Source organism: Lathyrus oleraceus, chromosome 7, assembly GCF_024323335.1.
Source record: "Lathyrus oleraceus cultivar Zhongwan6 chromosome 7, CAAS_Psat_ZW6_1.0, whole genome shotgun sequence".
Classification (NCBI taxonomy): Eukaryota; Viridiplantae; Streptophyta; class Magnoliopsida; order Fabales; family Fabaceae; genus Lathyrus; species Lathyrus oleraceus.
In genome coordinates, this window is record NC_066585.1 from 66,063,075 (window position 1) to 66,135,163 (window position 72,089).

At 38.7% G+C, this 72,089-nt stretch overlaps 3 protein-coding genes across 3 annotated transcripts; all 3 read left to right on the forward strand.

Moving 5' to 3' along the window:
- Positions 1–25,628: 25,628 nt before the first annotated feature.
- LOC127105864 (uncharacterized protein At3g50808) lies at positions 25,629–28,854 on the forward strand. The gene is made up of 5 exons (XM_051043077.1): positions 25,629–25,765; positions 25,891–25,937; positions 26,547–26,816; positions 28,210–28,356; positions 28,447–28,854. Exons 2-5 carry the CDS (start codon positions 25,935–25,937, stop codon positions 28,639–28,641), a joined length of 615 nt encoding a protein of 204 aa, XP_050899034.1. The 5' UTR covers positions 25,629–25,765; positions 25,891–25,934; the 3' UTR covers positions 28,642–28,854.
- A 695-nt stretch (positions 28,855–29,549) lies between these two features.
- LOC127103019 (LIM domain-containing protein WLIM2b) lies at positions 29,550–31,078 on the forward strand. The gene is made up of 5 exons (XM_051040319.1): positions 29,550–29,790; positions 29,902–29,995; positions 30,119–30,135; positions 30,225–30,314; positions 30,520–31,078. Exons 1-5 carry the CDS (start codon positions 29,656–29,658, stop codon positions 30,820–30,822), a joined length of 639 nt encoding a protein of 212 aa, XP_050896276.1. The 5' UTR covers positions 29,550–29,655; the 3' UTR covers positions 30,823–31,078.
- Positions 31,079–51,253: 20,175 nt separating this feature from the next.
- Positions 51,254–57,863, forward strand: LOC127100932 (uncharacterized). The gene is made up of 14 exons (XM_051038242.1): positions 51,254–51,639; positions 51,733–53,049; positions 53,131–53,267; positions 53,351–53,471; positions 53,574–53,672; positions 53,777–54,076; positions 54,194–54,301; positions 54,406–54,477; positions 54,680–54,766; positions 55,742–55,813; positions 55,927–56,016; positions 56,679–56,786; positions 57,072–57,140; positions 57,465–57,863. Exons 1-14 carry the CDS (start codon positions 51,388–51,390, stop codon positions 57,537–57,539), a joined length of 2,907 nt encoding a protein of 968 aa, XP_050894199.1. The 5' UTR covers positions 51,254–51,387; the 3' UTR covers positions 57,540–57,863.
- The last annotated feature ends 14,226 nt before the right edge of the window (positions 57,864–72,089 follow it).

The following is a 72,089-nucleotide window of genomic DNA, read 5'->3' on the forward strand; positions in this document are numbered from 1 at the left end:
AAACCCTAGAAAGTCAAAGTTGGTCAACTGTGGTTGATTCTTTGGATTTGATGGATGGAATTGGTTTGAGGGAGCTTATTCATGTCCTAATAGGCCTCATGTGTCATGGCAATCAACATCATGGAAGAATTTGAAGCAAATCAGAAGATTTCCCAAAATAGAAACTGGACCTGTAATTTTAACTGCCAAAAATAGAAACTTCTTGATCCTCAACTTGCATCATGATACAAGCTTCAAATGAGTTTTTGCCCAACATGAAAGTTGAAGGTCTTGTTCCCCCATTTTCAAAAAGTCCAAGAACTCTCAAATCCCATGTATGGTTGTCAAGATATGATCAAATCATTTTCACAAAATCTTGAACTTCAAAGGGGCATATCTCTCAAACCATAGGGCCAAATTTGGTGGGTTTTTTCCTACAAACCACATTTTTCACCCTCTTTCCAAAAATATAAATTTCATGACCTAAAACCTTGCCAATCAAAATGGCATTTTTTGATCTTTTTCATTAAAAATCAAAGTTTGACCCAAGGTTGACTTTTGATTTATGGACTTTTTGCACAATTGGCCAATTGGGATTCACTCTATACCATATTTGTGACATGTTCCAATTCCAAAACCATGTTCATTTCATCATTACATCATCATTATGGACCAAATTGCAAGATGGACAAATGGTGCAAATAGCTTCACAAATGCAAGGCAAGCTAGCAGGTCATGTGCAAATCATAAAACAGCAAATTGGGCAGTCATTCTGCAGCTGGCCAAGGCCCAAATCGTGCAAGGCATACCCTCCTTTTCACTTGTGCACACAATTGGCAAATATGCAATTGATGCATTTTAAACCAAACAAGTTAACCACTCATAAGGAGGTTACAAAACAGTAACTGGAATGGTCTTTGGCAGCCTGTTGGCAAGCCCATTCGACCAGCATTACACCTCCCATACTCACTTATGCATAATTAGCAAAATGGCAAATGGTGCATTTTAAGCTAAACCAGTTTGCAGCATGGATTAACAACATTAAACAGGTCATATAAAGACACATTTTCTGTCAATTACACAACCCTAGAGCTGCAGCCACACGACAAAATCCTCTTTTTCTCTCAAATTGCATTTTTGCGCCAGAGCATTTTCTGCACAAAAACTTCAAAGGACCTCGAGTTTTCTTCATAGCTCCACCATCTGGACATCATCTTGAGTTCCTTTCAAGCTTCGAACCCCAGCTGTGACCACTATTCCACGACTGCTTCTTCAAGATGCACTGTTAATGGCAGATCTCGAGCTGGACCAAGATATGCATTCTTGAGCTAAATTTCTACAAGCATTCAACCTTTGGAAGCTGTGTGACTATCTGTTTCGAGCTATATCCATCAATCCATCGCTATTTCCAGCTTTTCTGCAAAAATAAGTTAAGCACCATTGCCATTGAGATCATACAAATGTGATTGGTTTTGATTACATATCATGTACACTTTAGTTGCTTTAGTTGCTTGCTTTGCTTTTTAGCAATTTCTTTGAGGTATAAACATTTCTTCTTCATGTAGTCTGGAGACCCGGTCTGTTATTTGACCGGGCAAACTGTCTGAAGTCCTCCTTAAGAGGCAATGCCTGTGTTTGTTTAAAATTGTCCCAAGCAGGAAAAGTCCTTCAAGTAAGGCAATTGGTGGAAGGTAGGGATAAGCAATTTATCCCCCACTATTCAGTGAGTCATCTCATTGCTCCCATTACATGGTTGAAGCACTGAGATAAAAGCCCAAGATCAATCGAGTCAATAATGGGGAAAGAGTTCCATCTTTCTGAACTCCCCCACTTTCTATTATTTGATGCTCTCCCTGATTAGGGATAGAAGCAATGAGGCACACCCCTCATCTCCTATTCATCTGCTTCACCTTAGCCTCTCAATGGCAAGGTTAAGAGCACACTTACCCTATTCCAGTTGGCCCTAGCGCCTAACCTTTGATGTTTGAGCCCCCTTGTTGGTGTGTTTATTTTATGCTGTATGTGTTTGTGATTGCTTTGTTTGCCTCTTTAGGCTTTAGTTTAGGTTTGCCCTTGTGCAATAGGTTTGTGCTTGACTTGCTTCCTGTGCCAGTCAAGTCTGTGTGGCTTAACCCTTGTGTGAGCCACACTTAGAGTTGTTTTGGCCGAACTACGGCAACTCTGATTCTCATGTTCAGATGAGATACGTAGGCACGAGACGCGATGTCTTGCCGAGTTTTGACTAACCACTAACACTAATTCTCTTCTCTCACCCCTGTTGTGATTGAGATATCCCTTTTCTCTTGCCCTAGTTGCAATCGAGACTTTGCTTTTTCCTGTGTCTGTTCAGGATAGGTTGGCCCTTGTGCCATTTAGCTAGAAACCTTAACTTAGGGTTGACTTTGCATGACAACATCTAGGCTCGAGTCGTAGTCTCCCTAGTGTTGTGTCTCCCTCTGTTATCTGGTTAGGCTAGATCCTTGTCCCTGCGTAGGGGAACTACATCGCCCTGATCTTCATACCAGATGAAGTATGTAGGCAGGAGATTGAGCTGATCTCTCCGGGCGCCCTTTCTTTCTTTTTGTGTGTGTTGTCTGACCTTTGCTAGGCTCGAGTCCCTGACTCCTTAGCATTTGCTGTCTGTCTGTTTGCTTGTGTTTGACAGTTGTAGGCTGAGTCCCAGACTCCCTATCTATCTGTTGTGTTGTTTAGGTTCGGATGTCAATGTAAGTCCAGTGATTGGCATTTGGGCTCCACGTTTGCCTCTTTGCGTGTGTTTAGGTTCGGATGCTGACATAAGTCCAGTGATTGGCGGTCGGGCTCCACGTTTGCCTGTGCTTTGTTTGTTTGTGTGCGTGTCAGCCGAGCTACGAATGCTCTGATTCTTCTCTCGTCCGAGAAGATACGTATGCATAGGATGCGATATCCTAGCGAGCATGTGTCGTTTCCCCAGTCCGAACTACTTCGACTCTGATGTCTATGCCTGATAGACTAAGTAGGCCCAGGATGCGACATCCTGCCGAGTCAGTCTCAGTCAGTTTCATTTGTCTCTTTCAGCCAGTGTGTGTGAGTATTTGAGCAGTGTTTTAGCAACCATTATTCCTTCCTTTTGTGCGTGGATCCCGTAGAGTACTACGGATGCGTAGGGTGCCTAACACCTTCCCTTCGCATAACCGACTCCCGAACCCATTCTCTTTGGTCGCGAGACCATGTTCTTTCCTAGGTTTACTTCGAGCGTTTCCTTTCCCTCTTTTGGGATAAATAACGCACGGTGGCGGCTCTGTTGTTTCTTTCTTTTCCCGCCGGTTTTTCGCGCGATGCGACAGCTGGCGACTCTGCTGGGGAATTAGAAAAGTTGACCTATGCTGGTCCATCTTCCCTGAGCGAGTCTCTCCTAGCGCTCTCTAGGATTAGGGTTTTGGTTGCTTTCTGCTTGTTGTATTTTATTGCATTCATTATATATATGTACATTTATTTGTTTGCATTGATTGTGTGCATTGATGTTTGCATTCATATTCATTATTCATTACTGGCTGGCTGTCTGTTTTTCTCTGTGTGGGGGGGGAGTCAGTTGAGGTAAAAGGTCCAATACCCAGACCATGAGTGAAAATCTAGGATGATTAGGAATAGAGTGATTCATGGGAAGCGGGTGGTATGGCGCCACTTAGCGGAACATTGATATCACGAGCAGTTCAGACCCTGGTGGGATACTGTCGTTACATACTTCCGGTGTGTATATGATAGTATTTCTGCGAAAGGTTATTTATGCTGCGTTTCTCTCAGCTTTACCCTGGCCTAGACTACACCCGTGAGTGGGGAAGGGTTGTTCATTACAGGTACCGTTGGTGACTTTGGTTCTGATGGTGACTTTATGTTCAGACAGTGTGATCAGTTTGACCTTAAGTTGGATTTAAGTTCCGAGTTTTGACTGAAGCTTCGACCTAATCAGAGATTGCACAACCAGCCAGTCCAGTCTGCATCATGTGCATCATAGCATATTTATTTTTCAAAAGAAACGCAATGAAAAAATCCGAAAAAAATAAAACAAAAAAAAAAAAAAGAAAAAAAAGAAAAAAACTAATCTCTGCATGCATATCATTTCTCAGGTACATTCCAGAGTCTGTCTACTGATAGAGATGACAACGGTCCCCGAGCCGAAGCGGAAGACCTGTTCCTACAGTTTCCACCGTGAGCCGTTGACTCCGCTAGTTGAGTTGGGTAGCCTCGTGACAGACAATCGACTGAAGAGTTTTGTTGGGCGGTATGGTGATATATTGACAGTGCTGAAGACGGTAGTGGATCCAGTGCCTCTGCAGACACTGCTACAGTTTTATGATCCAGAACTCAGATGCTTCACTTTCCAGGATTATCAGCTAGCACCTACCCTCGAGGAGTACTCTATCTTGTTAAGTATCCCTATTCAGCATCAGACTCCCTTCTTGGACGTCCCAAAGGAGGTCGACTTTAGGTTGATTTCCAGAGCTCTCCGGTTGAGTGTTGAGGAGGTTGGTAAGAATTGGAAGCCCTGTGGGGAGGTTGTAGGTCTGCCATTGAAGTTTCTGTTGAGAGTAGCCAGAGCTGAAGCAGATAAGGGTAATTGGGAAGTGTTTCACACGCAGCTAGCTGCCATGATCTATGGGATCATCCTATTTCCCAGTATGCCGAACTTCATTGACCATACTGCCATCAGTATCTTCATCAGAGGGAATCCAATCCCTACTCTTCTAGCAGATACTTACTATGCCATCCACAGTAGGCATGGTAAGGGTGGCGCCATCAGGTGTTGCCTACCTCTTCTGTTCAAATGGTTCATGTCTCTTCTGCCAGCCAGTGGACCATTTGTAGATACCCAGAGCACTCTGAAGTGGACTCAGAGGGTCATGTCGCTCACTTCCTATGACATCAGGTGGCAGTCATACCGGATGGATGTGAAGGATGTCATCATAAGTTGTGGTGAATTCCGGAGCGTGCCACTCATTGGGACCAAAGGTTGCATCAACTACAACCCAGTTCTTTCTCTTCGCCAGCTAGGGTTTGTTATGAGTGAAAGACCACTCGAAGCAGAGATAGCTGAGAGTTTTTGTTTTGAGAAGAAGGATGACCCTGCTAAGTTGGAGCAGATAGGGAAAGCCTGGAGAGATGTGGGAGTGAAGGATGGATCCGTCTTAGGGAAGAAGTTTGCCATTGCAATGCTCGATTACACCGATTGGGTAAAGAAGAGAGTGGAAACTTTGTTGCTACCCTATGATAGGATGGAGCCGTTGCAGGAGCAACCACCCTTGGTTCTTGCTGATAGTGTGCATGCTGAGCACTATAAGCAAGCATTGATGGAGAGTCGTCGCTTGAGAGAGAAGGAGCAAGACGCTCAGATGGAGCTGTACAAAGCTAAGGCTGATAAGCTGCAATTGGCCCATCAACTCAGGGAAGTGCAAGGAGAAGATGCTGGCAGAGCAAGAAGTAAAAAGAGATCATATGAGGAGATGGAATCCCTAATGGATGCAGAGCATAGGGAATGTCTGAGACTGCAGAGAGCAGAAGTCAACTACCAAAAGAAGATCAGAGACTTGGAGAAGCAACTCAAAGACAAGGACGTTCAGTTGAAGAAAGAGATGGAGTTGAGACAGAAGTCAGAGGAGTATCTGGGAGGAGAAGTCTTGGAGCTGAGAAGACAGTTGAAGGAAAAGATCACTCCTCTACCAGATTGTTCAGAATGCACACTGTTGATAGACCAGTGCCATTACCTGAAGACCCTCATTCCGGAGGACCGTCTGACTTAGTCTGTACCTATGTCTGTTTTGTTGAGAATCACCTCCAGGCCTGTTCGATGGGATTCATTTGTTTGTACTCCGTCTTTGGATCCTTTTGGTTGAGAATCACCTCCAGGCTTGTTGGATGGGATTCATTTTTGTATACTCTGTTTATGCGAATATTTTGTTGACTTGGTTGTGCAACGTTTTTACCCTTATGTATAGATAAGGTTGTCAGTATCTCCCTGTTGTTCTCATTTTCCCTGTATCTGTATTGTTCTCTTGCTGCAGGTTGCCATCTTTTGAGGATGGGTCAGGCTCTTTGAATGCCTGAGAAATGAGCATATCATGTGCATCATACACATCATTAACATCATACTCATATCATTTGCATAGCAGGTGTTCTTGTGCCGTCATCTCACTCCGGTTCCTTTGTCAGACAGGAGAGCTGATCAAAGACCACACCGGTATTCAACCAGGCTCAATCAACAGAGAAGTATGGATCAGGTTCAGACTGAGTTGGCTGAGATGAGGGCAAACATGGCCCAGTTCATGAACATGATGCAAGGAGTCGCTCAAGGTCAGGAAGAGCTCCGAGCTTTGGTTCAGGGACAAGAGACTGCACTTCAGACTTCCAACCGTGCTTCGCCTGTTACTGCACCCGCTCATGAGACTATCAACGTTGCTGCTCCTACTAACGACTATGCCGTCGGGGATGAACTTGAGGGTATAAGAATCAATGGACAGCCTCTTGCTGCAGAGGTCAATGTCAGAGCTACCCGGGCTCCGATTCGTCATCCAGCTCCGTTTGTCAACCAACAAGAGGACATGTTTAATCTCCTCAGTGAGGACTATGACGTTGTGAAAACCGAAGAGAGGGATAGAAAAGTGGATGCTCTTGCTGAGAAAATCCGAGCCATGGAAAGTCAGAACTCCCTTGGGTTTGATGTGACCGACATGGGTCTAGTGGAAGGGTTAAAGATCCCCTACAAGTTCAAAGCACCTTCTTTCGACAAGTACAACGGTACCTCCTGTCCTCGCACCCATGTGCAAGCTTACTTCAGGAAGATCTCTGCCTACACTGACGATGAGAAAATGTGGATGTACTTTTTCCAAGATAGTCTATCTGGGGCATCTTTGGACTGGTACATGGATCTGAAGCGAGAATCAGTCAGAAGCTGGAAAGATTTGGGTGAAGCCTTTCTGAGGCAATACAAGCATAACATGGACATGGCGCCGAGCCGAACTCAGTTACAGAGCTTGTATCAGAAGGACAAGGAGAGTTTCAAAGAGTATGCTCAGAGATGGCGTGAGCTAGCCGCCAGAGTGCAACCTCCTATGCTGGAGAGAGAGCTGACTGACATGTTCATTGGAACCCTGCAAGGTGTGTTCATGGATCGTTTGGGAAGTTGCCCGTTCAGTAGCTTTTCAGATGTTGTCGTCTGTGGAGAAAGAACTGAGAGCCTTATCAAAGCAGGAAGGATACAAGATCCTGGCTCTTCAAACTCGTCCAATTCTAAAAGGCCATCCTCTGGGGCACCCAAAAGGGGAGAGAATGAAACAAATGCTGTGCACCGTCGAAGGAGTGCAAATAGAGGACCATATCGGCAAGTTGCTGCTGTGACTATTCCAGCAACTCAAACTCAACAACAGCCGAGAAGACCAACTCAGCAGTATCAGACTCCACAACGTCATCCTCAGCAGCGGGCTTACCAGCCTCCCATTGACAATCAAGCTGGTACAAGTAATGAGAGGAAGAAGATCATTTTTGATCCAATCCCCATGTCCTACGCCGAACTGTATCCCACTCTGATAGAGCGGAACTTGATCACACCCAGAGACCCGCCGCCCATACCCGTCAACCCTCGGTGGTGGTATAGGCCTGAACAGCATTGTGTGTATCACTCGGGTGCTCCTGGTCATGATGTGGACAGTTGTTTCCAGCTGAAGATGAAGGTTCAAGACCTTGTGAGGTCAGGTATCCTGATTTTGGAAGACTTAGGTCCCAATGCTAATCAAGTTTGAAGATAACAAGTCCGGGGCTGGCGCCGACTTTTCTTCAGAAGAGTTGTTCAGAAAGCAGAAGCTGCTGATGCAAAGGATATGGACAGTTGTCATCCCTGGGGGGATCTATCACAATTGGGTCACTGTGGGCGTTCCTACAGTTGTTCATAAGTCTTTGTAACAATCACTTTGTTTAAAAACCCTTCTCCCATGCCAAAAGGAGAAGTGATGGCATTGTTGGCAACATTTTGTGCAATGATATTTTCATTCAAATAAATTCATGTTAAACATTTGTTTTTCCATTTGTTTTCCCTTTTCGCTTTTTGCATGAAATCGGTGATCACAAAAAAAAAAACCTTTAAAAACAGGAATAAAAGCAATCTTTTCATCTGCATAACGATTGTCTTGTTTGTTTTTCAAAGAGCTTTTCATATCAAAATCTTTATGCAGGTTGTTTCCCAAACCCATTGAACATAATGATCGGACGTCATCTCCCAATTTTGAATTCCCTGTATTCAAAGCGGACGAAGAGGATGTTGAAGGGATTCCTGACGAGATTTCCCGACTTCTTGAGCAAGAAAAGAAGATCACTCAGCTGCATCTCGAGAATCAGCAGAACAGCCAACTGGGGCATTAATCAAAAAAAGAAAAAAGAAAAAATCAATCAAAAAAAAAAAAAACAACAAAGAGGGTGCAAAATCAAAGAAATCAAAGAAATCAAAAAAAGAAATCAAAAAAAAGAAATCAAAAGAAAAAAACAAAAGAAAATAGCACCCTCAAAGTCCCAAGTTGGCTGATGCTGAATTCGATCGAAAGGAAAAGATCAATTGCCATGTGTCATGGTCAGTCGTATCAGCAGAGAGTGAAAAAGCATTCAACAAGAAGGTCAAGCCTCGTGTGTTCCGAGAAGGTGACCTTGTGCTCAAGAAAGTCTTGTCTTTCGTGCCCAATTCCAGGGGCAAGTGAACTCCAAGCTAAGAACGTCCATACGTTTTCAAGAAAGCCTCTTCAGGCAGTGTTCTGACACTTACAACAATGGATGGAAGTTCACTCGTTCTGGGAACTCTGATGCAGTCAAGAAATACTTCGCCTAAAACAAAAAAAGCAAAAAGCTCGATAAGTCGAACACCCCAAAGGGCGACTTAGGCAAAAAAAGAGCGTCTCGGTGGATTGAAAACCCGAAAGGGCGATCCAGGCAAAAGTTAGAGACACTGAAAAAAAAAAGAGAATTCGCATCCCGCTAGATTGAACACCTCACACGGGGGCAATCTAGGCAAAAATTAGGGATTTGGCAAGTAACTGCATCTTGACAAGACTGTGCTGTACATCTGTCATCCGTCAGGGATTCTCGATCCGTCGTCGACTGAAGCTTTGAATACATCGAAAATTCAGAATGGTAGAGGAAAGGTCATTATGTTCAATGTAGCCCTCTCCAATATATATCACCGATTTCAAACTTGTACAGATCTATGGAGTCTCACCCTTTGCAGACTACCATTCCATCACATCAATTTGAGCTTTTATCCAATTATTTGCACTCTTATTTGTTTTGACTCAACAGATGTTTTGCATGTTTTAATTGATAAAGTATCATTGTTTTCAAAATAAACAAATTTTTCAAAAAAAACTGTTCTTAAACAAAGTGAACATTCCCGATGACGGAAGGATACTTAGGAGACCCACAGTGCTCTCCCGGGGGTGGTATGATTACCAACAGGTAAGACAATTGTTCGTATCTCGAGCATGACTGTGTCTTTGTCCTGCAGAACCTCGTATGGTCTCTCCTCAGTGAAGTTGCCCGATGCAGTGTCGTTTGAAGTTGCTCATCTGCATGTTCCCGGCAGTACAGATTCTTCCTCCAAATCCCTGTTAGCTCTATGGTGGGGCATCCCCAGTAGAGTGCTGTTTGAGCCCTATTGTGGGGCATCCCTAGCAAGTTTGTTGTTGGAACAACTTATTCGGGGGCAGCTCCCCTAGCAGAGTGTTTACTGAAGACTTCAACTCTCGCCTCTCCAGCAGAGCAGTCTTCCTCTCCACCAGCATGGTTGTTTTTCTTTGAAGATTCAGTATTTGGAAGATCGACATCCCCGTAATCCGGCATTCCCTCAGATGGATCCCTCAGCGGAGTTGTTTGCACAAGGAGCTTTGTCATTGCCTTTGTATCCTCATCAGAGATCTGGTTGCTTCTTGGTATCCCTGATTTCCAGCACAAGTTGTTGTGGCGCATCCGCCTGTATGTTGAACTCTGTTCTCCGGTTGTGACCGACGATCCCTCCGGAAGCCTCTTGTGGCTCTTCCTCCCATGCAGGATAAGTGTTCCCTGATATCCCAGTCCCCAGTGGATTTTCTTTGCTCTCCGGTAGCTTTGGTTTTCTCTCCGGACGGTTGATTCCCGGACCTGCGTGTTGAACATGTCTGTTTGTCAACATTCATCATGCATAATGCATACATGCATAATCATAAGCATTCGGATACTCATGTTGCAGCTATTGCCGGATATCTGTTGATTGTTATCTCCTGCTATTTGGTAATACAGAATCTCTCCAGTAGATTTTTCCCCTAGCAGATGTGGGTGTGTCTGATCTCTCCATGTAGAGTATACCTCTTAAGCAGAAAGTGTCTATCCTTTCCTGCCATTTCCCCACTGAGATACATCCTCGTGGATGACGGTTGCTTCCGTTCCCTCCCTACATGGGATGGATTTCCCTATTGAGTTCTTTCCTCATTAGGATGAGTCTTGTTTCAGTCTGCCTTTTGGATCAATCCTAAATTGGCTTTCTATTGGCTATTTCTTGTGCTTCCCTGGGGCATAAATGAATAGTTGCTCACTAACCGGCGCTCATTCATTTCATCCTCAGCGGAATTTGCGGGCCTCTACTTACAAACCGGTAGCTGTAAGTCCTATCTTTATGGTTTTCTACCCACTAGCCGGTAGTTGTAAAATCCCACTTTTCATCACATATCAGAGTTAACCCTTTGTGCTCATCCCGATGATGACTGGTTACTTTTCCATTGGCTTCTACCTACAAACCGGTAGCTGTAAGTCCTATCTTTGTGGTTTTCTACCCACTAGCTGGTAGTTGTAAAATCCCACATTCTTCCCCTTGTTGGAGCTAACCCTTTGTGCTCATCCCGATGATGACTGGTTACTTTTCCGTGGTTTTTTGCCTACAAACCGGTAGATGTAATCCCTTCTTTATGGTATTGATACTCTTTTCCCCTTTGGATACTTGCCTTGATCAAGCAGTATTGTCCCCATTGGGTCTTCACTTTCTTTTTGGATACTTACTCCGAGTTAGCAACTTTATCCTCTTTGGATTGGTCATCTTTGCATACCTAGCCCTGGTACCGATGCCTTTCTGTTCGGTCGATTATTCATTTAACAACCTACAACCCGGTTATGGATAATCTTCCATGCGAGTTTATTATCTACGTTTTGACGGCTATAGATAATATATCTCATGCACTCTTTGGTCAATCTTTCGATTGTTATCACCAGCAGAGTAAGATTCGTATTCCCTGTGGAATCGGATGTTCATCCTTTAACAAGTTTGCCTTCGCTCTCTTCAGGATGTTTTCGGTCGATTATTCATCTAACAACCTACAACCCGGTTATGGATAATCTTCCATGCGAGGTTATTATCTACGTTCTGACGGCTATAGATAATATGTCTCATGCGCTCTTGGGTCGAAATCGTCCTCCCCAGCCGAGTAAGATTCGTATTTCTGGGGAAATCGAATGTCCATCCTTTAACAAGACTGCTTTTCTAGCCCTCTTCAGGATGTTGAGTGTCTTGGAACACAAACCAATGCACGCTTTGGCACTCAGGCCAATTTTGCCGGTTTATCAGACCGAAGAAGTTTCCGACGATCAGGTCGATGTACTTACGGCGCTCAAGCCATGGTTATCCCTGTGTTACCATTTATTTTGGTATCCAGGTCGACGTTTCTGTTTCGGTATTCAGGCCGACTTCTTTTTCCGTTCCAGACGGATTTTTCTTTCAAGACTGTTTCTTTGCCGATCCTGACAGGCATTCTTGTATTATATCCAGGCGGTGCAAATTTCTACGGTTCTTTTGTATTCAATCCCTGTTTACCCTGAAAGTCTGACAGCCACTGCTATCATCCGTTCGGGTTCCCAGCTGATTGAATAGGGGCAGCTGTAGCACCTCAAATTTGCACCTATCATTATACATACCATTTCATATTAGGTCATAGCATATCATGTTCCATTGCATAACATTTGCATTGTCCTCAGTTGCCTCAAGAGCAAGCAAGCAAGAAATTAGGTCAAACTGATCAGGAGATCAGTCAACCAGTCAAGCAAGTGTGTTTCTCAAGGAATCAAAACCCTAGGGTTTGTCCAACAAGTTCACATGACTTGGAGGTCTATTTGAAGTGTTCAAGTCAAGGGTTGAAGACTCAGAGGTCAGCAGTCAATGCACAGGCAGGCAGAAAACCCTAAACAGTCGACAGTCAGTCAAAGCAGTGGATGGTGGCCATTCTTGTGGAATTTGGGCACCATGATCAATCATCAAGAGTTCATATGTCTTGGGACATCATTTGAAGTCAATATTTCAAGGAATTAGGGTTTGGAATTCATCAGAAGTGCACAGTCAAGTCCAAAACCCTAGAAAGTCAAAGTTGGTCAACTGTGGTTGATTCTTTGGATTTGATGGATGGAATTGGTTTGAGGGAGCTTATTCATGTCCTAATAGGCCTCATGTGTCATTGCAATCAACATCATGGAAGAATTTGAAGCAAATCAGAAGATTTCCCAAAATAGAAACTGGACCTGTAATTTTAACTGCCAAAAATAGAAACTTCTTGATCCTCAACTTGCATCATGATACATGCTTCAAATGAGTTTTTGCCCAACATGAAAGTTGAAGGTCTTGTTCCCCCATTTTCAAAAAGTCCAAGAACTCTCAAATCCCATGTATGGTTGTCAAGATATGATCAAATCATTTTCACAAAATCTTGAACTTCAAAGGGGCATATCTCTCAAACCATAGGGCCAAATTTGGTGGGGTTTTTTCCTACAAACCACATTTTTCACCCTCTTTCCAAAAATATAAATTTCATGACCTAAAACCTTGCCAATCAAAATGGCATTTTTTGATCTTTTTCATTAAAAATCAAAGTTTGACCCAAGGTTGACTTTTTGATTTATGGACTTTTTGCACAATTGGCCAATTGGGATTCACTCTATACCATATTTGTGACATGTTCCAATTCCAAAACCATGTTCATTTCATCATTACATCATCATTATGGACCAAATTGCAAGATGGACAAATGGTGCAAATAGCTTCACAAATGCAAGGCAAGCTAGCAGGTCATGTGCAAATCATAAAACAGCAAATTGGGCAGTCATTCTGCAGCTGGCCAAGGCCCAAATCGTGCAAGGCATACCCTCCTTTTCACTTGTGCACACAATTGGCAAATATGCAATTGATGCATTTTAAACCAAACAAGTTAACCACTCATAAGGAGGTTACAAAACAGTAACTAGAATGGTCTTTGGCAGCCTGTTGGCAAGCCCATTCGACCAGCATTACACCTCCCATACTCACTTATGCATAATTAGCAAAATGGCAAATGGTGCATTTTAAGCTAAACCAGTTTGCAGCATGGATTAACAACATTAAACAGGTCATATAAAGACACATTTTCTGTCAATTACACAACCCTAGAGCTGCAGCCACACGACAAAATCCTCTTTTTCTCTCAAATTGCATTTTTGCGCCAGAGCATTTTCTGCACAAAAACTTCAAAGGACCTCGAGTTTTCTTCATAGCTCCACCATCTGGACATCATCTTGAGTTCCTTTCAAGCTTCGAACCCCAGCTGTGACCACTATTCCACGACTGCTTCTTCAAGATGCACTGTTAATGGCAGATCTCGAGCTGGACCAAGATATGCATTCTTGAGCTAAATTTCTACAAGCATTCAACCTTTGGAAGCTGTGTGACTATCTGTTTCGAGCTATATCCATCAATCCATCGCTATTTCCAGCTTTTCTGCAAAAATAAGTTAAGCACCATTGCCATTGAGATCATACAAATGTGATTGGTTTTGATTACATATCATGTACACTTTAGTTGCTTTAGTTGCTTGCTTTGCTTTTTAGCAATTGCTTTGAGGTATAAACATTTCTTCTTCATGTAGTCTGGAGACCCGGTCTGTTATTTGACCGGGCAAACTGTCTGAAGTCCTCCTTAAGAGGCAATGCCTGTGTTTGTTTAAAATTGTCCCAAGCAGGAAAAGTCCTTCAAGTAAGGCAATTGGTGGAAGGTAGGGATAAGCAATCTATCCCCCACTATTCAGTGAGTCATCTCATTGCTCCCATTACATGGTTGAAGCACTGAGATAAAAGCCCAAGATCAATCGAGTCAATAATGGGGAAAGAGTTCCATCTTTCTGAACTCCCCCACTTTCTATTATTTGATGCTCTCCCTGATTAGGGATAGAAGCAATGAGGCACACCCCTCATCTCCTATTCATCTGCTTCACCTTAGCCTCTCAATGGCAAGGTTAAGAGCACACTTACCCTATTCCAGTTGGCCCTAGCGCCTAACCTTTGATGTTTGAGCCCCCTTGTTGGTGTGTTTATTTTATGCTGTATGTGTTTGTGATTGCTTTGTTTGCCTCTTTAGGCTTTAGTTTAGGTTTGCCCTTGTGCAATAGGTTTGTGCTTGACTTGCTTCCTGTGCCAGTCAAGTCTGTGTGGCTTAACCCTTGTGTGAGCCACACTTAGAGTTGTTTTGGCCGAACTACGGCAACTCTGATTCTCATGTTCAGATGAGATACGTAGGCACGAGACGCGATGTCTTGCCGAGTTTTGACTAACCACTAACACTAATTCTCTTCTCTCACCCCTGTTGTGATTGAGATATCCCTTTTCTCTTGCCCTAGTTGCAATCGAGACTTTGCTTTTTCCTGTGTCTGTTCAGGATAGGTTGGCCCTTGTGCCATTTAGCTAGAAACCTTAACTTAGGGTTGACTTTGCATGACAACATCTAGGCTCGAGTCGTAGTCTCCCTAGTGTTGTGTCTCCCTCTATTATCTGGTTAGGCTAGATCCTTGTCCCTGCGTAGGGGAACTACATCGCCCTGATCTTCATACCAGATGAAGTATGTAGGCAGGAGATTGAGCTGATCTCTCCGGGCGCCCTTTCTTTCTTTTTGTGTGTGTTGTCTGACCTTTGCTAGGCTCGAGTCCCTGACTCCTTAGCATTTGCTGTCTATCTGTTTGCTTGTGTTTGACAGTTGTAGGCTGAGTCCCAGACTCCCTATCTATCTGTTGTGTTGTTTAGGTTCGGATGTCAATGTAAGTCCAGTGATTGGCATTTGGGCTCCACGTTTGCCTCTTTGTGTGTGTTTAGGTTCGGATGCTGACATAAGTCCAGTGATTGGCGGTCGGGCTCCACGTTTGCCTGTGCTTTGTTTGTTTGTGTGCGTGTCAGCCGAGCTACGAATGCTCTGATTCTTCTCTCGTCCGAGAAGATACGTATGCATAGGATGCGATATCCTAGCGAGCATGTGTCGTTTCCCCAGTCCGAACTACTTCGACTCTGATGTCTATGCCTGATAGACTAAGTAGGCCCAGGATGCGACATCCTGCCGAGTCAGTCTCAGTCAGTTTCTTTTGTCTCTTTCAGCCAGTGTGTGTGAGTATTTGAGCAGTGTTTTAGCAACCATTATTCCTTCCTTTTGTGCGTGGATCCCGTAGAGTACTACGGATGCGTAGGGTGCCTAACACCTTCCCTTCGCATAACCGACTCCCGAACCCATTCTCTTTGGTCGCGAGACCATGTTCTTTCCTAGGTTTACTTCGAGCGTTTCCTTTCCCTCTTTTGGGATAAATAACGCACGGTGGCGGCTCTGTTGTTTCTTTCTTTTCCCGCCGGTTTTTCGCGCGATGCGACAGTATGCTCTATGCATTTATCATCATTAATTATTCATTAATGCATGATCATTCCATTTGTCTTTGTGACATTATCATTGTTGTTTGCCCATTGAGGACAATTGTAAGACCATTCATTGGCTATTGTTCCTATGATATGGAAGTGAGTATAAGACCAGTTCATTGGCCACTCATATTATCTTTGTTTGATTCATTTATTTGATTGTATGTGAGGATGCAATTATAAGTCCCTGTAAGTTGGCATTTGCTTTCCTATGATCCTATGTTGCTTTTGTTTGATTGTATGTGAGGATGCAATTGTAAGTCCGTGTAATTTGGCATTTGCTTTCCTATGATCATATGTTGGAGTTTAGAGTAAGCCCAGATAAATTGGCATCTGACACCCAAGTGTTTTCTTTGTTGAGGAGATTAGTATAAGTCCATAGAGTGGCCTCTGATATCCGGTTCTGTTTTAGGAGATTGGTATAAGCCCAGTGATTGGCATCCGGTATCCGCTTTTGTTGACTTTCTTCTTTTGCTTTGATTGTCTATTATTACTCATTTGCCCATTCCAAAGGACACACTTGAATCATCTTCTATATGATTTCAAGAGGTGAACCTTCTAAGAAGTTTTACAATCCATCTTCATCCTTTCATCCCCATTATGTCTTGGACCTTTTCACACATTACTTTTAAACTTGAGATAAGTGTTGTGCAAACATCTTCATGCTTTTCAAACTAAAAACCTGGACCCAAGTCCTTTACTTTTTTCAAACTCCATTTCATAATACTTCTTTTGAATTAATCTTAATCATACTTTGACTCTACTTTCATAATCACAATCAATTAACTTCACCCATTCAATTGTTTTGGCTTTGTCCATTGTTAATCTTTTCATACATGAGCTATAGGTTTGATTTATCCTAGTTGGTTGATGTCAATCTCACCTATTTGTCCTTAGTTGATTGAATTGTAAGTCTTCCTTGCTTATTATAGGGTTAACCCCTCACTAGCAAGTTGAAGCTTTTCTCACATGGTGGACTTGTTGTTTGTATAAGGTTGAGTTTTCTCCCGTGGATAACGTAAGACCTTAGGGCTTGTGTTTAAAATTGAATCCACTAACTTTTGGAAATCTTTTAGCCGAACTACGGCGTTTTGATCCTTACCTTTGATGGAAGGTACATAGGCAACGGGTTCATCCGTTCGAACACAAAAACAATAAAAATTGTATATTCTTTTCTCACCATCCCAATCATGTTTGCACAATGTTTATGTCATAACAAATAACAATTTAGTACAACAAGTGTGAAAAGGGCTCCCTAGGAGTACCTAGGACATAGTGGGTGCCTAACACCTTCCCATTGCGTAATTTACCCCTTACCCAGACTCTCTGATCTTTTTATTAGTTTTCTACGCGTAAAACTTCTTAGGCTTTTGTTCGCTTTTTAGCCAGTCCTTTGGATAAATAAAAGTGCGGTGGCGACTCGAAATCTTTGTATACCTTGCTTATGATTTAATCAATGGATCATATAGCGACGAATACACCGCTACACCTTCTTAACCAGAGGTTCAACTATACCAGAGAGTCTGACATGGAAGTTACTTTTAGCTTCCTTCAGGCACATGAACTCCAACTCTTCAGAGTTGACTTCTATCCAACTTCTGAAGTTGTTGGTCAGAGCACACACTTTAGAGAAGTTTGCATTAGAAGTACAAACCTCAGAAAGAGTGTTCAGTCTAGAAATAACATCGCCTTCAAACTAAGTCAACAATTCATCCATAAGTGTAGGGTGAATTTTGGTTTGAGAGGGTGTTTGGTCAGAGTAGGGTTGTAGGTTTCTGTCAAGGAAGGCTATGAGCTCAACATCTGACTCAGAATCATAATTAGTGTATGATTGTATGATACAGACGTCATAGTGAGTAAGTAATGATGGTTTAAAGGTTTAAGAAGGAGTTTGTGATGGAGGGTTTTCTAGTTGAGTGAGTTGAGATAAAAGAAAACATGGAAGAAATGGTTGAGGTGTAGGTGTGAGAACGGAGGTTAGAATTCCAGAATGTGATGGTGAAGGTGATGGAATGGTGAAATTTGGATTTGTACTTTGGGGAGCAGAGAATGAGAGGAAGTGACCTTGTAAAGAAGTGTGTGGTTGATGGGACAGATGAACTGTTATCAATAGTAAGTAGATGAGTTTCAGAAGGAACAGACTTACGAGAAGCAGTTCTTGCATAAGTAGCTTCAGTAGCTTTGGGTTCTTCAGCAGAAGTATCCAGAGTCTCCCTAGAGGCTTTGAACTTCTTGGTCATTCTCTCATAATGCTTCTTAGAAACATTCCTCTTCTTCTTCTTAAAAGTAGTTTCAGAAGCTGCAACAATAGCATCTGTATGACATTTCTCTAGAAATCCTACCACATCTTTTAGATGATATAACTTTGAGAAGATGGGAAAATCTTCCAAAGGCATCCTTCTATTGTGGATAACTTCCTTGGGTATTTCAGCAAGAAGTCTGATCACATCAGTCACGATGCCCATATTCTTCAGACCCTTGACGTTAAGCATCCTGCCATCCAGAGGTTGAATATCTTTGGGAAACTGATCATTTGTTAAAGAGTCAGTCATTATTCTCTCCATCAGAATGTCTGAGATCAGCCTACCAAGAGGAATGTAGTTCCTCGTCTTTCACACTATCCCTTAAGTACTGAAAGAGAAATGCATGTAGATTCACCTTTTTCTTAGTAGCAATGTAGTAAAGGACGTATTGCTGATCACCATTGATGTAGTCAAAAGAGTTTATAGATTTTCTATGATGAACACATCCAAGAAGAATTCTAGCCCAAACCTTGAGCTTAAGGTGAAGATCCTTGACCTTGCTAGAGGGTTTTCCATATACAAAAAAAATTGTTAGAACAAGATTTGGTTCTGCATCTATACCTTAAGTTTTGATGATAATGATATTGTATTTGTGTGAGAACAATCTTGGCACCCTAATGGTTTATTATTGTGTAGCTTTAACCACCAGTTATGATTCTGAATATATGATGTGCAACATCATCAATTTCTAAACTATGTGTTCTAAATTCTCTTTTGATCCAATTATTAGAAGTTCTAAAAGATGTCAATATCGTTGTTGCAATGTTCTTTCTGCTTATGAGTTGTTTCACTCATCAGAAGCTTTTCAGGAGACACTATGTTGTTGCTGCAATGTTCTCTCAATTCTTGCTTCTGGATGTGTCTTTTATCATCAAACTTCTGAAGAATGACAAGCTTTTAAAGTTGTGTTATGTAGCTAAAGATTCTAAAGATCTCAAGCCAAACAATTGAAGTTATCAAGGTTCTAAGTGATGATTCTGAAGACTCTGAAGATTCTGAAGATACTGAAGATCTCAAGCCAGGTTACTGATGTTGTTAAGGTTCTAACCAAAGTTCTGAAGTTTCTGAATCCAACTCTATGTTTCTTCATTTCATGCTTCATCAACTTTCATCTAAAGCCAATGAATTTGAAGATAAGATCAAAATGGGAACATGATAAAATAGTACATGGTACAAAACGAACAACCTTTCCACTACCTGATTTCAGGGGCAAGGATCAAAATGGGAACATGATAAAATATTTTCCTCGTGTTTCATTCTAAACAATTCATGCTCATGGATCAATGTGTTCATTATATTCTGTTTTTTACCTCGGTTATACCTTCATGGGTAATTTCAAGGGTATCCCACACTTTTTTTGTATATGCAGAATTACAATGAGAAAGACAAAAAAAATTATCAATACTGAGAGCAGTAGTGATAATAGTTTTTTTCTTTCAAATTGTACAACACATTTTTCTTGTACTCTTTGGTCCAAATTTCTCTAGGTTTATTTTCCACAACACAATCAACTAGATGTGCGGAAGGAAAAGGACATTTTTTTTACAATGACCCAAATATCACAATGCATCTCCTCTGTAAAGATTTTTCTCTTCTCTTTCCAATAAGCATCCTACACCAAGATCAACGCAACAACCTTCCTTACAAGCTTTTTCACGTGTTTATAGCCTGCAACCTTAATGTCAATTACAAAGATACAAGAGAATTATGCTCTTCAAATATAATTACAACTCAATATGTTTAAAAATAGGAAATATACAATATGTGCATTTTGCTCTCTCACCACTAAAGTAATGAATAATGAATAATTTTTTTCCGGGAAAGAGAGTGAGAGAAGTGAAAATTTCGAAATAAAAAAATTTATGCTTTAGATTATATAGGAGAAAAAATTGACTCAAAAAAGAAATAATTCATAGATTATGACAACTCTCTAATCGATTAGCCGCTCTCCAATTGCATCATTCATGCTTCAGGCTCATTTGAGCTCAAACATAAAGTAGTGTGTTAGAAATTCCAATTTTATTGTGATGTGCTCCTAGCTGTCTAATTGCGCCATTTGAGTTGTCTTCATTACAACCTCCATTACCTTCTTTTAGTTAGATGTGAAGCGGTGAACTTAATTTCATATTGGTTGAAAATGTAAAATCGATAAGTGTTTATAAAGTTACTTTCAATCCAAAATTTTAAAAAAAAAAATTAAGTGTTTACATGGGCTACTTTAAGGAAGATCATGGAATGGATAATCTTGGATGTTGCCGTCTTTATTTGATGCCTTGCTCTTCAAGATAATATAATTGTGCATTTGTGTGTTGCTTGATTCTAAATGTCCAAGGGAATTATGGGTTTCTACTGACATTTTTGTCTATTCGATTGCTACCCATTTGGTCAGATCTTTTCAACTCTAAACTTTTAATTTTGTACATAGGATAGTCTTTTCATCTTCTCCCCATTTCTTTAATTTCAAAATCTCTCCCTCCCTTTTAAAAATCTTCTTTTATTGAACCTATTTTGTTCTAAACTTTGACCACTTTGCAAAAAGATAGAAACTTTGGCCTTATGCCATTGCATTTTCAAACTTCTTTTCTTAAATCAAACATGTAAATAAACTTAACTATACTTGACTTAAACTTTCAAAAATCCAAAAATAACTAACTCACTCAAACCATTTTAGGCCTTTGTGCCTTTCAAACTTAATTTTGTTAAAAGCAATGCATCCACTTTGAAATTTGTATCACGAACTGCGAGGTTTTAATCCCTCATTTTTATGTTGGTACGTAGGCACAAGACCGAAGGTCTTGTCAAACACAAAAATATAATTAATGAATTCTTTTCTCGTACCCCCATTCTATTTATTTGTAAACATCACTTTATACCAAGTACATATGCATACGAAAAGGGCTCCCTAGGAGTACCTAGAACACTTTGGGTGCTAACACCTTCCCTCTGTGTAACCAACCCCCTTACCTGTAATCTCTGACTTTTTATTAGTTTTGATTTGAAAACTTCTTACTTTTGGGTTTTGTTCGTACTTTTTCCTTTTTCCCTTGGAAACAATAAAAGCGCGGTGGCGACTCTTGTTATTTGATCTTTAGCTTATCCATAGCTTGATGATCATGAATTTACCGCTACAGCCATCAGCACCACATTATCCTGCTCATCCTCATAATCATCTTCTGAAGACTCCAAATCATCCCATGTCGCCATCAGACCCTTCTTCTTCCCTCTGAAGTTCTTATTAGGCATGTCTTTCTTTAACTTCGAACATTCTTTCTTGAAGTGGCCAGGCTCCTTGTACTCAAAGCACGTGACTTCTTTGCCAACTCCAACCTTCTTGGATCTAGAAGTGGACTCAAAATGACCACTTGTCCTTCTTTGTCCTCTGAATTCGCCTTGTCTTTTCTTCTATAGTTGATTGACGCATCTGGACAGAAGAGACAATTCATCTTCTTCTTTTGATTCCTCTTTAGACTCTTCAAATGTCTTTGCTTGAAGAGGTTTTGTCTTCTCAAATCTTCCTGAAGACTTCAGAGCAACAAATTTTATCTTTCTCTTGGGCTCATCTTCCTTGATCTCAATCTCATGACTTCTTAAAGAACTAATCAGTTCTTCAAGAGAAGTGTTGTTCAGATCCTTTGATAACTTCAGAGCAATTACCATAGGTTTCCAATGCTTATGTAGACTCCTGATGATCTTCTTAACATAATCAGCAGTAGAATACCCTTTTCCAGAACCTTAAGTCTTGCATCAAGAGTTTGAAACCTTGAGAACATGTTCTCAACAGTTTCCTCGTCCTCCATCTTGAACTCTTCATATTTTTGAATCAAGGCCAGAGCCTTGGTTTCTTTGACTCGTGAGTTCCCTTGATATGTATTACTCAGAGAATCAAATATATTTTTTTCAGTATCTCCGTTGGTGATATTTTCATACCCAGTGTATGAAATGTAGTTTAGCAATATGGTTCTTTCTTTGTGATAATTCTTATGATCTTTCTTCTGTTAATTTGTCATCACTTTTCATTCAACTTTATTGCCATTTGCATCTACTGGGTGTATGTAGTAAACTACCATATCTCATAGACCAACATCATGACCTAGAAAGAATCTTTATATTATGTCCTTCCAATAATCAAATCTATATCTATCAAAAATAGGAGTTTTTAGCATTGTAGTGATCTTTATCATTTGTTTGGGCAACTGGTGGTGGAATATTAGCCATGTGTTTCATGTTAGATCTTGATCTAACACTGTCAAGTGTTTGATAATCTTATCAAGACCAGAGTCCGAGCTCTGATTCCAATTGAAAGTGGCAAGAAAGACAAGAAATGAGGGTTTGAATTGGGTTTCTAAACATGAAAGCCTTTTAAAAAGCAACTCAATCAAGCAATAACACGAATAATAAAAATAACAAGGTTATTTTTATATTGGTTCCCTGTTAACGAAGCTACCTCCAGTCCACCCTACCAAAGTGATTTTTCCTTCTCAACAAAGACTTAATCCATTATAACTGAAACTGATTACAGATACCACAAAGACAACCCGTCTTTGTCTTCTTGAGTCTATCTAACTATAACCTAGTCGCTCAAGGAAACCCCTCAAACAACTTTGAGATTTACAAGTATGTGATTATAATAATGCTTCTAAGAAGTCATATTAACACAAGTTAAGTACAATGAATTTATTCACACAATTACGAGCAAAAACTCTATGTGTGTTTACAAAGACTATACATAGAAAAATATATACTTCAACAAAAGCGTGTGTATGAGCAATAGCGTGAGCGTTAGCAAATTCTTCCAATCTTCCAAGTCTCCTTTTCATATAGGCAGTTAAAAGATTCGTTGGAGGGTAGAATTGGAATAGAAAATTGCAGATATCTCTTTCTATAACGGTTTACATATAGGAGACAAAATGGCACAATAGTATCGTCATTAGCCCACAAAAACAGCTTAGTGGAGGGAAGGGTGGTCTTATACCGTGTACTTTTTTTATGATACAAAATATTTTGATCTTATCTTCTAATCTTCAGAGGCTTCTTATGAAATGATGTTGAAGCATGCTTATAAGGATCGAGAGACTAGTAGAGAGAATCTTCAGAACCTCGGTCTTCAGAGTCTTGACACAGTTTCTCGGAACCTAGTCTTCAGAGTCAGAACCTGTTAGCAAAAGCTACACACTAGATAAAAACCATTAGTGTACAAAATTATTAGTTAAGAAATAATGCATTGTTATCATCAAAACTAAAGGCCAGATGCAGAACCAAATTTTGTTCTTACCCTTTTAGCATAATGCAAATCAAGATAAGTTTGAGCAGACTCAAGTTCAATCTTGAGGAAGTAAAGGTCATGTGCATAGTCACCCTTATCAATCACTTCCTCCTTCTATTTTTCTGGAATCTAGAATTTTTTATTAGAGGACAAGACAAATAAATGAGAACCCTAAAATAATAGACCAACATACAATAAATTGTTTTTAAAAGAGGGTGTGTATAAAACATTGTGCAAAATCAAATTGGAATTCAAAAGATCATTTCCAATTAAAGAAACATGGGCTCCATCATTATTAGGTAATGTGACAAACTTATTAGATAAAGACCTATATGGGGTAAACATATGTAAATAACTATTACTTTGTACCAATTTATAAGCAAAAAGCTATATTTCACACTTATTGAGAAAGTTTAAGTTTTTGCATCTTTTTTGAAGTATGTTTTATGGAGAAGATGTAAAAACAATTTTGATTGGTTGTTTGTTATGGAAAAAATGAGAGACAACCCAAATTGAATGCAATTTGCATTTGATTTTACCTTGAAAAATATAAATTTTTAGAAGAAAAAAATACTTAAACGAAATAAAGTTGATGATATTTGCTTATAATTTGTTACAAGAAAAATGAGTGTTTTTTGCTTATAACCTGTTACGGAGGGAGTATATGAGAAGTTTCTTTTGAATCAACTATCTAAGAGGAGGCAAAGGATATTTTCATTATGATGTAAGGAAGTAAAAATCATACCAATAATAACACCTTCAATAATAGAGAAACAAAAAGGAGATTGGAATGTCATATATCCTTGAATGTAGGCAATCAATTGTTGTTATTGCTTTGTATGAAAAGGAGCTTCAAATTCACTATCCAAAACAACAACAACAACATTAGCAGACTAATGAGTAGTCACCTTTACTTTTATATAACTTGGTGGATATCCATGGAGTTTGAAACATTTGTCTTTAATATACCCAAACACACCACAATTGGAACACAAGGGTCTAGCATTCCTTCCAGTTCGAGGTTTGTAACCATTAGCATCATTTACAGCAAATGCTAGGGTTTCAGAATTGTCACTAGACACAACATTGATAATATGTTGTCTCTCTTGAACAATAAAACACGACTAATTGAAGGCAATTGATCCATGAGAAGGATTTAACTGCGAATATGATTAAAACTTTCCTTTAAATCAAGCAAGAAAGTTGAAACATACTCACGATTGATGTGATTGACCAATGGATTAAATCTGCAACAAACACAATTGTGAATTGGGCAAAACTCACCTGATTCCTCTCAATGTTCTTTGATCTTGAAATAGTAAGCACCTACTGAAAAACTTCCTTTAGTGCATGTGATGAAATATTTGCGGAGCTGAAATAAAAAGGGCCATTATTTTGAAAAAGTTCTCGAAGATCATTCCATATTGCCGCTACAGTGGATGAATACATGATGAAACCGATGAGTTCTTTGGAAATCACATTCAACAACCAATAAGCAACGACATTTGCATTCCTAATCCAAATCATGTATTGAGGATCGTCATCAAGAGGTTGCAGAATTGAACCATCAATGAATCCAATCTTGTTCTTCACACCAAGAGAGATAAGCATTGCACATCACGATGATTGATAATTCTCTTTGATCATGTGTGAGATGAGAACAAGGCCAAGATGATCTGAGTGATGAACGAAAAGCGGATTTTGTTCTTGATCTTCTATAAGAGTGAACTATAAAAATTGAATAAAGAAAAAGAGATATGTGTAAACCTAAAACAAAATTTTCAATAAGTATACAAAATGCAAGAGTATATTAAAAATCTTATGACACCATATTGAACCTACATGAACATGATAGGAAAAGTTGAAATCATGTAGAAATAATGGAAAGAGTATAAAGAGAGCAATGTCCCTTTTGTTATCTTGATTTATCAAAATGATCTAAATTGATCAAAAGCTGGTTACAATTAAGAATCTTTCAATCTTTTATATTACACCTTTAACATATAAATATGTGCTAACTAATTAAAAAACTCACTTTCTTAATTGACTAAGATAGAGTTGTAATATCTTTTTTATGATCTTGGAGTATTTGCCTCAAGTTTTTTTTGTACATTGACTTTTTCTAGATTTTATAGCATATCTTCAATGGAGGAATAGTAAATATGAACATAAGGATGAAACTAATTTCTTATTCTAATGACATTTGGTTTTTTTTACATTGAGACTAGTTAGTCAATATGAAAAGGAAGTCAAGAAGAAAACTTCAACCTCATCCATTTAGTGTTCAATATATTCATATTCCTTTTTTTTTATCAATTATATAAACTTTTTCATGATAAAAAGAAAGACTTGTTTCAAAACTCAACTAATGATATTTGTTTTTAGATATTAAGACTATAAAATAAGTCTTTACCAAAATTTATTTTCTTTTTTTACATCTGATATATGAACTTGTTCATATCAGAAAGTGAGATTCGTATCAAAACGGCTGCCTAGGGTAACTCTTTCTCCCCCTTTCGTCTACTTTTATGCTTAGAATCACATTCAACTGCGATTGAATCTGAATTTTTCATTAAATATTTTTTCGTTCTCTAATTTTATATCTGCTTTCAATTTTAATAGGCACAAGAATATCGAAGGTTGCTTCTTCTTCTACAAAAATCAACATGGTATGTGATCTTAGTTTTCTTGACTATGTACTTCCTTGTATGCTAAATAGTGCAATATTCAACTAACTCGATCGATCTCTTAGTTATATATTCTCGTTTCATTTCAATTTCAAAAAAAAAATGAAATCTAATTATTTGCGTTTAGAAAAGTTGTTCTTCGGAGATCGATATAAGCTCTTTAATTTGGGTTACAATATATAGCGTTTCATTTGAATATGAAATACTCGAACATAAATCGAAATAACTTTGCAATTACGCATCTTTATCTTCTATGTTTTTTTATGCATTATTGATCTCAATATATTTACATGGAATATTTGATGTGTTGGTTGCTACCATATTTACCTCGGAAACCCTTAAAGCTTTTAATCACACTAGTCTTATTATTGCAATAATTTATCATTCCAATTCATGCATTTTAAAGCATGATTAAACTAAGCTACAGAATCACATAATTTATTTTCAAAATAGTAGAAAATCACTTAGAATTTTGGCATTTATATAATTCAAGATCATATGAGATGATATTAATTGAAGAAAGATGAACATTTATATTTTCAATTTTCTGTAGATTTCATTATAAACTTAATGACATGGTTTAATTTGTAGGATCAGCATGTGACCCAAAGTAATGTTAAAAAGCCAGTGTGGATTGAGGATTTTCTTGAGGGAAATTTCTTTGACTCATGTTCTCTTCATCAAACTCGTAAAAATGAGTTAAATAAGTATTGTATTTATTGCAATAAGTTATGCTGTCAATTTTGTGTATCTTTTGGTCTTCATCGCCATCATAAGATGCTTAAAGTATCTAGACATGCTTACAAGGATGTTGTCTCCCTGGGTGCAATGGAAAAGTACTTCGATTGTTCCCAAATTCAGGTATGATTTATAGTTTGACTTTAAATTTATGCCTTAAATATTTTTACAAAACACTATCAACTATGAAGTAGGGGTGGCAAAACGGGCTCGGCCCGCTGGGCATGCCCGTTTTGCCCGCACTTTTGTGCAGGGTGGGTCAAGGATTTAGACCCTCATCCTCAAATGTGTCCGCCCCGCCCCGCTCCGTTTTTTTCGCGGGCTTTTGCGGGCACGTGTATTTACATAAATTTTTGCGTTTTTAGGCTTAAATAGTGCAGTGTCTGCGGGCTTTTCCCGCCCCGCCCTCATTTTTTTGCGGGGCGGGTCTAAGTTTTAGGCTCACATCCTCAACTATGACCGCCCCGCCTCGCCCCGTTCTTTTGCGGGGAGGGCATGCCCGTTTGTCACCCCTACTATGAAGCATGGGTAGAGGGGTGGTAAAACGGGCCTGGTTCACTGAACACCTGTTTTGCCTGCATTTTTTTAGAATGAATCACAATTTTAGTCTCGCACTCTCTAATATGATAGTTTCATCTCACTCTGTTTTTTCATGTTTTTTTAGACGCGAGTATTAACATAAATATTTGCAAATTTTTATACTTCAAATGTCCAATGTCTGCGGATCCGCCCTATTCTAATTTTTTTTTGCAGGGTGGGTCAAGTTTTAAGCTCACGCTCTATCCAATATTTGTCACATCCCTTTTTTTTGTTGGTTTTTGCAAAGCTTACCTGCACAAGGTGGAGATGCTTGTTTGTCATCCCTATCTCTAGGAGTAGGCGTGTCAAAGTGTCTGACACTTGTATGACACATATGACAGAAAAGTCAAACACATGTTGTTAAAGTTTGATAAGTGTCTTTAAAAAGTAATTTTTTCTTTGTTTCGACACTCTTTGAATTGATGTTTAACATTTGTATGACAATCATACAATAAGTGTAAGATAATTAAGACAAATATTTTCAGGGAAAAAAATTATTTGCTTCAAGATACCTTATATATTTTTTTTATAAATTTCACACATTTAAAAGAGTAAAATATGTATTGAAGCAATCTTATCATTCAAGAATTAAAAACATTAGTTTTGATAAAAATATTTTCAACTTTTTTATTAAAAGATGAATAAATGAAACTCAAATACTATCACAGATACAATGGTATTAGTGTCCTATTTTTCTACATTGTTATGTTTGAGTATTTGTGTCTATGTAATGTCCTGGTGTGCGTCTCAAAGGTTATGCTCAGAGTCGTTTCAAATTTTTGAGAGGCCTTGTATAAGAAGTTGAAGTTAACTTTAGTTGAGTCGTGAAATTTTTAAGAGGTTCTATTAAACCATATATTAGTTGGAGAATATTTGTATGGAGATCATTTTGAATCTATTTTTTACTATGTCCCTTGATTTGTTTATTTGGTTGTAGACATACAAATGCAACAGGCGAGTGGTTATTTCTTTGAATCCTCTCCAACTCAATGAGCCATCATCAAATGTTGAAGAATCATGCAAAGCTTGCAACAAAAAGTTGAATGACCCTCATTTATATAGCTATTGCAGCATTTCTTGCAAGGTATAAACTATATACTATTGTCCTCAAATTTATTCCATCCCCAATATATGTATTTAATGTGTTTGATTTTCTTATATGAACTTTCATAAGAATGAAGCCCTTTCGAAAAAGCCTGAACCTGAGGATCCTGCTAGCATAATAATAATTGAGTCTTCTTCGGAACCTTCTATGGAGAGTCCTCCTCATCCTCTTCCTCTTCGTCGTCCCCCGCAGGAGATAACTTCTGAACCATCCAAAAGAAAAAGGAGAAGAAAGGGAAGCCCCCATAGAAGCCCCTTGTTCTAAAAGATTCAAGTGGATCACATATACTACTCATGTTGTAATGAAGTTTATAACTATTTTTTTTATTTTAATTTTTGTGATTTATATATCCTTATTATCATGGATCAGTTTCATACTATGATTAATCATAACTGTTGATTTTAGATTGGATGATAAGATTTAAGATATCAATCTAAATTGTACACAAGAAAATGATCTTGACCGATCGATTTAAGATCATACGGTCTGGGTCTCTTATAATACTTTGTTGTAGCGGTCGAAAATCTTGTTCCTTACTATCATACGGCACTATATCAACATATTTTATATCACACTCAATTTTGTTGATTTATATGCGATAATATTAGCAGTGTCGTTCAGGGTAAGCAAGACGGTCTATACTTCAGAATTTCAAATTTGTCACGTTAAATTGTGACTAAATAGAATCCATAATATATTTGTTACTCTTTAACGATAGTTAAATAAGACCTCTAGTTATTTTGTCTCAGTTGAACCAAATTTCACACTTATGGAGAATATTTCATCACGGTAATGTTAGATGTTTTTTTGTGCTACACTTTGCTCACTCTTGTTAGGAATATTTTATTTTTTAATAAAAAACTTGATAATATTTTTGTTAAGAACAATTGAAAGCAAGTTTAGAAACAAAATAATTCCCCTAAAATAGATATGTATAGCATATTCACAAATCATCAAATGAATTAAACTAAATTAACTCATGAATGTGATTAAAAGACCTGGTCAAAGAGTTAGTTAATGGTGTTTTGTCCATGCAAAATCCAAAGGCAAAAAACACTTGCGAAACTATAGCTGCATATTCTCCACCCATTTCTTAAACTTCCAAGATGAAACAAACCATATATATATAACTCAATCTCTTTGTTATTTTACGTTATCCTCTCACCATTTTGCGTGCTAGCTAGCTTTCAATTATTCTCACAGAAACTTACAATAATTGTAGCTAGTACGAGAGAGAGGAGAGATTAAATTAAACTAAACTAAATTAAATAATTAACCATGTCTTTCAGCGGAACCCAACAGAAATGCAAGACTTGCGATAAAACTGTTCATTTGGTTGATACATTATCTGCTGATGGTAATGTTTATCACAAAAACTGCTTCAGATGTCATCAATGCAATGGCCTTCTTGCGGTATGTATATAAAAAATGGAATCGTTCGTCTTACAAATCAGTTTTGTAACGAAGATTTATGTTATGTTACGTTCGATTCAAATGTAATTTTATAGTTATATATATTTGCAGATGAGCAGCTATACATCAAATGAAGGAATTTTGTATTGCAAGACTCATGCTGAGCAGCTTTTAAAGGATTCTGCACTCAAGAAATCCCCGTCAGGTATATAATAAGATCAATTTTTATGTAATTTTCTATAAAATTATAGCTATACTAGTTTGTTATTTATTGTGTTTATGCTAAATAATCAATTGATTTTAACTGTTTCGTGATTTTCAACCGCAGGAAAGCCCAGCGAATTGGTGTGTATTCTATTTATCATTTTCTTTGTTTCAATATTGTTCATCTATATGTCTTATGTTCACATTATCATTTTTTATTTGATTTACAGCCTAGGGCCCCAAGCAAACTTTCTGCTTTCTTCTCAGGGACTCAAGAAAAATGTTCATCATGCAAGAAAACTGTATATCCATTGGAAAAGGTAAAGATATTTGGGTTAAACTCCTATAAAGCACGTGTACGTTATACATCAGACATGATACTGACACTCATAAATGTTATGTCAGACGACACAGACACATGTCGGACACTATACATGCTTTTAAAAAATGAATTGTGAATGTGTGATAATGTTTTTAATGAGACATTTTTGCTGATCATAATTTATGGAATTTTGTTTATGACAGTTGACAGTGGAAGGTGAGTTTTACCACAAATCATGCTTTAGGTGTACACATGCAGGATGTTTTCTGAGCCCTTCATCGTATGCTGCTCTTGACGGATACATATACTGCAAGCCGCACTTTTCTCAACTGTTTAAGGCTAAAGGTAGCTATAGTTATCTCTCCAAACAAGCTTCATTGAAGAAAAGCGAAGAAGCGTTGCAACAGGCTGCAGAAGAGAAATCTGGCGATAATTCAGAAGCAGCATCCGATGCAGAAACAAAGGAAGAACAACAAGATCCTGCTGATGTGACAGAAGAGGTGTAGTAGGCTGATAATTCAACAAGGTTGCATCTTTGTATGGTATCTTTCGGTATGGTGTTGGTCGGACCCACGTTTTGATTGGGTGGTTCTTGTGGCTGTATCATTTGGGAGGATTGCCCTGCAAAGGTGCTATCATGTGTTTCATTCTTTGATTAATTTGTTTGTGAAAAGATATTAGATAATGATAAATAATGTTATGTTCTTTTGGGGGGCATGTTATGTTATGTAATAGATGTGTTTTAGGAATAATAGTCTATGATGTATGCCCCTACTCATTTTGATATGTATACTTTCTTCATATGTTAACAAATCTTGTTTTTTTTTCATATTAAGCATATATTGTAGTTATAACTTATAATTTGTTGTCATTTTTATTGTACAAACATTACAACTTGATCAAATGATAATGGACTAAAGGGTATAAAAATGATCAAATTCATTCATCTACATAGCCCATTTCATCTTCTATTCTTGAATCTATGGAGAATTGAGAGAAAATGGGATATTACAATTGTTGTACATTACTTTATAAAATGAAAGATAAAAAATACAAAGAGATGTCCCCAATGTATATGTAGCTAAGTAAGTGAAGTAGTTGTTAACTTGTCAACTTACTTATAAGAGCTTGAAACAAGGGACGAAATAGAGCTTTTGGAGTAGATCAACTAACTTCTCATGAGACTTCACATGGACAATGTTTCAAACCTTACTTCAAAGGCCTCGAGAAAAATAAGAAGACGAGGAAAAATGAGAAGATTGAAAAAATATATAATAAATAACTGGAAAAAAAAACAATAATAAATGAAAGAAAAATAAACTTTAGAAAAAATGCAAGGATTTTTCATAGAGCCCTTCCTCGACCATTCAAAAAACGACATGGAATTTATGGAAAACGTGAGACGTTTCTCCAATGGTTGGAAAAGCAAGGCGTTTATATAACTCTTCCGTGTGAAAATCTTTTAGCAATTTTAAATGACCATGCCTATTTTGACTTTAACTTTCTAAAAAAGCATCCTTGTTTAAGACCAACCATAATGGTGCCTAATTGACCACTTAGAAGGAGTTTCTATTTCTCTAAAACCTTCTCAGTGTATGAGAGCTAGCCTACAAACAAGTACATGTGATTTAAGTCTCAGATACATCCAACGGTTCTCCGTATTTCATGCCTAGCAAATAGTGAGTTATAATAATTGTCCCACTATACAAAGAACAAGAACGAATACTCCAGGTACACACTTTCAAATTAATTTTCCATTCAATCTTCTCCTTCACATAATCACTTGAGTGTTGGAGTGTTAATCTTGCAGGTCCACCCCCTCTCCATCACATCTGAAGCTCAAATCTAATATGATCCTCCACAAACCACCTATTCACCATTCATTTTTGGTTCTGCAATAGAACAGTGGAGATGTATGTGGGAATCATTTTCTGATTCTCGTGTTTTCCACAATTGCATGTTTTCTCGTCGATTCATTGATTCGAAACCTTTTTAGTTTATCAAATCAAGAGTTCTCAAAATCTAACACGAAGATCCACCATGTTTGATTTGATCAAGTTGTGTATCAACTATGATTCCCTAAATTTCCAAATTCCTGACTTCCATACTTTTCAACAACTATTGGATTTAGAGTTACTCACTCTGCCGCTGTCACTGGCGCTCAAGTATCAATCAAGCAACCTCATACGCCTCATCCTCAATGCGTTACAAATCAAGTAGCAAACACTCTACTACATCAAGATCTTCTCCAAGCACTTCAGATAACTGAATTTGTTCCAGATCCTCCGATCAGACCTCCAATACCACTACGAGATTCATAACCAAAAGCCTTGCTTGGTTTCCAACTATTGCGAGGCAACCTCGGGATACAAGGCACCAATGAACTACTAAATAACATGTACAACATTGTTTGACAACACAATTCATAGGCGATAGAGGAAAGATTGCTTCTTCTCAAAGAAAGCCTGCACAACGCGTCTCGATGAGGAAATGTTGCTCAATAGGTTATGTCAAAGATAAATTAAGTTGTCACCCCTAAGCTTACCGCATCCAGAAGGCATGAAGCTCTAAAATCGTTGAATCACCAAAGGAACCAGAAACGTCAGAGTCCACCTCAAATCCCTCATGGTAGATCGAGGCAGCCATGCTCTTCCATGGGACCATATAGAAAAGAAACGGCCAAAGAATTTGCAGAAGCAACCTCTGTGTGCCTGCATTTTGGATATCCAAATATTGAAATCAATAGAGAAGTCTCTTAAGCCAAACGAGTACAACGAGAAGGGGACCAGGATGAGCACGTGTAACTCGTCAATGAATGATTGAATTACTTCCATGTTGATGAAGCCTTCAAGTATAAATTGTTTGCGCTAACCTTGATAGGGCCGATCAGGCTATGGTTCAATGCTCTACCGGACGGGAGCATTGAGTCATGAACGAACTTCTGCGAGAGATTCACCACTCACTTTATTGTCCATAAAAGGTAACTAATGAATGTATCCACCTTGAATAGGATCACTCAAGGAAAGAATGAAATCCTACATTCTTACATCCATTGATTCGCACAAGTGCTCGTTAAAGTAGAAAGAGTTGCGGGAGGTCTAAAGCGTTGGATATTCGAGAACAACTTCCTATGCATAACCCCTTCAGATACAAGTTGGGGAGAAGAATGGCTCATACCATGCAATAACTATTGAAAATGGCTCAATCTTTCATCAACCATGAGGAAAAGCTGAACACCTGATTTGTCAACCTGGTCGCTGCCAACGCGAATTCTAGCCACTTGATATGGAAGGATTCTCACTGGTAGAAAGATAAATCTGACTGTGGAATGGATGGTCGGTACAATAAGTACACACCATTGAATGCATTACGAGATAAGATTTATCAAGAGTGTGCTAACATAGAGTTCTAAAAGGACGAAACTAGATCCTCATTTCCAATCAGAGAATCATCTCAGACGGGTAAGACAAAGTACTTATACTTCCACAAGGTCCACGACCACAACACTGATGATTGAAAACAGATGAAGAATTCTATTTAGGGGTTGATAAAAAGAGGTTGCTTGTTTGAATATGGGGAGGGAGGAAAATGAGAAAGAGAATAGTCAACTGACACCATCTGGAAGAGCTCCATGCGCTATATAATCCTTAACCTTACCATCACCTAGATCCCGACAATAAAGAGCATGGTAAGTTTTGATGAAATTACGGGATTCTTTCCTATTCAAAGCAGCGACCTCCATCTCTGGGGTAATCAAAGCAAGGGAGGCCAAATCTCCTATAATTACATATGGTACAGGCGCAAATCTGACTACACGATCACCTCTTATGTCTTCGTCAAAAAGAATAGCATTAGAAGAAGAATCATTAGAGGAAGTTTATATATCAAGAGAATCACTAAAAAACGTCTCTGAATCTGAATCATTAGACACATGTATAACAATGGGACTTGATTGATCATTAACTGAATGATGAGAATCTGAACTGGAGAACTTTTCTGTTGTAACTAAAGGGGAAGAATCTCTACTCCTATAATCGCTAGACATAAAAAAAATCTATGTAAAAATAAATAGCAAAAGAATATTATCTTTAATACTTATCAATCTTTCTCTTCATCTCACACCATATCTTTGATCACATCATATTGAAAATATATCTTCATCCTCTTTACCTTTTCTTTTTCACTTGAAAATACACTTATATAATAATAGCTTTGCTAAATCTTGATTTTTTTCCTCAAATTTTTATAAAATTATTTTATAAAATTAATTACCTTTTCTTTTTCATTTGAAAAATACTTATGTAATTATAGTTTTACAAAATCTTATATTTTTTTCAAATAATTATAAAATAATTTTTAATGGAGCAGTCCAAAGCCCGTTTGGTTGGCCCAGGCTGACCCATAAAAAACATAGGTTCGGCGGGTCGGGCCAAAAAGATAAGATCGTGTTTTTCAAACTTCTTTCAGTCTAATTCATGCTAAAATATCGCAAACTCAACTCTTAATTAATACACGATGAAATTTTTTATGTCATTAGCAAGGATCCTTCATTGAATGTGAGTATAATAATCTCGCATATCGTTACACAATACAAGTATACTCCCTCGTATATGAAGATATTAGATAATGATAAATAATGTTATGTTCTTTTGGGGGCATGTTATGTTATGTAATAGATGTGTTTTAGGAATAATAGTCTATGATGTATGCCCCTACTCATTTTGATATGTATACTTTCTTCATATGTTAACAAATCTTGTTTTTTTTTCATATTAAGCATATATTGTAGTTATAACTTATAATTTGTTGTCATTTTTATTGTACAAACATTACAACTTGATCAAATGATAATGGACTAAAGGGTATAAAAATGATCAAATTCATTCATCTACATAGCCCATTTCATCTTCTATTCTTGAATCTATGGAGAATTGAGAGAAAATGGGATATTACAATTGTTGTACATTACTTTATAAAATGAAAGATAAAAAATACAAAGAGATGTCCCCAATGTATATGTAGTTAAGTAAGTGAAGTGGTTGTTAACTTGTCAACTTACTTATAAGAGCTTGAAACAAGGGACGAAATAGAGCTTTTGGAGTAGATCAACTAACTTCTCATGAGACTTCACATGGACAATATTTCAAACCTTACTTCAAAGGCCTCGGGAAAAATAAGAGGACGAGGAAAAATGAGAAGATTGAAAAAATATATAATAAATAACTGGAAAAAAACAATAATAAATGAAAGAAAAACAAACTTTAGAAAAAATGCAAGGATTTTTCATAGAGCCCTTCCTCGACCATTCAAGAAACGACATGGAATTTATGGAAAACATGAGGCGTTTCTCCAATGGTTGGAAAAACAAGGCGTTTATATAACTCTTCCGTGTGAAAATCTTTTAGCAATTTTAAATGACCATGCCTATTTTGACTTTAACTTTCCAAAAAAGCTTGTTTAAGACCAACCATAAAGGTGCCCAATTGACCACTTAGAAGGAGTTGTTATTTGTCTAAAACCTTCTCGGTGCATGAGAGCTAGCCTACAAACAAGTACATGTGATTTAAGTCTTAGATACATCCAACGGTTCTCTGTATTTCACGCCTAACAAATAGTGAGTTATAATAATTGTCCCACTATACAAAGAACAAGAACAAATACTCCAGGTACACACTTTCAAATTAAATTTCCATTCAATCTTCTCCTTCACATAATCACTTGAGTGTTGGAGTGTTAACCTTGCAGGTCCTCTCCCTCTCCATCACATCTGAAGCTCAAATCTAATACGATCCTCCACAAACCACCTATTCACCATTCATTTTTGGTTCTGCAATAGAACAATGGAGACGTATGTGGGAATCATTTTCTGATTCTCGTGTTTTCCACAATTGCATGTTTTCTCGTTGATTCATTGATTCTAAACCTTTTCAGTTTATCAAATCAAGAGTTCTCAAAATCGAACACGAAGATCCACCATGTTTGATCTGATCAAGTTGTGTATCAACTATGATTCCCTGAATTTCCAAATTCCTGACTTTCATACTTTTCGACAACTGTTGGATTTAAAGTTACTCGCTATGCCGCTGTCACTAGCGCTCAAGTATCAATCAAGCAACCTCATACGCCTCTTCCTCAATGTGTTACAAATCAAGTAGCAAACACTCCACTGAAGGTGAGAAAAACAAGAAAGGGGGGTTTGAATTGTTTTGGAAAATAAGTGCTTTTTCAAAATAAAGACCACACAAGGAATTTATACTGGTTCGCTTATAACACAAAGCTACTCCAGTCCACCCGACCAAGGTGATTTCGCCTTCAACAAGGACTTAATCCACTAATCTTGAAAGATTGTTTACAACCAACGTCTAAGAGAAAGATCTCTTAGTCCTCTCAAGTATACAGACTGCGCAGAGTCACTTGAGGAAATCAAACACTAGATAAAAAGACTATGTAATATAGAGTGCTTCTAAGATAAGCAAATGTTACAACAGTAAGAATAAAAGAGTGTTTCACGTTCTAAGCAAAAGCTTTGTGAAAGATTGAGAGAGAGAGAGAGAGAATGTTTCAGTGTATGCTTGCGCGCCTCTCAATGTTGATTGTTGTCCTTTATATATAAGTGAAAGGACCGTTGAAATTGATGGCAGATAATTTATCTTGAATAGGAATTAATGCCATAACTTCTGTTGTTTCTTGCCAAAACAACTTTGTCTCCCCGAATAACTTCTTTCCAAATATAGTTCCTTTCCATTTGAGTTTGAAGTTAACGTTACTCTTTTCTGTATTAGGAAATCCATTATCAAAGTCTGCGTGACTCTAGGAATCTTGGAATCTTGCTGTGTTGATTCGGAGCTTTTGATGTTTATCTTAAGGAGTTCTGATGATGTCTTCAGATGACGCTGAGAGCTTCTGGAATGATATACCGTTGTTCAGAGTCAGAACTTCTATAGTGCACTTCTTCTTCAGATGCTTCTGATATTCTGCTGTTTTGCTCAGAGTTAGAACTTCTTGAGCGTGTTTCTACTTCAGATGCTTCTGATCATCTGATAATTTGTATCTGATATGATTCTGTATCTGGTGACGTCATCAGATCTCTTCCTTCTTTCCTTAGAACCCTGCACACTTAGAAACTTTTCGTTAGGGTGCCATTTTTGGTTTCATCCTTTGTTATCATCAAAATCATGGAATCTGTTGTAGAACAATTTTTGTTCTTACAATCCCCCCCTTTTTGATGATGACAAAACAAACTTAAATAGCAGATGAAACAGGAAATATCAGATCAGGAGCTCCCCCTGAGATGAGCTAGGGAGTTCAGAAGTTCTTACCAGAGCTTCCAAGCAATGAAGTTTCGATACTATCTGCAATTTCTTAAGTCCAATGTTAGATGAATTTATTTTTAATAAAAGCATGTTGCAGAGTGCTTAGGGTATTAGGCAATTTTCATCAGAGCTATATTGATTTCTCCCCCTTTTTGTCAGAATCAAAAAGACTTAAACAAAATAATCAAAAAGATATTATATTCAGATAATAGAGCATCAGAGACAATGGCAAGAAAGCAAACAAGCAAACATCAGAGCAAGGAAAACAAGGCAACAAACAAAAAAACTTAAGTGCCTAAGGGTTGGGAGGCGGAGGCATTCTCTGAAGCAGTTGAGCCAGCATGTTCTGAATGTTGTCGTTGACGGTGTCCTGTTTGTCCATTCTGGCTCTGAGTTCCTTCTGGTCTTTCTGAAGTTCTTCAAGTGTCTTGAGAACCATGGGAATGACAGAAGAGGACTCCCCCTGAGTCAGCGCACTATGTTCTTCAGCAGCTCTGGCTTCAGCTTCTGCAGCTGCCTTTGCTTCAGCTTCAGCAGCAGCAGCATCAGCTAGAGATTTAGCCTCAGCTTCCTTGGCCCTTTGGATTTCTGCTTGTCTAGCTCTTTCTTCTTCTTGCCTCCTGGCTTCTTCTTCAGCTTCTCTGGCAAGTCTCTCCTGTAGTCTTGCCTCAGCATCTTTGATGAAGTCGTTTCTGACTTGCTCAGAGATGTGCTTCAGTTTGAAGGCCTCAGAGGTCATCCAGCCAATGATCCTGTTCCAGTGTGTCCTTACAGAGTCAAGATCATCACTGATGCCAGAGTTAATGGTCAGAGACTTGACCTTCTATACTGAAGCCCCTGCGAACAACATTATGGCTTCCTCTAGGGTAGGCAGGGAATTATCAGGTTCAGAGGTTTGAGGTGGAGAGGTTGGAGGGCTTAGGTTTAATGTTAGAGGTTCAGAAGGGTTGTTGGTTGTTTGTTCTGGGGGTGGTGAAGTGACTTCAGGTTCAGGTGGAGGTTGTTGTGGTTGTTGTGAGTTTTAGTTTAGAGAATAAAGGTGGGCTAAAGTGGGAGAAGCGGGGTCAGAAGGTTCTGGGTCAGAGGAGAGGATAAGGTAAGGGGGTGATTCTGGGACTGAAGAGGAGGAAGTGGTTTGATTCATTTCTTCAGCTTCAGATAAAGGTAGGGATGTATGGGCGAGATTAAATTTGGGTAGAGGTTGTGAGGTTCTGGTTGTAGAAGGTGGGGTTTCAGAGGTGGTGTAGATAGGTGCTGGGAGAGGATTAGAGGAGGCCACAAGAGGTTCAGAGGGAATAGAGGGAGCAGACTTACCAGTAGTTACTTGCAGAGGCGCTGGAGATCTTGTTTCAGAAGTTTCTCCTAGCCTTGCTTTCTTTGCCTTTGAAGACTTCTTTTCAGAGGGACCTCTTTTGAACTTGACGAAGTCTGATTCTGAATTTAGCATATCGTCTAGTCTGAAGTCAGAGATGTCTACTTTTTCATCCTTTAGACGCAGCATATAGTGAAGGATTGCTTCTCTGGGTTCATTCTTGTAGAACCTTGCAAGACCATGTGGCAGCTTCCTCTAATCTTTCAAGGCGTCCCAAGAGGTGTCCAACGTGGGTCTGAATTGAATCTTCTTCAGAATTCCCATACTCTTCAGATTTCTGGTGTTCAGAGGCCTTCCACTATCTATCGCCAGATCTTCCATAAGTTTGTTCTTCTCCAGATGATCTACAAGCCCATTTTCGATCAGAACATCAGACAGAAGTCTTCCCAGAGGGATGTAGGTTCTGGGTTTCATGTTGTTTCTGGTCTCCCGTACAGAGTCTCTGAGATACTTGAAGAGTAGTGTTGGGAGGCAGAGCTTCAAACCCTTGTGAATGCAATACAGAATGCACTTCTGATCTGTATTGATGTAGTCAGAGGAGTTTGATGCTGGGCGGTGATGAATGGTTCCCAGAATGATCTTGAGCCATACTCTGAGGTTCTGATGAAGTTCTTTGTTCTTTGATGGATTGCCTTCAGTGTTAGGTTTGAAGATGGTGGGATTGATTACTTGAGCAATGTACTTTGATCTAGGGTTGATGTCGTAGATCCTTCTTCCTCCAGTTTTCTCCATGTTCAGTAAAGAAGCAATTAACTTTTCAGTAATCACTATCTTGACCCCCAACACGTAGGAGACGATGAAATGGTCATCAGCGTCAGCAAATCTCTAGAATTCTTTGATGAGGTATGGGTAAACAGGGCCATAGAGCCGTTGAAAGTAGTTTTCCCAACCTTGTTGACGAAGTTCTTCAGTAAGATCTACTCCATTCCTTTTCATGTTGTTGAAGTCTACCAGTGATTCACATAAAACTTCCAGTCCCTCAAAGGGAGTTGCCAGGTTGATATGAGGCTCACGATCAAGAACATGGGTTCCTTGTACACTGGAGTAATGGTTACGCCTGTAACTGTTGGAGTGGGAATGCTTGTGCTTTGGGCTGTGGTGCTTGATTCCATTTGTTGAGAAAAGTTGAAAACTTGTTGTTGTTGAGCATCCATTGTTGATGAAGATGAGTTGAAGATGAACTGCTTGCAGAAATGCTTCAGAGAATAGGTTTGAGAGTGAGTGAGAGTGAAAAGTGTGTGAAGTGTGAGAGGAGTGTTTAAATACCCTAAACAAAAACACATGCAAAACGACACACAAAACAGCGTTAGCACAAAAACCAAGTTAGCACGCTTGGGGGAAAAATGATTATGGCTCATTAATGAATGTCTAATCCCAACAGTATGCACACTGCTCGAGGAGATCTCAAACGTCTGGCCTTTGAATTTCTTCTGGACAGCTGTCTAGAAGTTCCAAGGTTAGACGCTAAGTGCTCCACGTGGTTTGATGTATCTGATCTTCAGGAATACCAAAGGATTGGTTCCTGGAGATTTCTAACTCAGATATCTTCTTAACTTGGTAGAAGTATCAGAGTCAGAGACAGAAGCTCATTTGTTTATGTCAGAGTCTCATTTTACATCTTCAGAGGCACAATTTATTCAGGGCAATTTTGAATGTTCAGATTTTCTAAGATAAAAAGAAATCTATCTTCAGCTAAAGGCTTAGTAAATATATCTGCCCATTGATGATCTGTATCAATGAACTTCAATGTTACTATCCCTTTCTGAACATAGTCTCTGATAAAATGATGTTTTATTTCAATGTGCTTAGCTCTGGAGTGTAGAATGGGATTCTTACTTAGACAAATGGCAGCAGTGTTATCACAGAAGATATGAATGTTACTCTCGAAGATTTGCAGATCTTCTAACTGATTCTTCATCCAGAGCATCTGAGTTGTGCACAGTGATGCTGAGATGTATTCTGCTTCTGCAGTAGATAGAGCGATAGTTGACTGTCTCTTGCTGGCCCAGGATATCAGATTGTTTCCTATGAGCTGACAATTTCCAGATGTGCTTTTTCGTTCTAGTCTATCTCCTGCATAATCTGCATCACAGTAACCCGGAAGTCTATACTCTGATGTTTTCTCATACATCAGGCCCAGGTTAGGAGTTCCTTTCAGATATTTGAGAATTCTCTTAACTGCTATTAAGTGAGTTTCTCTAGGATCTGATTGGAATCTGGCACAGAGACAGACACTAAAGAGAATATCAGGTCGAGTAGCAGTTAGATAGAGAAGAGAGCCTATCATACCTCGATAGAGCTTCTGACAAACCTTTTTGCTTACTTCTTCCTTTTCAAGAATGCATGTTGGATGCATGGGAGTTTTTGCAGAGTTGCAGTCAGCCATGTCAAATTTCTTCAGAACATCTTTAATGTATTTGCTTTGATGAACGTACGTGACTTCTGAAGTTTGATTAATTTGAATTCCCAGAAAGAACTTTAGTTCTTGCATTAAGCTCATTTCAAATTCTGCCTGCATTAACTCAGAGAATTCTTGACAAACAGAGGCGTTAGCTGAACCAAAAATAATATCATCAACGTATATCTGGCATATCATGAGATCATTGTTAAGGTTCTTACAGAAGAGTGTGGAGTCAACTTTTCCTCTGATAAAATTGTGTTCCAGAAGAAAATTGCTTAAACGTTCATACCAAGCTCTGGGAGCTTGTTTAAGTCCATATAAATATTTTTTAAGTTTAAAGACATGTTCTGGAAATTTTGGATTTTCAAAACCTGGAGGTTGGTTGACATACACTTCTTCTGATATATAACCATTAAGGAATGCGCTCTTGACATCCATTTGATATAATTTGATAGAGTGGTTTATAGCAAAAGAGACAAGAAGACGAATAGATTCTAACCTTGCGACTGGAGCAAAGGTTTCATTGTAGTCAATACCTTCTTGTTAACTGTAACCTTGAGCTACCAGTCGAGCTTTGTTTCTGACGACTTCTCCTTTCTCATTCAGCTTGTTTCTGAATACCCATCTGGTTCCAATAACGTGAGTGCCTCTGGGCTTAGGAACAAGATCCCAGACATCATTCTTTGTGAGTTGATCTAATTCTTCTTGCATGGCTGAAACCCAGTCGTTATCTTGAAGTGCTTCATCACAGGACGTAGGCTCGATCAGAGACACTAATCCCAGATGAGTATCTTCAGAGGTCCTGAAGGTAGATCTGGTTCTGACAGGTTCGTCCTTGTTGCCCAGAATCAAATCTTCAGATACGTTGATACGACTTTTAACTTTCTTTGGGATTACTGGGGAATTAATTTCCTCAAAGTTCTGAGTGGCAGTTGCTTCTGGAGCTTTATCAGATCCTGCAAGAGTGATTTCTAAATCTGCAAAATTTTTAACTAGCTTTGACTTTTCAGGGTCAAGCTTATCGTCAAATCTGACATAAATTGATTCTTCCACAATTTTGGTTTCTGTGTTGAATACTCTGTAGCCTTTAGAGCGTTCTGAGTATCCTAACATAATACCTTTCTGTGCTTTGGAATCAAACTTGTTCTGATGTTCTTTAGTGTTTAAAATAAAGCAAGAACATCCAAATGGATAAAAATATGAAATGTTTGGTTTCCTTCCTTTACACAGTTCATAGAGAGTCTTATCCAGAATAGGTCTTATGGAGATTCTATTCTGAATGTAACACGCTGTATTTACAGCTTCGGCCCAAAAGTGCTTTGCCACATTAGTTTCATTGATCATAGTTCTGGCCATCTCTTGGAGTGTCCTATTCTTCCTCTCTACAACTCCATTTTGTTGTGGAGTTCTAGGGCAGGAGAAATCATGGGATATTCCATTAGAGTTAAATAATTCCTCAAAGGATTTATTTTCAAATTCCCCACCATGATCACTTCTGACTCTGATAATCTTAGAGTCAAATTCTTTTTGCACTTTGGAGCAGAAACTAGTGAATACAGAGTGAGACTCACTCTTGTGCTTTAGGAATTTCACCCATGTCCAGCGACTGTAATCATCAACAATGACTAGTCCATACTTCTTTCCATTGACTGATGCTGTTTTCACAGGACCAAATAGGTCAATGTGGAGAAGTTCCAGAGGCTTAGAGGTAGTAACAATAGTTTTCTTTTTAAAAGATGTTTTTGAAAATTTTCCTTTCTGACATGCTTCACATAGAGCATCTGAAGAAAACTTCAGTTTAGGTAGGCCTCTGACTAACTCGAGTTTATTTAGCTGAGATAGTTTTCTCATGCTAATGTGGCCCAAGCGTCTATGCCATACCCATTGCTCTTCGTGAACAGACATCAGACATTTAACATTTTGTTCTTTTAAATCACAAAGATTAATTTTATAAATATTGTTTTTCCTCTTGCCTGTGAATAGGACTGAACCATTGTTTTGATTTATGGCTTTACATGTTTTTTGATTAAAGATCACGTCATAACCGTTATCACTTAATTGACTTATGGATAACAAATTATGCATTAATCCTTCTACGTAAAGAACATCAAATATAGAGGGAAGAGTACCATTACCAATAGTTCTGGAGCCTCTGATCCTTCCTTTCTGATCTCCTCCAAAGCCTACGAATCCAGCGTCTTTAAGTTCCAGGCTTTGGAACATAGACTTTCTTCCCATCATGTGTCGCGAGCATCCAGAGTCCAGGTACCATGACTGGTGTCTGAACTTTGCTGCATAGGATATCTGCAACATAAACAATCTTATCTTTTGGTACCCAGAGTTTCTTGGGTCCTTTCTGATTAGTTTTCCCAGAGTTTCTTATAACTTTGGGTTTTCTAGCATTTTCAAATTTTTGTTCTTGTGTGTGCGTACAGTGATATGAAAACGGAGATTTAAGTTGGTCACCAGTAGAAGTTTTATCTTCCTTAGGATCATACCCAATTCCCTTTTTATTGTTCTGACTGACTCCATAAATCATGGATGCCATGACACTCCTACCTATCCCATTTTTCAGAAATTCTTGAAAGGCTTCTTCGTATTTATAAATTATTGTATTTGAAGTCTGTGGAGCTTGAGATAACACTTCTTCCAGTTCTAAACGATTTTTATTCGCTGCATCTCTTTGTAATGTTAAGGATCTGATTTCATCCTCTCGTTTTAGAATTGTCATCTCAAGTTTGCCACATTCTTCAAATTTTGCTCCAAGACAGCCTTTTATATTTTTAAACTTTTATTTTAATTTCTTATATGAGCTAAGAGTTTCTGACAAGCATGATTCTAGATCAGATCGAGAGAGTTCAGAAAATACCTCTTCAGATTCTTCATCTGAGCTGCTCCTGGATGTGGTAGCCATAAATGCCACATTGGCCTATTCATCAGAGTCAGATTCTGATGAGCCAGATTCACTATCATCCCAGGTAGCCATTAGTCATTTCTTTGTCCTAAAGGTATTTTTCTTGAAACTTTCTTTTCTGGGATTGTCTTTCTTTAGCTTGGGGCATTCATTCCTGTAATGACTTGTTTCTTTACATTCATAACAAGTAATATCTTTGTTAGTTTTACCTTTTGAGGTTGATTTTGATCGATCCCCTCTGGGTCTTGGTCTTCTGAAGTTGTTGTTCCTCTTTTTCCAGAGTTGTTTAACTCTTCTGGTCAGGAGGGACAATTCTTCTTCATCATCAGAATCTTCTGGTTCAGAGTCATCAGCATCTTCAGTTTCTGCCTGGAATGCTTTGGTTCTGTCAGATTTGCGTCTTTCAGATCTGGACTTTAATGCTACAGACTTGTTCTTTTTCTGAGGCTCATCTTCCTCTAGTTCTATCTCATGGCTTCTGAGGGAACTGACAAGCTCTTCAAGACTGATATTGTTTAGATCCTTTGACAGCTTCAGGGCAGTAACCATGGGTCTCCACTTCTTTGGCAAACTTCTGACTATCTTTTTGACGTGGTCTGCAGTTGTGTATCCTTTGTCTAGAACCTTGAGACCTGCAATAAGAGTTTGGAATCTAGAGAACATTACCTCTATGGCTTCGTCATCTTCCATTTTGAAAGCTTCATATTTCTGGATAAGCGCCAGAGCCTTTGTCTCTTTGACTTGGGAGTTTCCTTCATGAGTCATCTTCAGAGAGTCAAGTATGTCTTTGGCTGTTTCTCTGTTGGTGATCTTTTCATACTCGTTGTAAGATATAGCATTGAGAAGTATGGTTCTGGCCTTGTGGTGATTTTTGACGACACGCTTCTGATCTTCTGACATCTTACTTCTGGGAACTTCAACTCCATTTTCTGAGACGGGAGGTGTGTATCCATCTGTGACAATGTCCCAGAGATCAGCATCATAGCCTAGGAAGAAGCTCTCAATCCTGTCTTTCCAGTAGTCGAATTTTTCTCCATCAAAAACAGGAGGCTTAGCATTATAACTGTCTCTTTCATTTGTGTGGGCCATAGTTTTTCTTGTTCTGGATCTCTCTACACTGTTAAGTGTTTGATTAGAAAATCAATAACAGAGCCGAAACTCTGATACCAATTGAAGGTGAGAAAAACAAGAAAGGGGGGTTTGAATTGTTTCGGAAAATAAGCGCTTTTTCAAAATAAAGACCACACAAGGAATTTATACTGGTTCGCTTATAACACAAAGCTACTCCAGTCCACCCGACCAAGGTGATTTCGCCTTCAACAAGGACTTAATCCACTAATCTTGAAAGATTGTTTACAACCAACGTCTAAGAGAAAGATCTCTTAGTCCTCTCAAGTATACAGACTACGCAGAGTCACTTGAGGAAATAAAACACTAGATAAAAAGACTATGTAATCTAGAGTGCTTCTAAGATAAGCAAATATTACAACAGTAAGAACAAAAGAGTGTTTCACGTTCTAAGCAAAAGCTTTGTGAAAGATTGAGAGAGAGAGAGAGAGAGAGAGAGAGAGAATGTTTCAGTGTATGCTTGCGCGCCTCTCAATGTTGATTGATGTCCTTTATGTATAAGTGAAAGGACCGTTGAAATTGATGGCAGATAATTTGTCTTGAATAGGAATTAATGCCATAACTTCTGTTGTTTCTTGCCAAAACAACTTTGTCTCCCTGAATAACTTCTTTCCAAATATAGTTCCTTTCCATTTGAGTTTGAAGTTAACGTTACTCTTTCTGTATTAGGAAATCCATTATCAAAGTCTGCGTGACTCTGGGAATCTTGGAATCTTGCTGTGTTGATTCGGAGCTTTTGATGTTTATCTTAAGGAGTTCTGATGATGTCTTCAGATGACGCTGAGAGCTTCTGGAATGATATACCGTTGTTCAGAGTCAGAACTTCTAGAGTGCACTTCTTCTTCAGATGCTTCTGATATTCTGCTGTTTTGCTCAGAGTTAGAACTTCTTGAGCGTGTTTCTACTTCAGATGCTTCTGATCTTCTGATAATTTGTATCTGATATGATTCTGTATCTGATGACGTCATCAGATCTCTTCCTTCTTTCCTTAGAACCCTGCACACTTAGAAACTTTTTGTTAGGGTGCCATTTTTGGTTTCATCCTTTGTTATCATCAAAATCATGGAATCTGTTGTAGAACAATTTTTGTTCTTACATCCAATACATCAATATCTTCTCCAAACACTTCAGATAACTGAATTTGTTCCAGTTGCTCCAATCAGACCTCCAATACCACTACGAGATTCATAACCAAAAGCCTTGCTTGGTTTCCAACTATTGAGAGGCAACCTCGGGATACAAGGCACCAATGAACTACTAAACAACATGTACAACATTGTTTGATAGCACAATTCATAGGCGATAGAGGAAAGGTTGCTTCTTCTCAAAGAAAGCCTGCACAACGCGTCTCGGTGAGGAAATGTTTCTCAATAGGCTATGCCAAAGATAAATTAAGTTGTCACCCCTAAGCTTACCGCATCCAGAAGGCATGAAGCTCTAAAATCGTTGAATCACCAAAGGAGCCAGAAACATCAGAGTCCACCTCAAATCCCTCATGGTAGATCGAGGAAGCCATGCTCCTCCATGGGCCCAGGTAGAAAAGAAGTGGCCAAAGAATCTTCAGAAGCAACCTCTGTGTGCCTGCATTTTGGATATCCAAATATCAAAATAAATGGAGAAGTCTATTAAGCCAAACGAGTACAACGAGAAGGGGACAAGGATGAGCACGTGTAACTCGTCAATGAACGATTGAATTACTTCTATGTTGATGAAGCCTCCAAGTATAAATTGTTTGCGCTAACCTTGATAGGGCCGATCAGGCTATGATTCAATGCTCTACCGGACAGGAGCATTGAGTCATGAACGAACTTCTGCAAGAGATTCACCACTCACTTTATTGTCCATAAAAGGTAACCGATGAATGTATCCACCTTGAGTAGGATCACTCAAGGAAATAATCAAATCCTACGTTCTTACATCCACCGATTCGCATAAGTGGTCGTTAAAGTAGAAGGAGCTGCAGGAGGTCTAAAGCGTTGGACATTCGAGAACAACTTTCTATGGATAACCCCTTCAGATACAAGCTGGGGAGAAGAATGGCTCATACCATGCAATAACTATTGAACATGGCTCAATCTTTCATCAACCATGAGGAAAAGCTGAACACCCGATTTGTCAACCTAGTCGTTGTCGACGCGAATTCTAGCCACTTGATAGGGAAGGATTCTCACTGGTAGAAAGATAAATCTGACTACAGAATGGATGATCGGTACGATAAGTACACGCCATTGAATGCATTACGAGATAATATTTATCAAGAGTGTGCTAACATAGAGTTATGAAAGGACGAAAATAGATCCCCATTTCCAATCAGAGAATCATCTTGAACGGGTAAGACAAAGTACTTATGCTTCCACAAGGTCCACGACCACAACACTGATGATTGAAAATAGATGAAGAATGTTATTTAGCGGTTGATAAAAAGAGGTTGATTGTCTGAATACGTGAAGGGAGGAAAATGAGAAAGAGAATAGTCAACTGACACCATCTGGCAGAGCTCCATGCGCAGTATAATCCTTAACCTCACCATCACCCAAATCCCGATAATAAGGAGCATGGTAAGTTTTGATGAAATTTTGGGCTTCTTCCCTATTCAAAGCAGCGACCTTCATCTCTGGGGTAACCAAAGCAAGTGAGGCCAAATCTTTTGTAACTACAGATGGTACAACCGCAAATCTGACTACACGATCACCCCCTACGTCTTCGTCAAAAAGAAGAGCATTGGAAGAAGAATCATTATAGGAAGTTTATCTATCAAGAGAATCACTAGAAAACGTCTCCGACTCTGAATCATCAGACACATGTATAACAATGGGATTTGATCGATCATTAACTGAATGATGAGAATCTGAATTGGAGAACTTTTTTGTTGCAACTAAAGGGGAAGAATCTCTACTCCCAGAATCGCTAGACAAAAAAAATCTATGTAAAAATAAATAGCAACAGAATATTATCTTTAATACTTATCAATATTTCTCTTCATCTCACACCATATCTTTGATCACATCATATTGAAAATATATCTTCATCCTCTTTACCTTTTCTTTTTCACTTGAAAACACATTTATATAATAATAGCTTTGTTAAATCTTATTTTTTTCCTCAAATTTTTATAAAATTATTTTATAAAGTTAATTACCTTTTCTTTTTCATTTGAAAAATAATTATGTAATTATAGTTTTGCAAAATCTTATATTTTTTTCAAATAATTATAAAATAATTTTTTATGGAGCAGTCCAAAGCCCGTTTGGTCGGCCCAGACCGACCCATAAAAAACATAGGTTCGGCGGGTTGGGCCAAAAAGATAAGATCGTGTTTTTTCAAACTTTTTTCAGTCCAATTCGTGCTAAAATATCGCAAACTCAGCTCTCAATTAATACACGATAAAAAAATTTATGTCATTAGCAAGGATCCGTCATTGAATATGAGTATAATAATCTCGCATATCGTTACACGATACAATTATACTCTCTCGTACAGGAAGACATGGATAGCTAGGACTAAGGCGGTTGAACGAGTATTCAGAAATTGGGAGGATTCATACAAAGAACTTCCACAATACCTGGTGGCACTTAAGTATTATGCTCTGGGGACTGTTTCCATTTTGGAGATCTTGCCAGCATATACCCTAGATGGGACTTGTGTTAGTGGCAATGGAATATTCCACCGACTGTTATGGGCGTATGAACAATGCATAAAAGGTTTTGCTTTATGTAAACCTATTATACAAATTGATGGAACATGGTTGTACGATAAATATAAAGGAACGTTACTTATGGCAGTGGCACAAGATGACAACAACAACATTTTCCAATCGTCTTCGCTCTAGTTGAAGGGAGACTGCTAGTGGATGAAGTTTTTTTCTTAAAAATCTCTGATTACACGCTGCTCATTAGCCTAACTTTAGCTTGATTTTAGACAGACATCCATTAATTGAGAATGCTTATAAAAACCTTGAAAATAGAAGGCATGATCCTCCTTCTACACATGTATCTTGCATTAGACACATCGCTCAAAATTTCAGGCGGGAGATCAAAGACGATATGCTACAAAAGAAGATTGCAAATGCAGGGTATGGATTAACAAAACCTTCCTTCAAACACTACCGCGAAGAGATCAGATTGACAAATGCATATGCAGTAAGGTGGATCGACAATATTCCATTGGAGAAGTGAACCGGGGCATTCGACAATGTTCAACGATAGGGCCAGATGACAATAAATCTCCTGGAATCAATGAACTATGTCTTTAAAGGCATTTGAAACCTACCGATAATAGCTTTGGTGAGAGCAACCTACTTTAGGTTAGGGTCAATGTTTGAGATCATACGTTCAAAATGGGGTTTATTGTTACAATCGAGGCAAGTGTTTAGTGAAACTTCAATGAAATTCATTAAGGAGGAAGCTGGCAAAGCTAACACACATGTGGTCACAATGTTTGACCGGAGCAAAGGTTGGTTCAGTGTAGATGAGACAATGAACCAAATGAGGGGATGCCAAGGGGATACTACTGAGTAGAACTAGATAGAGGTTGGTGTGATTGCAGAAAGTTCAAAGTCTTCTGTATATCTTACTCCCATATCATATCGTTATACTCAAAGGCTCTGCAGAACCCTTCTAACTTACTATTTGTTGTTTACAAAGTCATAAACCTATGTAATATGTACAATAATAACTTTCCGATGGTAGCAAAGGAGGACTATTGGTCTGCATATCGAGGAGAGATAGTTTGGCACAATGAAAACATGTGAAGAAAGAAAAATGGTCGTTCTAACAACATGCATATTCGAACCGAAATGGATATGACGAACAAAATGGTGAGATTATGTAGTTCATGTCGTCAGCCTGGACACAATCGTACAAACCATCTCAATTTTGGAGCAAGCTCCACAAGATAATTTTATATGTAACTATTTTATTTGATATTGGAAACAACATTCATTTCATTAATATCATAACATTTGGTTACCACAACTTAAACAACAACTAAACAATAATATAAACAATAACTAAAAAACAATACAAACAAATACAGCGACTAAACAACATATATATGTGATTACAACCATCAAGACAATTGCCTCACCACTATGCATCATAATATGACAATCTCTGTCAGTTTTAACTGAGTCCCAGAAACGACTTTTTTCATTGTCCTCGTACACCGTAACAAGCCTTTGAGTTCTTATGATCTTTTCACTATCTGTAATGTCTCAATCTAACCAACGAATCAAACTCCTATTAAGATACTCGAACGTCTCGGTGCTTTAGAGTCAGATCTTCATCAGAAGCTTTACTGCTGAATAAATCAAATCGACGTTTCTCTTGTGTACATAAGACAACATATAAGACGACATTTTCAAGAAAAAATGAAGGGAAGACTTAGAATATGAGTGAAAAATGACGAAGATGGGATGAAGATCGATGAAAGATGATAGGGATGGGCTAGGATATATATAGAAGATGTTCCTAGAGGATGCATGCGTCAAATGTAGTGACGTGATGTTTAAGCATGCGTCTTGCATGGTAGTGCCTATGTACAATCTTTAAGTGCATGCGTCATCAAGAATGACTATTCCTGTTGCCACGTAATATTTAATTTGAAATATTAGTTATTTTAAAAAATTAATTAAAAATGTTGATGATACCCATTTTGACAACTCAAATAAAAAGTGACAACAACACTATATTTTTTATACTATTGTGAATATTTTGTTTTTAAAATAATTTTTTATCTCGTATCGAGTTTTATGGAACACACAGACTGTTTTGTTACAAGATCTTTTTGTATTAAAACTTAAAAATTTGAAAATAAAAAGCCGAGAAACCACGTCACTACGTTCTGCTGGATAACCCTGCGACCAGAAGAGCGAGAGTGAAAAAAAAAACCGTTGAGATGAAGTTTGATTGATGATAGCAATTGAAGTTCTAAGGTAATACGAAAATGGAGTCTCTTCCTCTCACCACTAAAACCTCATTCCTCACCGCCACTACTCACTTTCCATGGCTTCCATCCTCCAACAGAACAACAACAACAAGAACTGTTTATCTAAATCAAAGAAAAATCAACAAGGTTTTTGCCTCATCATCACACTCACACGATGAACAGAAAAAACCTAAACTCGATAATGAAGACCTCATGGAACTCAAGTTCGGTCGTTTACTTGGCGAGGATCCTAAACTCACTCTTGCCAAGGTATTTTTCATATTATTATTGAATTTCAATTTTGCATTTTTCTATGTATGTTTTCTGTATTTGTCACTATCATTATTATACTTGTTGTTTTAGATTATGGGAAGAAAAACCAACCCTGATGCTTCTTATCTTGATATTGAGAAATCATTTTATAAAAGAAAAAAGGGGAAAGTTGTGGAAATTGAGGAACTTCCATTTGAAGTTGAAAGACCTTGGGCAAAGACTTCACCTCCCAAACCACAACTCGAACCCGTTGATAAGAATGTTGCAATGGAGATTAAGAAACCTAGCTTGCCGCCGAGTAAGTTGGGGAATGTTAGGAGAAGTAGTGTTCCTAAGGCTATTTTGAGAAAACCGTCCTTGTTTAAAAAGGAGGAGGATGGAGAGAAGGATGAAGAGGAAGATGTGTCTTCGAGGTTGGTGTTAAAACCGAATTTGAGTCTGAGTGGACAAGTGAAGGAGAAGTTTAGTGACATGACATTGTTGAGGAAGCCGGGGTTGTCCATTGGTGGGAATAGGGATGGTGGGTTGAAGATGCGGAAAGAAGAGCCGGGTTATGAAGTTGCTAACTTGACGTTGTTGGAACAACCGCATAGATCGGGTTGTAATAAAGAACTAGAGAAATTTGCGGAGCCGGGTGATGGAGTTGGTAAGTTGACGTTGTTGGAACAGCCGCACAGACCAAGTAGTAATAAAGAACTAGAGAAGTTTGCAGAGACAGGTGATGAAGTCGGTACATTGAGCTTGTTGGAACAACCACATAGACCAAGCAGCAAAAAAGAGGAAGAGAAGTTTGACCAGCCAAGTGATGAAGTCGCTAATTTGAGCCTGTTGGAACAGCCGCACAGACCAAGCGGCAAAAAGGAACAAAAGAAGTTTGAAGATCCAAGTGATGAAGTCGCTAAATTGAGTTTGATGGAACAGCCACACAGACCAAGCGGCAAAAAAGAACAAGAGAAGATTGAAGAGCAAAGTGATAAAATCACTAAATTGAGCTTGTTGGAACAGCCACACAAACCAAGCGGCAAAAAAGAACAAGAGAAGTTTGAAGGTCCAAGTGATGAAGTCGCTAAATTGAGTTTGATGGAACAGCCGCACAGACCAAGCGGCAAAAAAGAACAAGAGAAGATTGAAGAGCTAAGTGATAAAATCACTAAATTTAGCTTGTTGGAACAGCCACACAAACCAAGCGGCAAAATAGAACATGAGAAATTTGAAGATCCAAGTGATGAAGACGCTACATTGAACTTGTTGGAACAGCCACAAAGACCAAGCGGCAAAAAAGAACAAGAGCAGTCTGAAGAGCTAAGTAATATAGTCAAGAAGGTGATCTTGTTGGAACAGACACACAGACCGAGTGACAAAGACGAAAAGCAGTTTGGAGATGCGAGAGTCGTAGTCCCAAATGATGTAGGTGCTAATCTTTGTTGCAATTAAGAAATTTGTTACTGTAAGCATAGTTTTTAAATGATTTCATGCTTGATTAATTAGGGATCGGAGCAAGATGAGCAGAGACAACCAGAGGTCCATCAGGAGCCGATCGATTTAAATCAACCGTCTGATTTAAATTCCGTTGGTTCTAAGACGGAGTTGTCCGTCGAAGCTGCAATACAAGGAAAGCCAAAAAGGTATATGAAAATCGATTCAGAGTTGTATGTTTCAGATTATGGTTGCAAATATGTATCATTACTTAAATAAAATTTTGTTATAGATTAGATCAATATGTGAAACAAACCTCCAAACCTGCTGAAGAAAAAACTGCTTCTCTTGATCCTGGAAGTCGCGGAAACAGCGAAGAATCAGGCAATTTTTTTGATGCGTCAGATATTCAGGTCAGATTATGAACTACCCTACTTACTTGTCTATACCAAACATTAGTTATGCATCCATTTCCCTAAATTCCATGTTTTCGATCATGCTTTTTGATTTTGTAGGAAGGCGATGATGCTGATTGGACCAGGGCAGAAGATTTTATTAAGAATGGAGATAGAGACGATGTGGAACTAATAAGCTGCAGCGCCAAGGGTTTCGTTGTAAGTCTTTAGAAAGCAGTAAATGCGACTTTCATTTATAAACGAAAAAACATTTTCCTAGTCTGTTCCATTTTTCTTCTGAACTGGATTAAACCATTTTACAGGTTTCTTTTGGTACCTTGGTTGGATTTCTGCCATACCGTAATCTTTTGTCCAAGTGGAAGTTCTTAGCTTTTGAGTCATGGTTAAGGCAGAAGGGCTTGGATCCATCAATGTACAAGCAAAACTTGGTCACTGTGACAAATAATGATGCTGAAAATAATAATTTGTCAGCTGATCCTCCTTTGCATACGGAGAATGATAGTAAATTTGAAGATAAAGTTTCTCCAGATATGAAATTGGAAGATCTGTTAAGGATTTATGACCAAGAGAAAGTCAATTTCTTATCATCATTTATTGGACAGGTTCGGTATTAAAAACATAAGTGCGCTACCCAAATAGATTTATCTAGTTTTACCACAAAAGGTGAAACTTTAATGTTGTCACTGTTAATATTTAGATGCCAATACTTTGTTTTGCAGAAAACCAAAGCATATGTGTTATTGGCAGACAGAAAATTGAAAAAACTCATATTTTCAGTCAAACCAAAAGAGAATGAAGAACTAACTGAGAAAAAGAGAAAGCTTATGGTAAATGCTTTAGTGAAAGAACTATTCTTAAATTAGCCTGGAGCACGTGTTTTAGATTTAATGCAACAAAGTGGTCTTCATATTCCTTGTGTTTACAATGGCAGGCTAGACTTCAAGTTGGTGATATAGTGAAATGCCGCGTCCAGAAGATAGCTTACTTTGGAGTTTTTGTTGAGGTATATAAAACATTTGGTTATTGTGCAGTTTACTTTTACAAACACATTTTAGATTTACATCGATTAAGCAAGTAGGAGTGTCTTGTTGAGCCTATGCTTGTGCCGCGGCCTCTGTATTTAGCTAGTGCTTGGATGTTATTTCATGGAATCGAGTTTAGAGAAGAAGCAGAAAATTCTAAATATTTACCTGTTATTAATATAGGTTGAGGGAGTTTCTGCACTAATTCATCAGTCAGAAATATCTTGGGATGCCACACTGGACCCATCTAATTATTTTAAGATTGATCAGGTATTTTCCTTCTTGATGGGGTGACTAATTAAAATCTGCATGCTTAAACTTCAAAATATGTTATTCTACAATACAATTAATTTAAGATCTTTTATATTTATTTTCGAGAAGTAATATGTTTTCTTTTTTGCTTATGAAAAAAGCATTGAAACAATCTTGTCTTTTTTGGTTTTTGCTTTTAACGACGTTACGTGGTTTTCTATAAACGTGTCTTATTAAAAACCCATAAGATCATGGTTATTGAATTGAGATTCATTTCGTGAATCATAAGAATTGTTTTTCGAGCTGTGAATCAAATCTTATTATGTATCGTATGTGTTAAGAGTCTCACGTAGGACAATATATAGCCTGAACATGTGCTTATAACTGGGGGCAATCTTCACGCTACAAGTTGGTTTTGTAGGGATGAGTTAGGCTCAACCACATTTCTTAACAGTATGATACATTACTCATAAAAATATGATATTTTTAAGTAAAAACATGTAACGTAGCTTAATTGTAAGCTAATACTCCCTCGGGTCTAAAATATAAGCAAAGAGGTACATGTATTTGATCCAATTTAGACCAAATACATGTACAATTTTTCTTATATTTAGGAAATGAAGGAGTATATCATATTCAAACCTCAAAATAACTTAAGATTCAAGTAATAAATCAAATGAAAAAAGAAAAGTGGGTGGTTATACAAAGTTGACAAAAAAAGTGGCTGACGACAGTAAGTTTAGGTAGTGAATCAAGTTTCATTATAGTGATTCATGATTTAACATAATGAATCGGGATTCAATGAGCTTCATGTCCAAAAAAGATACACACTGAATTTTTATCAACTTGGTTCAATTTTGAATCCAACCGACATATGATACACACTAAGAAAGATAATATTGAGATATTATAAGATACATGAATATCTTCTAGCAATTTACCTAGTTATAGTTCTTGTGTATTTATCTTTATGCCTACTTTTTTTTTGCACAGGTTATAGAGGCAAAAGTTCACCAAATAAACTCTGCTCTTGGGCGCATATTTTTATCATTAAAGGAGGTCACGGTAATTATCTATATGGTTATTTTCTTTGAAGTGCTTCCCTTATTTTGTAAAGTCTAAGTAAACTAAGCAACATTTGACTCCTAATTCAAAAAATCATTGCCTGCATATTACAGCCTGATCCATTGATGGAATCCTTAGAGTCTGTATTTGGGGATCATGAATCCTTTGGTGGGAGATTGGAAGCAGCTCAAACTGATGCAGAGGTAATCTTGACATGAAAATAGAAGTGACCTGAAATTTAAAAAATAAAATAATAATACAGTACGTATTGTATTGATTAAATGACTGTGTTGTTGGATCTTACTGTGTCAGTAGTTTAGTAACCAACAAAAGGCTTATGAGAATTTAATTTTCAGGAATTGACATTCAGAGTCAATCAATCAAACATTTTGTACTTTTCTGTTTAATTTCAGACTGCAAGTTTTCCGAATCTAGATTAAGTTATTGTAAGCTATGTTCGATAAATTTATTTTCTGCTTGATGATAAATCCAAGGGTAAATTAAGTAAATAAGAAATTCTGATGTGATGTTCCAAGTATTTTTAAGAAAAAGAAGAGTTCAGACAAGTGTCTATGTAGGGTCATAACTTTTAGTACAAGATGAAAAGATAATTTTGAAATAATAGCCGCTTTCTGCATTTTGTTCCACTATTCAAGTTTCAACTTTTGGCCCTTTGGTTATGCCAGCATTCCATTTAATAATATTTTCATTTCAATCATTTCATTTAGATGCTGTCTGTGATGTAGCAGAGAAATAATTATTCTTGCCCTACAATGAATCATTGATAAGCATGCAACACTTATTTTGTTGTCTCGTTAATATGTGGTTCGGAACAATTAATCATATTATGCTCATTTTTGGACAGTGGTCTGAAGTTGAATCTCTTATAAAAGAATTGCAAAAAATTGAGGGAGTCCAGTCTGTTTCAAAAGGCCGTTTTTTCAGGAGCCCTGGTTTAGCTCCCACATTTCAGGTACGGATTCGAATATTCAAACCTCAGCATAATATAATGAATCATACTTGGATTTGCATTTTATTGTTTACTTGAAAGAATATTAGTTCATTTTTTATTCTGTCAATCGAGCTGACATGATGCTTTAGGATTCTGCATATGGTTTATGATATTTTATTGTTCTAGTATTGATCTTACTTGCTTTCTTATTGTTTTTGTTCGTCGTATGTTTCCGGAATCATTTTAATATTTATAAGCAAACTCAGTCTCTTGATTTATCTGCACGCCGATCAAATTTTGTTCCAGGTTTATATGGCATCCATCTTTGCGGATCAGTACAAGTTGCTTGCCCGTTCAGGAAACAGAATACAAGAGGTAATGCTATAAAATCTGTTTTCCCTTTCAGTAATATTCATTTTTTTCTTTTTACTACTGAAGATGGTTTCTGGAGTTATATACACTTCATGATATTTTTCTTTTTGACACGACGTTGCATGCTAGAAATGCTAGCAACGCAAACTTTTTAATACATTCACTTATTTGCATATGCTTTCTGGCGGTTTGTTTGGTTTGTTTGTTTCTGTTTTCTTCTCTTCTCTTTGTTATTCAAAATACTGGTAGTCTACTAATGGAAATCACATGTTTTTGTACTCATGCATAGTATAATTTAACCCTAATCAGTAATCATAATTTGAGCAGGTGATGGTTCAAACTGTTTTAGATAAAGAAGAGATGAAGTCAGCTATTATGACATGTGCAAGTAGGGTAGAATAGTTGTGGCCTATGGCTCTAAACATGTCATTGCCAGATTTTTGGTGATTATACATTCTTTTGGGGAGTGCTGGCTGCAACCATAGGAGCATTTCAAGGAAATAATAGAGGTTTGTGGCAAGGATCAAAGTTTTCTTTCCCCAAAGAAAAAAAGGCTTGAAACTGCACTCTCCAAGGAAAACGATATATTTGTGTTTTTTTTTGTACAGCACCAATTGAGAAATTATTAAATCTTCGCGGTCGGGTCTATTCGTGTATTTACGCAGATATACGTATATCTCTTTGGTAATTTGAACATATAAAATCCAGGCTGGCATTGTTGGGACACTGAATGAGGAAGATAAAGGAGTGATGTTGAGAATTAAGAGAAAGAATAAAAAGCTTGCATACAGGGATATGATGAGAATCAAAGTGTTTTAGTAAATAATGAGGTGATTACAATCATTGGCGTAATTAGTTACTTATATAGCAAACTACTGGAACAACTACTAACAAATATAACCATCTTAACAAATTTTTAAAACTAACAAACAGATTACTTGTTCTGTAAGTAATTGACTTACAAATTGAATTCAAGAGATTTACTTAACAAATGTAAGAAGTCAAGGTTTGATGAATTTATGCCTCTAATTCATTTGTTCTTGTCACTAGGAGATCACCAACATACAATCATGTTATCATATATTCTTTGTCCCTTGAATGTTTCACATATTCTCCATATTCTAATGTGCATTTGGTGAAACCTGGTTGAATACGGAAGTCATAGATTCTCTTGTTCCAAGTTTTAAGTATCTGCTTAACAAGGAATGAACCTTATAGATTCTTTTGTTTCATCTTTTAAGTAGGGATGTAAATTGATATCCATGGGACACATACTATGATATTCGTATCCGGTATCCGTTCCGTTGGATAAATATGATATATGTATCTGTTCCATATTTACACGGGTATCCGTTAAGTGGATAATCCATGGATTTTACGGTACTCGCGAATATTTACAAATATCTATAGATAATATATTTCTTTTTTAAATTGAATTTTTTTTTTGGCTTCTTATAAAAACACAAAAAGTTACAATCGCATAACATCCATATAATTTGCTCTTAATTTAACAAAAGAATTTCATCACATTTATTTTCTTCTTTTTTTCACTAAAATATAATAAAATCCAAACATAATATCCATACATTTCATTTTTAACCAAACAAATAAAAGATACTATGATTATGGTGAGTTATGATGGAATAGCAGACGACAGTGAAGTAGGAAGGAAGACACTAGTTCGATAGAGGAAAGACGAGATTGGTTGATTAGATTGTGAAATTGTTGAAGTGAGGTATGGAATATTGAAGAGCTTAAATATGAAATGGTGAATAGAATTTGTGTGGAATGTGAAAGGTTTTCTTCATAGAAAATTTCAAAAAATATATATATAAAAAGACTAGTTTTTTTAAAAGATGAAAATTCAATCTATAATAAACTAATAATTTTTAAATAATTTTTATAATTTATTAACGGACACAAACATCCACGGATACGGATATCATTAAACTCGTATTCTTATCCATTAACAAACAAGTATTGAAATATCCATTTATTTTATTCGTGGATATTCATTAAGGTAGTCGCTCCATATCTGTGATGGATATTATCCGCAGATTTTATCAATGGATATCCGTAGGTATGAATTCTTTTGTCATCCTTAGTTTTAAGTATCTACTTAAGAAGAAATTAACCTTCCACCCCCATAATTAAACTTGGCACCCCCACATATGTTCATAATTTTCAAATTGTCTATGGAAAATTTGAGTCAAAAGTGCAAATGAAATTTTCGATAACAGACTAAATTTCCGGTAGTTCATTTTAAAATTTCCGATACGATATTTTTATATATTTTACTAGAAAATTCGAAAAGTTTTGTAGTTTATCAGAAATTTCAAAATTTTCAATAATGTAAAAAAATATTTAAAAATTTAGTTTTTCAAAAGTTTCGATATTTTTTATCAAAAATTTCTAAAATATGCAATATTTTTTTGATATTTTCGATAACACAATAGAAAATTCCAAAAAAAATAATTAGTAAAGCCATAAAGATATTATGGTGGTTCCAGATTAAAGTGGGAAGGTGGCAAATTAAGTGCTCCTACTTAAGACCATACAAAGTGTTTTTTTCAACTTAAGCATTTTATTGTACATTAGAGTTTTACACTTTGACATCATTTCCACTTTGTAAACCTATTTCATATCAATTGGGTTTTTTTATTAACTTGTCTTATGGCGCCTCTGGACTTCATCAGGAAATCTTGACAAATGGTTATCCACCCAGTTTTCTACTCCTTTTTTATCTCTGATTTTCAAGTAAAATTATTATAGTAACAATACCCATCTTATCAATATTAGCTTTGCATTCTTCTTGGAATTAAGTACTCTATTGCTGAGGGGTTTGTATATACTATCACCTTAGTGTCAACCAACTAGGATCTCAACTTATCAAAAGCAAATACAATAGCCAACAACTTATTTTCAGTGGTGGTGTAGTTAAGTTGAGTCTCTATCAGTGTCTTACTAGCATAATAAATGGTATGAAATGCTTTATCGTGATGTTATCTCATAATAACTCCAATAGCAAAGTCACTTGAATAACACATGAGCTCGAATGGTTTGGTTCAGTTAGGTGCATTCACAATTGGTACAAATATCAACCTTTTTCAAAGTCTTGAAAGCTTGATCACATTCACCACTATAGACATATGGCGCGTCATGCTGTAGTAGTTGATAAAGGTTTTGTGATAATTGGAAAATCTTTTATGAACCTTCTATAGAAAACAACATGATCAAGAAAGCTTATTATTCCTTTGATGTTGGACGGTGGAGGTAGTTTCTCAATTACTTCAATCTTGGTTTGATCTTGTAGCACCTCAAATTTGCACCTATCATTATGCATACATTTTCATGTTAGGTCATAACATATCATGGTCCATTGCATAACATTTGCATTGCTTCAGTTGCTTCAAGTGCAAGACAATCAAGAATTAGGTCAAACTGATCTCCTGATCAGTCAACCAAGCAAGCAAAGGAATTCCTCATTGAACCAAGGCCTTGGGGTTTGTCCAACAAGTTCACATGGCTTAGAGGTCTATTTGAAGTATTTTGGTCAAGGGTTAAGGGCTCAGAGGTCAGCAGTTCATGCCCAGACAGTCAAAAACCCTAAGAAAGTCAACTGTCAGTCAAAGCAGTGGATGGTGGTCATTCTTGTGGAATTTGGGCACCATGGTCAATAATCAAGAGTTCATACAACTTGGGACATCATTTGAAGTCAAGTCCTCAAGGAATCAGGGTTTGGAATTCATCAGTCAATGCATAATCAGTCAGAAACCCTAAAAGTCAACTGTTGGTCAACTGTCCATTTAATCAGTGATTGGATGATTGGATTTGGTTTGTGAGAGTTCATTCATGTCCAAATAGTCATCATACATCATGCCAAACACCATCATGGAAGAATTTGAAGCCAGATCATGAATTTCCCAAAATGGAAGCTGGGCCTGTAACTGAAACCTGCCATAAATGGAAAGTCTTGATCCTCAAACTTACATCATGATACAAGCCTCAAATGAATTTTTGCCCAACATGAAAGTTGAAGATCTTGTTCTCCCATTTCCAAAAAGTCCTAGAACTCTCAATTCCCATGTGTGGTTGGCAAGTTATGATCGAATCGATTTCAGAAAATCTTGAACTTCAAAGGGCCATATCTCCCAAACCGTTTGGCCAAATTTGGTGGGGTTTTTTCCTACAAACCACATTTTTCGTCCTCTTTCCAAAAATATAAATTTCATGACCTAAAACCTTACCAATCAAAATGGCATTTTTGGACCTTTTTCATTTAAATTCAAAGTTTGACCAAGAGTTGACTTTTTGACTCAAGCATTTTTTCAACATTTGGCCAATTGGAACAGCTCATAAATATCATTTTAAGTGTGTTTGCAAAGCCAAATTATGCAGAACATGTGAATATTGCTTGGTTGCTTGAATTGTAAGAAAAGTACCATTTAACCATACTTTAACCATACTTGTCCATGCCTTGCCTTGTACCTCAAAAGGACAGCAATTGTGCAGCAATTTTTCTGTCATGGTGAGCCTCACTTGCAGCCTAAAAACCAGTAGTACAAGAAGCCATGCCTTAAGTTGCTTAAATTTTGGAAGGAAAGGACATTGTCACCATGCTACCACATCTTGCAACCTTACTTGTACTGTCCTATAGCAGAACTTTTTCCCCCATTTTCCTGTCCAAAACTAACCCTAAGATTGCAGCCACAAACCACATCCCACAACCCTGCCTTGTACTCAGGGACAGCAGATTTTTTCCATGATTTTCTGTCAAATGAGGACATAGCAGCAGCAACAGCACATGACCAACCAAGGATTCACTCATGCAAAAGGCCTCACCTTGATATTTTCTAAAAAAACTACCTGACAAAACAGCACAAAAAGAGAACAGCCAACTGGACTTGTTTTTTCTTTCTGTCCACAAGAGCAGCAACATAACCTAACCCTGCTGCAGCAGCCTTACGACAAGAACAAAAGCCTTTGGCCATTTTTCTAAAGAAAAAACCAGTTACAACACCCTGTCAAAACAGAAGAACCAAACCTCATACACCCTCCCAAAAACTCACCCTACTTGCATTCCTATTTTTTGTCATCACACTATACATCCTGCAGCAGAAAATGAAACCTCACCTGGCCCTCACTTCTCTGCCAACAAATGCAACAAACTTGGCATGACTGCCTGGCCAACCTACACAACCAAACAACACATAATAGACTTGACTCATCCACTTTTGGTTTTGGGCACTCTTGCAAAAAACCTCATCCATTCCAACCCCCTTCACTTACTCACTTTTTTCTAACCTGACTGGGCATTGGAAAAGCTGTCAAGCATCCATCAAAAAGGATACATTGGCATTTTGGAAAAGAGGCTACTGAGATCAAAAAGAAAAAACCCCTGCTGTTAGCATTTGAGTTTATCTGTCCAAAACACCATGGCATAAAAACAGCACAGCAGAAAAAGAACTTGGTGCTGAAGACTACATCTTGGTATTTCAAATCTTCTGTCAAGAAAGCATCCAAGTGATAACCTTGTTTTGCATCACCATTGCCTTGCCACAACCACCAAGCACATGACCAACCATGTTCTTTCACTTAATACCTTACTTGGCCATTGAACCATTTGTGAAAACCCTGCAGTATCCAACAGCATAGGGTAAAAAAGGGAAGACCTTGCCTTGCCTCAAACCAACCTAACAACAAAACCTAGCAAACCAATACACTCTCTGAAAAACTGGACTTAGCTTTTTTGGCCTTGGATGATCAAAAAACCTGCTACCAACACTTCCTGCAGGAGCAGGCCAACAAAACCAACATAGGCCACTTGACAGCAAGGAAGCAACGTCCTTCATTCATTTGTCCAAAACTCACCTTTGGCCATTTCCAACAAACAGTCAAACAACTCTTCATCATACATCAAGCATTCTTGAGTAAATAGCTTCCTCCTCCATCATTGCAAGGCCAAGGGAGCTTCTGTTTGGGCTTAGAACCTTCAAACAACTGTTGCATCTCCATTTCTCAAAAATCAAGTAAGCTTTCGATTTCAATCATTTGCCCTGCCATAGTATGTTTTTGAAAGGTCTTTTTATGGTGATTCTAGAGAACTAAAGCATGCTTAATTTGGTTGTGTTTTGGCCAAGAAATCTTCATTTCATTTTGTGTGTTCAAACATAATTCTGTTCGATTTACCTTGCTAGCATGGATTTAATGAAATATGATCCCACATTCTTGATGCCTGATGCTTAATGATGCTGTTAGAGTGTTTAATTCTTAATTCTGGGCATGTTGATTTTTTAAGATGCATGATGATGAATGTTCAAATGCTGCTGTTTGCAACCTGCCCTGCCCAGAATTTCCACGCTTGATTGTTTGTTTGGTTGTTTGCTGGATGTCACTTGATGATTAACAATGCCATGCTGTTGTGTTGATTTGCTTGGTTAATGTTTGTTTCAAGATTGAACATGCTGAACACGATTGCCTGGCTGTTAGAAACCCTAGTCCATTGCGTGAAATTCCCAAAAACGTGAAAGCTCATTGGCTGTTGTTTGCTTTGTCACTGTTTCATTGGGGGCGGGCCAATCAAAACATTTCCTGGGCGCGCTCAAAACGCTGCCGTTTTACTAAATGAGGCCCTGATTTACTGAAATGCCATTCTGTTGACTTGTGTTGACCAATTGCCATGCCTATTGTTTCATGCTTCATCCAATTTTTCATCCAACTTCACAAATTAATTTCCAATTCATTTTTCATCCAAAATTATGATTCTTTTTCCATGATGTTCATAATTGAGTCTATTATTTAATTATGAATTTTAATTAATTTTTCATTGGCTGGATTTTGAATGATAATTGGTTTTCTAACATGTGTGCATAAATGATACCTTGTGCCATTTCAATTGTGAAATTGTAATATTGCATCCAATGAGCTTGAAATTTTTTGTGGTGAAACTAGACACATTGACCTTCATTTCCATATAAAGTTTGTGCATTTATCATTTGTGGATTGAGAGTTATGATTTTTTTGAAGTCATGTGTTGCATTTGGTGTCATACCATGATCATGTATTTTCACAAATTTTGTTCACACACTTCCCCACATCCAAATGACTCCAAATTTTGCATGAATGATCCCTTGTATGTCTAATTGATGTATGATTTTTCTTGGAATTAATCATGCTGTTTTCCATTTGATTGTGAATTTTCTTCCATATGTGGTCATTTGTTGACTTTTTGTGCTATGCCTTGCCAAATCTTTTGTGAAATTCTCAAATCTTATTGTATGACCATGAAATTTCATATGTGATAACTAGACATCCTCATCTTCACCATGGTTCTGATCCCATTCATTTATCATACACCATTCTTGACTTATGATTTTTCTAAGTTGATGCATGTTTGGTTGACTTCTTTGAGCATGTTCAAATTGGCTTTGACTTTCTGATTTTCATTGACTGCCTTCCACTTGTCTAAATGGGATGAAATTTGACATGCTTACCATGCTATGTATTAGGTTTGCTCATGATTTATTTGGTGATTTTTGGAAAATGTTTAGAGTGCTTTTGATGCAAGTCTTGCTGTTGACTTCTATGAGCTTCTGTTTGCCATGTTTTGACCTAAATAGTTCATAAAATGATGATGATGATTGATATGAATGTGAACCCCATTGGTCATGTTTCCTAATTGTTTGAACATGATTTTGGATACTTACCCCTTGCTGTTTGGACTTTCTCATTCACTTTTGACCCTAGGGTAGTCCTAGTGGTCCTGTTACTCACCTTTGAGCTTGTGTTTTCAGGTTGACCATCAAATGGCCATTAAGACCAATTCTTTTGATTGAGCTTACTCAAGTATCATTGCCTAACCTCTTTGTTTTGTAGGTGGCTTGGCTCACATGCCTTAAGCCATTGTGCCTTGCACATCCATGTGCCTCCAATTGACTGTTGGTTTCTGTTTCTGTTTGTTTTGTTGCATACTAACATCTGCTTGACTGTTTCAGGTACTTTAGTTGCTTAGTTCCTTGTGAACTTTTTGCTTTGCTTTGCTTGTATAAGCAATTTGCATCGAGGTATGCCTCTTTTACTTCATGTAGTCTGGAAGACCTGGCCTGTTACTTGGCCAGGCAACTGTCTGAAGTCCTCCTTAAGAGGCAATGTTTGTGATTGTTTACTTTTGTCCTTGCATAGAGTCAAAGTCCTCCTAAGTGAAGAGGCAATTGGTGGAAGGTAGGGATATGCAATCTATCCCCCACTATTCAGTGTGTCATCTGCTTTGCTCACACCACTGTGTTGATGCATTGCGGATACAAACCCAAGATCTTGTACAAACTGTACAGTTGAGTCAGTTTTAAATGTGTAGAAGGGTTCCCACTTTCTGAACCCACACATCCTTGTCTTGAGCTCTCCCAGGCCAGGGATAAGAGCTGTGAGGTCTCATCCTCACTTCATCCTTTCATCTGCTTCACCTTAGCCCCTCAATGGCAAGGTTAAGAGCAACACTCACCCCATTCCAGAGGTTTGTTTGTCGAGGTTGATATGACCCCTTGACTAAAACCTAACCCTTGTTTGAGCCACTTGTTTGTGTATAGCGTGTGCTATCTGTGCTTGTAGGATTGTTTGACTTGCTTCCTGTGCAAGTTAGGATTAGTTTAGACTTGCTTCCTGTGCAAGTTAGGTTTTGCTTGGCTTGCTTCCCGTGCAAGTTAAGTGTGTGTGGCTTGCTTCCTGTGTGAGCCATACTTAGGATAGGTTGGCCCGTGTGCCATTTAGCTAGAAACCTTTAACTTAGGGTTGATTTGCATGATAACATCTAGGCTCGAGTCGTAGTCTCCCTAGTGTTGTGTCTCCCTCTGTTATCTGGTTAGGCTAGGTCCTTTATCCCTGCGTAGGGGAACTACATCGCCCTGATCTTCACACCAGATGAAGTATGTAGGCAGGAGATTGAGCTGATCTCTCCGGGCGCCCTTTTTCTTTTGTGTGTGTTGTTTGACCTTTGCTAGGCTCGAGTCCCCGTACTCCTTAGCATTTGCTGTCTGTTTGTGTGCGTTTGACAGTTATAGGCTCGAGTCCCCGACTCCCTACTAACTTGTTTTGTTGTTGTGTGCTTGGAAGCTGATGTAAGTCCATCGAGTGGCATTTGGGTTCCAATGTGCGTGCGTTTTGGTTCGGATGCTGATGTAAGCCCAGTGATTGGCATTCAGGCTCCATGTTTGCCTATTTGTGTTTGTTTGTGTGCGTGTCAGCCGAGCTACGAATGCTCTGATTCTTCTCTCGTCCGAGAAGATACGTATGCATAGGATGCGACATCCTAGCGAGCATGTGTTGTTTCCCCAGTCCGAACTACTTCGACTCTGATGTCTATGCCTGATAGACTAAGTAGGCCCAGGATGCGACATCCTGCCGAGTTCAGTTTCAGTCAGTCTCTTGCGTTTCTTTCAGCCAGTGTGTGTGTGTGTTTGAGCAGTGTTTAGCAACCAATTTATCCTTCCTTTTGTGCGTGGATCCCGTAGAGTACTACGGATGCGTAGGGGTGCTAATACCTTCCCTTCGCATAACCGACTCCCGAACCCATTCTCTTTGGTCGCGAGACCATGTTCTTTCCCAGGTTTACTCTGAGCGTTTCCTTTCCCTCTTTTGGGATAAATAACGCACGATGGCGGCTCTGTTGTTCTTCTTTTCCCGCCGGTTTTTCGCGCGATGCGACAGCTGGCGACTCTGCTGGGGATGATAGAGAAGTTGACCTGTGCTGGTCCGTCTTCCCTGAGCGAGTCTCTCCTAGCGCTCTCTAGGTTAGGGTTTTGGTTGCTTTGTGCTGTGTTTATTCATTGCATTCATTATTTACTGTTTGCATTCATTGTCTATTGTTTGCATTTATGTTTGCATTAATGTTTGCATTTATTCATCTGTTCACCTGGCTGGTTGTTTGTTTCTCTCTGTGTGGGGGGGAAGAGTCAGTTGAGGTAAAAGGTCCAATACCCAGACCATGAGTGCAATCTAGGATACCTAGGAATAGAGTGATTCATGGGAAGCGGGTGGTATGGCGCCACTTAGCGGAACATTGATATCACGAGCAGTTCAGACCCTGGTGGGGCATTATCGTTACATACTTTGGGTGTGTATATGATGATGTTCTGCGAAAGGTTATTTATGCTGCGTTTCTCTCGACCTTACCCTGGCCTAGACTACACCCGTGAGTGGGAAGGGAATGATCATTATTACAGGTACCGTTGGTGACTTGGTTCTGTTGGTGACTCCAGTTCAGACAACAGTGTTCAGTTGACCTTAAGTTGGATTTATGTTCTGATTTTGACTGAAGCTTCGACCTAGTGATCAGAGATTGCACAACCAGCCAGTCCAGTCTGCATCATTTGCATCATAGCATATTTATTTTTCAAAAGAAACGCAATAAAAAAAAAAGGAAAAAAAAGAAAAAAAACTAATCCCTGCATGCATATCATTTCTCAGGTACATTCCAGAGCTTGTTCACTGATAGAGATGGCAACAGTCCCAGAGTTGAAGCGGAAGACTTGTTCCTACAGCTTTCACCGTGAGCCTTTGACGTCTCTGATTGAGTTGAGTAACCTTATGACCAGTGGTAACCAGAAGGGGTTTGTTGGCCGGTATGGAGACATCCTGACAGTGTTGAAGACAGTAGTAGATCCGGTGCCGTTGCAGACACTCCTTCAGTTCTATGACCCGGAGCTTAGATGTTTCACGTTCCAAGATTACCAGTTAGCACCTACTCTCGAGGAGTATTCTATACTGTTGGGCATCCCGATTCAGCATCAGGTTCCTTTTTTGGATGTGCCCAAGGAGGTTGATTTCAGAGTTGTTGCCAGAGCTCTCCATTTAGATGTCAAGGAAGTTGGTGAGAATTGGAAGCCCTGTGGGGAAGTTGTGGGTCTGCCGTTGAAGTTCCTTCTGAGAGTTGCTAGAGAAGAAGCAGATAAGGGGAGTTGGGAAGCCTTTCATGCTCAGTTGGCCGTCATGATCTATGGGATCGTCTTGTTTCCGAGTATGCCGAATTTTATTGACTATGCTGCAGTCAGTATTTTCATTGGAGGAAATCCAGTTCCTACTCTATTGGCTGACACTTACTATGCTATTCACAGTAGGCATGGTAAGGGTGGGGCTATCAGGTGTTGTCTCCCACTTTTGCTCAGATGGTTCTTGTCTCTTCTGCCAGTCAGTGGACCTTTTGTGGATGCTCAGAGCACGCATAAATGGACTCAGAGGGTTATGTCTCTTACCTCCTATGATATCAGGTGGCAATCTTACCGGATGGATGTGCGTAACGTCATTATGAGCTGTGGAGGGTTCCGTAATGTGCCACTCATAGGGACTAGGGGTTGCATCAATTACAACCCGGTTCTTTCTCTTCGCCAGTTGGGGTTTGTGATGAAAGGAAGACCACTTGAGGCTGAAGTAGCTGAGAGTGTGTATTTTGAGAAGAAGAGTGACCCAGCTAGATTGGAGCAGGTAGGGAGAGCTTGGAAGTCTATTGGTGTGAAGGATGGATCTGTCTTAGGGAAGAAGTTTGCCGTTGCTATGCCCAATTACACTGATTGGGTCAAGAAGAGAGTGGAAACTTTGTTGCTACCCTACGATAGGATGGAGCCGTTGCAGGAGCAACCACCTTTGGTTCTCGCTGATAGTGTGCCCGCTGAGCATTATAAGCAAGCTCTGATGGAGAATCGTCGGTTGAGGGAGAAGGAGCAAGACACCCATATAGAGTTGTACAAAGCTAAAGCTGATAGGTTGCACATGGCCCATCAACTCAGGGAAGTGCAAGGAGAAGATGCTAGCAGACTGAGGAGTAAGAAGAGGTCATATGAGGAGATGGAGTCTATGTTAGATGCAGAGCATAGGGAGCGCTTGAGGCTGCAGAGGGCAGAAGCCAGTTATCAGAAGAAGATCAGAGACTTGGAGAAGCAACTCAGAGACAAAGATGCTCAGTTGAAGAAAGAGATGGAGTTGAGACAGAAATCAGAGGACCACCTTGGAGGAGAAGTCTTGGAGCTCAGAAGACAGTTGAAAGAGAAGATCACTCCTTTACCAGATTGTTCAGAATGCTCACTGTTGATCGACCAGTGCCATTACCTGAAGACCCTCATTCCAGAAGACCGTCTGTCTTAGTTTGTATCTCTGTTTGTATTTTGTTGAGAATCACCTCCAGGCTTGTTGGATGGGATTCATTTGCGTGTAAGCCATCTCTTGGATCTTTTTGTTGAGAATCACCTCCAGGCTTGTTGGATGGGATTCTTTTTCTTTGTACGTTGTTTATTCAGATATTCTGTTGACATTGGTTGTATGCCTTTTATCCTTATGTATATATAAGGATGTCAGCATTTCCCTGTATCTGTTTGTTCTCTTGTTGCTGCAGGTTGCCATCTTTTCAGGATGGGTCAGGCTCTTTGAATGCCTGAGAAGTGAGCATATCATGTGCATCATACGCATCATTAGCATCATACTCATATCATTTTGCATAACAGGTGCTCTTGATCGTGACTTCTCACTCTTGGTTCCTGTTCAGGCAGGATAGCTGATCAACGTCCGCACCGCTACTCAACAAGACTGAATCAACAGAGAAGTATGGATCAGTTTCAAGCAGAGTTGGCTGAGATGAAGGCAAGCATGGCCCAGTTTATGAATATGATGCAAGGGGTTGCGCAAGGTCAAGAAGAACTTCGAGCTATGGTTCAGAGACAAGAGGCTGCAAATCCACCGATCAACCATGCTCCGCCAGAGGGAGGCTCAGTCGATGATAACAATATTGCTGCTGCTGTACCCGTCAACAACTATGCTGTAGGTGATGAGTTGGGGGGTATTCGAATCAACGGTCAACCTATTGTTCCAGATGCCGCTAATGCCAGAGTAGTCCGTGCTCCGGCCCGTAATCCTGTTCCGGTCGTTGACAGACAAGAGGATATGTTCTCTCTGCTCAGTGAAGACGAAGACGTTCTGGGAAGGGTTAATGAGAGAGACCGCAAGGTTGAAGCTCTTGCTGAGAAGATCCGTGCAATGGAAAGTCAGAATTCTCTCGGTTTTGATGTTACTAATATGGGGTTGGTAGAAGGTTTGAGAATCCCTCACAAGTTCAAAGCACCGTCATTCGACAAATACAACGGTACTTCTTGCCCTCGCACCCATGTGCAGGCTTACTACAGGAAAATCTCTGCGTATACCGATGATGAAAAGATGTGGATGTATTTTTTCCAAGATAGTCTATCTGGGGCTTCTTTGGACTGGTACATGGAATTGAAGAGAGATTCGATCCGATGCTGGAGAGATCTGGGTGAAGCGTTCCTCAGACAGTACAAACATAACATGGACATGGCGCCTAGCCGAACTCAGCTGCAGAGTCTATGTCAGAAATCCAATGAAAGCTTCAAGGAGTATGCCCAGAGGTGGCGTGAACTGGCTGCTAGAGTTCAACCCCCTATGCTGGAGAGGGAGTTGACAGATATGTTTATCGGTACTCTTCAAGGTGTGTTTATGGACCGGATGGGGAGCTGCCCGTTCGGTAGTTTTTCTGATGTCGTCATTTGTGGAGAGAGGACTGAGAGTCTAATCAAAGCTGGTAGGATCCATGATGCTGGTTCCTCGTCTTCATTAAAGAAACCCTTCTCTGGGGCACCTCGCCGTAGAGAAGGAGAGACCAATGCCGTACAGCACAGAGGGGGTGTGTACAGAACAAATGCTAACAGAGATCAATATCGTCCAGTAGCTGCAGTAACTATTCCGGCACCTCAACCCCGTCAACAACAACAACCAAGAGTTCAACAACCGCAACAACAACAACAACAGCAACGTCCTTATCAGCCTAGGCAGAAGTTACAGGCTGATAGAAGATTTGATCCTCTGCCCATGTCCTACACAGAGTTATTACCCGAGCTACTCAAGTTGGGGATGATTGAGTTGCGTACAATGGCTCCGCCTACAGTGCTGCCTCCTGGCTATGATGCAAACGTCCGTTGTGACTTTCACTCTGGGGCACCAGGCCACCATACCGAGAAGTGTCGAGCTCTCCAGCACAAGGTTCAAGATTTGATCGATGCCAAGGCGATCAACTTCGCTCCAGTGCCCAACGTCGTAAACAACCCTATGCCTCAGCATGGTGGGCATAGAGTGAACAATATTGAAGGGAAAGAAGCTGAAGATCTGGTTGTTAATGTTGATGATGTTCAGACTTCTCTGCTAGTTGTGAAGTGCCGTCTGCTGAAGGGGGGTGTCTACCCGGGCTGTGATGAGGATTGTTTGGGCTGTGCAGAATCTGAGAATGGTTGCGACCAGTTGAGAACCGGCATCCAGGGTATGATGGATGAGGGTTGTTTGCAATTCAGTAGGGCTGTAAAAGATCGTGGAACAGCGTCAACTATCACCATTTACTTTAAACCGTCTGAAGAACGTGGACAAAGGATCGTCAGTGCACCCGCAACGAATGGTACCCCAGTTACCATTCCCGTGCCTGTAACCATCAGTGTTCCGACTACTACCGTGGCGTCTGGAAGAAGGGTTGTTGAGAATAGTAAAGCCGTGCCGTGGAAGTATGATAATGCTCACCGCAATTACAGAAGGGCTGAAAGTCAGACAAGACCAGTGAATCAAACTCCAGTGACAATTGGTTTACCGAATAGAGTTCCTGCAACTGTTGGTCCGGCTGTGGATAATGTAGGAGGTCCAGGAGGTTTTACCAGAAGCGGTCGTCTGTTTGCACCGCAGCCTTTGAGGGACAACAATGCTGAAGCTCTCGCCAAAGCAAAGGGTAAGCAAGCTGTGGTTGAGGAGGAGCCTGTCCAGAAGGAAGCGCCTGAGGGCTCATTTGAGAAAGACGTGGAGGAGTTTATGAAGATAATCAAGAAGAGTGACTACAAGATTGTAGACCAGTTGAATCAAACTCCGTCCAAGATTTCTATACTTTCACTGTTGATGTGCTCTGAAGCACACCGTAATGCCTTG

Excerpts from the sequence above, each read along its gene's own strand:
- LOC127105864 (XM_051043077.1), top strand. Across the intron at positions 26,817-28,209 it reads TCGATTGTTCCCAAATTCAG|ACATACAAATGCAACAGGCG; the intron begins GTATGATTTATA and ends ATTTGGTTGTAG. Across the intron at positions 28,357-28,446 it reads ATTGCAGCATTTCTTGCAAG|AATGAAGCCCTTTCGAAAAA; the intron begins GTATAAACTATA and ends AACTTTCATAAG.
- LOC127103019 (XM_051040319.1), top strand. The coding sequence starts at position 29,656 with ATGTCTTTCAGCGGAACCCAACAGAAATGCAAGACTTGCGATAAAACT. Across the intron at positions 29,791-29,901 it reads AATGCAATGGCCTTCTTGCG|ATGAGCAGCTATACATCAAA; the intron begins GTATGTATATAA and ends ATATATTTGCAG. Across the intron at positions 30,315-30,519 it reads CTGTATATCCATTGGAAAAG|TTGACAGTGGAAGGTGAGTT; the intron begins GTAAAGATATTT and ends TGTTTATGACAG.
- LOC127100932 (XM_051038242.1), top strand. The coding sequence starts at position 51,388 with ATGGAGTCTCTTCCTCTCACCACTAAAACCTCATTCCTCACCGCCACT. Across the intron at positions 53,268-53,350 it reads ATACAAGGAAAGCCAAAAAG|ATTAGATCAATATGTGAAAC; the intron begins GTATATGAAAAT and ends ATTTTGTTATAG. Across the intron at positions 57,141-57,464 it reads CAGGAAACAGAATACAAGAG|GTGATGGTTCAAACTGTTTT; the intron begins GTAATGCTATAA and ends TAATTTGAGCAG.